Here is a 72,089-nt window from a genome sequence, read left to right as displayed (position 1 = left end):
TTTTGTGCTGGGGCTGGTGAACCGCACAAGGTAATCTGCTGGGCGGAGTTGGGGCAGAGCTGGGGGCAGGCATAAACAATGAGCCTGTTGGAAGGGGAGGCCTCCTGCAAAAGGGACAGACCAAACCGTTGTCAAATATAGCGTGCTTTGTTCCCATGAAAAACCAAAACTACATCGAGATTGACAGGGATAAATCGCGGCCATGAAAAAAACATTTAAATCGTGTGTTTTTTTAGTCAGTGGCAAAACAGAAGCAAAATCTACCGTGAAAAATGCCCCTCAGTATCTGGATGTAATATTGTAACATTGCCATGCTGCCTGAGCATCAAGTTAAAATGCAAGGGAAAATGAGACTGGCTGAAGGCAGAGGTATCTAGGAGGCAGGATACATGACACACCTGTTAATAAAAATTAGATCTATATAGGTCCCAGTTACTGCCCAACAGAAAAAGGGTTTTTTGAACTAGTTCTCAGTGTATACATTTGGCATGATTTCTGATGTCAAGTAAACAAACCTCAAAATATATACAAAAAATAAAATTAAAAATGCTTTAATTATCCATTAATTACTATAAAATAATAACCAGAAGATCATATATACCATAAAAATTATCTACTATACATAAATCATTTTACCAGTATGGCAGATACACTAAGGCAGGGAAAGGGAAGAGGGTATGGGGGTTGCCAGGAGTAGGAAAAGAAAAAATAGTCTGGGGAGAGGGATATGGGGGAAAGTGAGGTGCCACCCCAATGGATTGCCCACATGTCATTTACTATTTATTTTGCACATTCGTAATAAAAGATCCCCCTGCTCTACTACCCCAGTATATACAAGCCACCACTTTCAGAAAACAATATTGCAAGTATATTTTAATACGAATAATAATGGAAACATGGAGTTCCTCCATGTAAATATATCCTAATTCTAATGAATTGAGTCAATCTGGAAACATGGAGTTCCTCCATGTAAGTATATCCTAATTCTAATGAATTGAGTCAATCTGTGCACAAAGGGGTGTGTATGTGGACTTCTCTTTCATTGAAATAAATGGGAAAGTCTTAGGAGATAGAATGCTATGTAGGCTTACAGCGTATTCCTGAGCTTTTGGCATGGGGGAACGGCGGGGAGGAGACACCGCTGCCATGCTTCCTAATCTGTTTCCCCGGCACCGAAAACTTTTTAAAAGCCTTTTAAAAGCTTTTAAATTTTAAATGGGCCTTTTTGCCCCATAGAGAAAAGCGAGGCTGCGCCTGCTAAAAAGTAGGTGCAGCCTCACTCTTCTTGCTGCTGGCGTTCCCGGGGCGAATGGGGACAGAAGGCTGCCTAATGGCAGCTCCTCCCCCCGGGACACCCATGAAATGCCTCCCAGGATGCTGGAATGCCCCCCCGGAACGCCGGCGCAGTACTTTATGCCAGTGGGATGCTGGTGTAAGGCTCTGCTGGCGTTCTGGGATGCTGCTGCTACGGCAGTGCCCAGCCCCCAGGCCTCCACATCGGCACTGTGGCCACTAACGCTGGTGTAAGTAGCCCGGGCGCTGGCACGTGGGCCTAAATGCTGGCGCAGCACCTTTCTGGCCTCCAAAGGTCTTTTGCCCTCAAGGCTCAGGAATGTGCTGTTAAGCTGTCCGGTCAAAAACAAATCTTTGGATCAGGTCCAGTATAGCTACTTTGTAATATTAGTGATTCCTATATGAATTACATTCTTGCATTTGAGGTGTGGTATGTAGAGACCCTCATTTTCCCTTTGCAGCTCTTTGACTATGCATCTGTTCCTTACATTGACCAGCAGTTTTCTCCGAGTGGCCACAGTCCTCAGAGGCCTCATGGGATTATCAGCACCAGGGTGGGAAATTCCTGGAAGTTAGGGCAGGGTGAAATTTGGGGAGGGGTGGGAGTCAAGCAGAAATGCCTTGACTGAAATGGGGATATACTGTAGTTGTACCTTCTAGGATCTAGTTGCTGTTGCCATAAATGAGATCATAAGTTTCCATGTTACAGGTAGCTGGAGGAGGTCATGTTTGCTGTTCTTCCTCACTTCTCTGGGATATCTGAACTGGCTATAAGACAGGTAAGTGCAGAACTGACAGCTGGGTGTCATAAATCATTTCATTGCCAGTTTTTTTTCTTATGTAAAATTTATGTTCCTGTTCTTTTCAACTGAGTAACACAATGTCTTTCACAAGTTGTTCAAAGTCTTTTTTCACTCAGGCCAACTATGTACAAGAATTCAGCCAAGGAAACTTGGCTGCCAGTGAGATATGCAAATAAAAATATTAAGAGTGTCTGTCACTGTCGCAACCAGAAACTTGTGACAAACCGAAGTATAACTGATTGACATTTTATTACAGAATGTTTCATGTTACAAGTCAAAATAGCAAACGGCAATGCATATGTAACCAAGCAGAACCCTGCCTACAAAGATCCCTCTCCTAAACTACCTTTTCCTATTGGAGAGTTGGGGGGGGGGGAGTCAAATCAATAAATGACAGCAGCACCCTTGTAGCTTGGTAAACAAATGTGAAATTTCAGGAAAAAACATTTAAGATAACAAACATTTATCAGTAACAAAATAACTTTACAATTATAAGTAATACTAATTCGTAATGGCTATGAACATAGCAAAATTGAAGGAGACAGGATCTTCAGTGCCCTTCAGGAGAGGCACTCAGAACAATGGCAAATAGCAAACATTGCCCAGTAATACTAAGAAAAAAAGAGAGTCCAAAATGTTAACTTGAAGTGCAGGGCTGCTTCTTCCCCATGTGTTCTTCTGTGGCTCCTGCAGCAGCTGCAGATCTTTCTCTGAATTGGGCCTGCAAAGAAATTAGCAGTTCCCTCAGCCAAGCTCTGGGCCTTGCCTCTCCTGCTGCAGACCAGACTGGCTCTCAGGGGAAAGAGTTTTAATCCATATGTTTAATCATAACTCAACTAACAGCTTAACAAACTTTCCCATTATAACAGCCCCATAAAGGGGAAATTCTAGTGTGCAATTTCTCACATACCTGCAAAAAAAAAAAAGTAGTTCTCTCAGTTGCCAACCTCCTGGTACTAGTTGGAGATCTCCTGCCATTGCAACTGATCTCCAGCTGATAGAGATCAGTTCACCTGAAAAAAATGGCCACTTTGGCAATTGGACTCTATGGCATTGAAAAAAATGTCCCTCTTCTCCCCAAACCTCGCCCCCTCAGGCTCTGCCCTTAAAACCTTCTGCTGGTGTCGAAGAGGAACTTGGGAACCCTTATCAGTCATGCTCTGGACCTTCCTTCTCCTGATGCAGGCCAGACAGACTGAGGGGATTGAGGCTCTTGCAGTTGGTAATATGTGAACAACTTTACCAACTGCCCATGCTCAGTGACATTTTGCTCCTTAGGCCCTAAAGTCTAAACCTTTTAATAGAAATAAAATGTAAACATAAAAATGGCACAGGTTACACATACACAATTCCTGGAAATCATGAAGATCAACCAAATTATTTCATGGAATCTATCATCAAGATAGAACTGGTCAGTGGAATAATAGTTCATCAGGATCAGGAAATCCCTGACCTGGACAGCCCAGGCAAGACTGCTTGGAAGCTAAGCAGGGTCAACCCTGGCTAGTATTTGGACGGGAGACCTCCAAGGAGTATCAGGGTCATGATGCTCCTGGAGGGTGGCACTTGAAACTATCCATCACATATGTGGATGGTGAACAGCAGTGGGACTCCTGGTGGCTATGGTAGCAGCACTCTCAGTTGCCTGCACCAGCCAGTGCTGTTGGGGAAAGGATGTGCAGCTGGTGGAGGGCTTGCAAGTGGGACAAGGATGCACAGGTAGTTGCAGGGCATGTGGGGTGGGGGAATGGGAGACATCAAGGGAGCTTGGAGGTGAGCAGATAGAGGCCCATGGCACGGTCAACTAGGGCCCAGCAAAACATGGACCAGTCTTGACTTGTTCAAAAACCATTTTGTGTTCAAGTCATATCTGACTTATGGCAATCCCTGGTGGGGTTTGCAAGGCAAGAAATGTAGAGATTGCCATTGCCTGTCTCTGTGTCACAACCTTGGTATTCCTTGGAGGACTCCCATCCAAATACTTTCCAGGGTCAACCCTGCTTAGCTTCTGAGATCTGATGAAATCAGGCTAGAATGGGGCAGTGCAGCAGTAGAGGGGGTTCTAATACCACAGTTCTGTAAGGCAGTGTGTGTGAGAAGAGAAAGTCTGTTTTGAATTTGAAGCAGATAGATAGCCTTGAGACACAGTAAGAAAGGTGGACTATAAATAAAACATGTAATAAATAGGCTAGCAGCATCTTAGGTGACTGATCCATGCTTTTTCTGTAAGCTTCCCTTTCGCTTGCAAATGAGGAAGAGGGTACTCAGGTTCCTGCTCTTAGGCTGACACAGCAGAGATGACTGTGTTGAAAACAACATGCATTAATTAAAAAGAAGATGCAGGAATGAGGACTAGAGGTGTGCACAATTTTTTCTCTGGTATGTATTGAGTTAGAGTTGATCAAACCTGAAAATCTTCAAAAAATCCAAAAAACCCAGATTTTTTTAAACAATTTTGGATTAATAAACCCAAACCCACCCCGACAGCCTTCTCTGGGGTCCGGAAAAGGCCCGGGGGGCATATCTGAAAGCAATCCACGCTGTGCCTCTTCTCTGGTCTCCGAGCTTGAGCTCTGGTGCTAAAGGAGACCAAAGCAAATTGGAGGTAGGGCTGGCTGGAAGCTCCCAGCCAGCCTCACCTCTGGTCCTTTGATGTGACAGCAGAGCTCTACTGCCACACTGAAGCTAAGTGCAAGAAAGTAAGGGAGAGGAGAGGGGAGAGAAGCCAAAAATGGAGGAAGGGCCATAATGGCCCTGAATAATGCTGAATAAATTGCCCCTAATGAGGGCAACTGGTTTCAGGGTAAGGGAGCTCATGCAGTCTGCAATTCTAACTAAACCAACTAACACAAATATTAGAGGGAGGAAGCAGACAGTTCCACTGTAATGTATACAATAAATACACCCGTTTCTTTGGAATCTAATATAGGATCTAGTGTGTTATTGCCTACTGCAGGAGCCAGCTTGCTGTCTGTTCAGACGGTATATTTGTAAATAAAACAAATATTTCAAAGACACTATAATTCTACAGTGATCCTTTATTCAAATGAAACAAAAGCGTTGCTCTTAGACTTCCCATAATTCAAGGACAGGGGCTGCACTGAACAAAATACATTAGAAGAATGTGTATACTAGGGTTGCCAGGTCCCTCTTTGCCACCGGTGGGAGGTTTTTGGGGCGGAGCCTGAGGAGGGTGGGGTTTGGGGAGGGCAGGGATTTCAGTGCCATAGAGTCCAATTGCCAAAGCAGCCATTTTCTCCAGCTGAACTGATCTCTATTGGCTGGAGATCAGTTGCAATAGGGCAGGTATCACCAGCATGGTGCCCATGGGCACCATGGCACCTACTGGCACCTTTCCAGGTGCTCGCCCAATGTTTTTAAAAAGTGGGCAGGGCCAGGCTGGGCTTTTGCCCAGCAAGACTATAATTGGCTGTGCAGATTTTTTAAAAGTTGCTTTGGCATCAGCTGTCACCAGAGCACAAGGGTCTTCACTTTGCGAATGACAGTAAGCTGTAGCAGCCATTCTGTGGCTGGCTCTGCCTTCTGAATCATCCATTTTGTGGCAGCCATTTTCTGGCTGCGCACCCCATGCTGTGTGAGAATTCCAAATGTTCCCATAGGCGCAAAATGTTTGGAAAGCCTGATAACATTAGACAGTATTATCTATTCATAATTTGTAATTAAAATGCCTCAAGATTATTTACAAAGGATTTTTAATGTCTGAAAAACTGCATTCAGTCTAGTGCTGTTACAAAGTGGCTTGGTGGGGAGGAGTTAAAGAGGAAGGAGCAACGGACAGTTTTTGTAAGGGTTTATGGTTTTTTAAATACAGTACATGGTAAATTTTAGAACAGCCTGAAGTCCTGTTTCCTAAACGAGATGTTAAATGGATTGCCGTTCCTTCCTACTAGGTGCCTGGTTAATTTTATATCTTAATCACTAGAATAAATGAACATTAATGGGAAATTGATCTGGCTGGAATTGTGAAAACTGTATAAAGTAATTTGGAGTGGAAAGGAATCCTGTTTAATTATCCTGGAGGAGGGACCAATTGAAATTAATTATCTCTTGAGAATGTATGGGTACACACATAAATGTAAAATGAGATTTCCAGCTCTATAGGTTTAATACGTCAGACTTTAAAGTAATGGTGTAATTTGTTTTGTGGCAAGTTATTTGTAGATTTATCATCCCAAAACACTTTTCTATAACTAGGTTTCACTTAAAATCCACGTTTCATGTGCAAGATAAATGACAACATTCTGAACTCTATGATAACCCTGAAATAGTACCTCTGTATTAACTAAACTTTCACGTTTTATCTCATTCTGCTAGGCCCTCTGAAAGACTGCAGAATGAAAGACCTCTGGAAACAGTGGGAGAAAATCATGGTCACAGATTGTATAAAATCACAGCAGTCTATTATCCCACACATAAAACTAGATAGAGATTGACGGAAACTTCCTGACACCCAGTCTATGGAGAAAATTAAGATGCATCCAGAACTAATATTTATTCCTTCATCCTTCAAGGCCTACCTTTCTTTGGAAGAGGCGGGCATGCACCAAAGAAACACACATTCTCTATAAACAAACATCTTCACATTTCATACCCAGTATGTAAATCCTGCACACAGTGTAGAACAAGAATTGCATTGTTCAAAGCTTCACGGGGCAAGGAAACATCTTTTGTCGATGCTGAATATCACATGTGCTGTTCAGGACAGGCATGAGAGCATCTTCCTAATGTTTGAGATCTGACATTCTGAATAGGCTTTATTACATATAGCTACCTGACTTTTGCCCCTGCTGAGGTTTAAAGCAGCTGGTATGTGTGTGATTTTCAATCTGAAAATTCCCCAGCACCATGGTACAATCAATGTCAATTCCCACAGCTGTTTTAGGGGCCAAGTAATACCTCTGGAGTTCTTGTCATGATGTGGGGCTACTTGAATCTGGAAAATATCCTTGCCCTCTGACATGGAAATAAACCACATGTTGAGTATGTGAAGAGGACTATCCAATGGTGTTCCCTTGGTTGCTTCTTTGAAAATGTATATTCCGACATCTAAAAGTTTAAAGTTATTTGCAATCCATCAGTAATAATTTTTTTAAAATAGACAATAAAAACACATTTAAAACAGAACAAAGGCCCAGATTAAAAGCAGCAGTGAATTAATCACAACAGTTCAGAGAAAACATTACAAAAAAAGACTGTTTTCCAGTTCCTCCAAAACACTGGTATACATAGTAGATGTGGGAACAGCCAGCAGCACTTTTTAGCAAACTTAAATCGGTGCATGGGATTATATTGGAAGAGGTAGTCCTTCAGGTATATGGGTCGTGAATTCACAAATTGTAAAAAGCTTTAAGAGAGCCAGTGTGGTGTCGTGGTTAAGGTTCCCAGGCTCAAATCCCCATTCACGCCATGGAAGCAATGCTGGGTGACCTTGGGCCAGTCGCACACTCTCAGCCCCTGGCCCTGGCTGGTATTTGGAGACCTCCAAGGTATACCAGGTCATGATGTGGAGGCAGACAATAGTAAGCCACCTCCAAAGGTCTCGCCTTGAAAACCTATGGGGTTGCCATAAACCAGCTGTGATTTCATGGCAAAAAAAAACAGCATTGAAGATAAGACAGTACTTTAAATCGAGCCTGGAAGCAAATGGGAAATCAATAAAACAGTTTCAAGACAGGCTTGATATTCTTATGTCTCTAAACAACTGAGCAGCTGTATTTTGTACCAACTAAAGTTTCAAGAATAGCCATACATAATCTGTTATAGTAATCCAATGTGGAAATTACAGAAGCATGAAGCAGTGTAGTTATATCAGCTGCCTTTATAAAGGAGGACAATTTACAAAATAATGTAGATGGAAAAAGGGGTTCCTAGTACTAACTCCAATCTGACAGTATCACAAGGCTGGATCCAGAAGTATACCCCACATTTTACCCTGGGCAAGATAATATCAGCTAAATCTCTGGTTGCCAACAGCCTGGAGAAAAAAAAATCCTGTCCCTTTAACAGAGGCTCAGTGGGATATTTACCAGATGATACTTACCTCCATTCCATGAAAAGTGTCAACTGCTCATTTACATACATTAAGAATCTATTAAAAGAACAGAACATTGTTTTATCCAGATTGTTGGCAACCCTAACTAAATGCCATCAAACGCTTCCAACTCAGCCTTCCCCCACTAGCATTACCTCTGTATTGTCTGGATTCAGTTTCAGCTCCACTTGACCATGGCACCAAAACACAGATTCAAGACAGGATGCTTAGAGCAGGAAAACAGAATATGAGGAACTGGCATCTCAAGAATCTCTGATTTGTTAATCTGCTCATAATTTTCTTCCTTTGAATTTTGGACTGAATACTATTATAACAGCAAAATGGTATCCAAGAAATGGGGTTCAAAGAGAAGAAAAATGTGATCTGAATACCAAGTTGATTAAGATTTAAAATCTACATTTTTAAAGTGAATTTTGCAGGCATGTAATCATAGCATAACCACAGAAGACTGGCAATAATTTTTACAGAAAGTACACTGTTGTTCTTAGCATAGTGTTACTGAAAATCCAATTTCAAAACATACTAAATTAGAAAGTAAAATAAAATACCATAGTTGATTTAGATAAAACACAGTCTCCAAATGTCTAGAGTGTTAGTGCCAGGGCCTTAAATAAATTGTTCAGATAGAAAATGTGTGTTAAGAAAATAATATAGTATAGGGACTTTAAACATCCAATATTCACCACATTTTAAGTTAGAGCTGTATGCTTAAATCTTTTTTGTCGTTCTGCTGTTAAATTCTAATTTCAAATATTTTTGAATAGCTTATGGCCTGCAAACAAAAGAATGTTGCTTGTCTACATTTTTAGGAACGAGCCCAGATATTAGCTTTACTTTGGCAACCTGGTGGTTGGAAGGAACATGTTGCAAATGGGAATATCATGGGGATTTCCAACAGCCCAGTCAAGGCTGATCTCATCAGTGTTTAGAAGCTATGGTTGGCCACCATCAGCACTTGGATGGGAAACCACCAAGGAAGATTAGGGTTGCTGTGCAGAGGAAAGCAATAGCATTGGCAATCCACCTCAGCTCATCTTTTGCCTACAAAACTCCAATAGGTAGCACTTCATGGGGTTGCCCTGAGTTGGTTGTGACTTGATGGGCCACTTTACCTTTCAGCTGCCTGAACAGGCCAGCAGGGTTAGCTATGGTTAGTACTTGGATGGAAGACCCCCAAGGAAGACTGGGGTTGCCATGCAGAGGATGGCAATTGCAAACCACTTCTTCTCGTCTCTTGCCTGGAACGTTGCACGGATGTGGTCATCATGTGTCAGTTGTGACTCATTGGCACTTTTTTTAAACCTGAGAATTTATAACGTTTTGGCATAAAGTTTAGATAAAGTAGCTGAAGTAATAGCAAACTACAAGGAACATGATATTAATCTTCCAGCACACAAAGAGTTCTTTGCTTCATCTGATGGTTCTTCAGTGATCCCTCCTTCCTGCCCAATATTTTAGCTGTGTTTTTGTCTTTGTTATTAGCTCCCGTTTTAATTATTTGTTGTTTGTTTTGTTTTAATTATTTGTTGTTGTTTTAAAACCATATACTCTCCATTTCTACTAAGCAATGCATATTACTTGGAACAGATCTGTGAGGTGCCATATATTTATTGCTTTTTGGCACCAAGCTAAGACTTTTTTTTTCCTGCCCAGTGCTTTTTTTATATAGATTTGAGCTTCTGTTTTTACTGGAGTTTTGGTAGATTTTATCTGGTTTTATTTGTTGTTTCTATCTTTCTTGTTTTGCATTTATCAGTTTTAGTTTAATCTGGACTTTACTCTAAACCACTTTTAAAATAAAATAATAATAATTAATAGAGTTGTCCCTGTTGTAGTGTTATTTATCTAGTTTAAAAGGATGTACTGACATTTAAAGGATGAATATCTGAACATTTTTATGACTATAGAAGTGGAGCTTCCATTAAAATTAATAGAGAACCTGTGATTTTATTCTTTGTCCAATTTGCTGAAAATGAAATCTATTCTAATCAACAACATGGGAAGTTATCTATCAGTTTTTCTTATTTTCTTAATAAGATGTGCTTAGATTACAGGAGATGTAATGAAATATATCTGAGGATACAAAAGCAACTCCCCCCTGCATTTTCTGCTGCATTAAAAAGCAAATTAAGTTTTCCTTTTATTCTTTAGACAAGTTATTATTGGTGAAGATTACAATGAAAGGAACTTGTGAGAATTTTAAATGAAAGGATAGGTTCTAGAAAAATCCCATATAGTAGCTTTTATGTTTCTCTTGCAGTTATTAAGGCTTAGGACTTTAACAGACTTTTCATTTTAATTTTTTGTGTGTGGCTATACACAGTGACTCTGACAGTGGGGAAAACAGGGAGATGGCAATTGCTGAGATACTGTGATTCCAGGTTGTTTTGGATTTTAAAACTTTGAAGTGGGCCTGGAAATGTACTGATTACTACTGAAGATGAAACAAATTACAAATATTCTTTCAGTGGCAGCTTCCCCTTACAACCATCTGGCAGTAATACTCTGGACCAGCTGTAATTTCTGAGCATTTATTGAATGTCATTACAATAGTCTAATCTGATGCTAATGAGGCATGAGTAACCATGGTCAGGTGAATGGCTAATGGATCAAAGAAAGCCCTCTTTAATTTTAAATGTGCTTAGCAGATTTTCATTCTACTTACCATAAAATCTTTAATGGTAAATAATCAACTATAACGAGATATATCTGTTAGACAAAACACTAACAGTGCATTCCTGACATTTGAGGATGAAAGTCCTCAGGAGGCCAGGAAGGGGCTGCACTGGCATTGGGGGCCTCCATGCCAGCGTCTGGGCTACTTATGCCACTGTAAGTGGCCCCAACACCAGCGGGGAGGCCTGGACACTGTTCTCCCAGCACTGCCATGGCAGTGTCACCCTGGGATGCTGATGGGGCCTTCTTCCGGTGTGCCACTGGCGTAAAGGCCCACGCCGGCATTCCGAGGGGCATTTCAGCATCCCAGGGAGTGTTCCCAGGGTGTTCCGGGGGCGGGGCTGCCTGTAGGCAGCCTCCTGTCCCTTTTCACCCTGGATATGCCGGCAGGGAGAACAGCGAGGCTGCACCTGTTTTTTTTAGCAGGCACAGCCTTGCTATTCTCAATGGGGCTATTCTCAATGTGGCGAAAAGCTTTAAGCGGGCAGGGAACTGCTTAGAAGGCACCACAGCGGCACCTCCTCCCCGCTGTCCCTGCATGCTGAAAGCTCAGGAATGCACTGTAAGATTAGTTAATTTGAAATCATTACAAATAAGATTGATTTTTTGCAAATGTCCCAAGATATTCACATCAAATCTGACACATTCCATGTAATGGACACAAATGTGTATGCCCTTTTCTGGCATACTGTTTTATCGCTAAAATGTTTGTGACATTTTAGTAGCCTGTAAAAGCACAGGAAACTACCAGAAATGCCATCTATCCATTGTAGTGAACTGATTACAGAACACAAATTTATTATTAATTTCTCATCCACTAGCATGGAATTTTGCAGATTTCCAAAAATGTAGTAATAGCTCACTTGTATTGATTATAGATGCACTGTCAGACTGCAGGTTTGGTGTAACCGTGCAATGTTCACTACACTGCAGTGTCAGATGTTGTAGCAATATACTGGCAGCCCAAGCAGTTTATTGATTGGATGCAAGTGCAGGATCTTGCTTAGGACACCTGCATTGTGACTGTCTGGTATCTCAGTGTCACACACAGATTCTTGTAAACTACTGATTGGACAGAAGCAGGGTAAGACAATGTCTTCTTCCTCTATAACCATTCATGAAACATGGAACACCCTTCCTGGGGAGGTGGTAAGTGCTCCTTCCCTGGAGGTTTTTAAGCAGATGTTTTATAAATCATAGTATTATTGCTGCTGAACATTTCCATTAAAATGGTACCCACCCCTGAATATGACAATGATTTTCTCTAGGTGTAAACCAGGGGTGGGGAACCTTTTTTCTGCCAAGGGCCATTTGCATATTTATCACATCGTTCGGGGGCCATAGATCTCCTGGCGGGGGGTGGGGTGGGGTGGGAGGAGAGAGACTAGAGAGGTTTTTGGGGTGGAATAAATAAATAAATAAAGGCCATTTATGCATGGGAGGTTTTGCCTTGGATTTGCTGCTCTCTAGATGCACATTTTTCCCATTTGAATTCTCAAAACTCTGCATGGGGGCTTACTGTTGAGTTTTGAGAATTCAGATTGGGAAAATGTGCATCTAGTCTAGAGAGTGGCCAATCCAAGGCAAAACCTCCCATGCATAAATGGCCAAAGGAAGGAAGGAAGGGAGGGAGAAAGAAAGAGAAAGAGAAAGAGAAATGGGGGGGGGAGAAAGAAAAGGACAGAGAGAAAAAGAAAAGGACGCCACTCAACAGCTGACAGGCAGCGAGAGTGGGGGGGAGGAGAAGAAGAAGCTAGCCGCTCCCGGCAGCAGAGCATCTGCACAGGAGCCGGTTAGGCGACTCTGGGGGTGGGGTGGAGAGGCGGGAAGGTTGAAGCCCAGTTGCGCGGGGTTGCAAGCGCCGCCGCGGCGTGCAGGAATGCCACGGCACACTTAAAAAAAACCTCTTGCCGCTCAACAGCTGAGGCAGTGAGAAGGGTTTTTTAAGTGTGCTGGAGCGTTCCTGCACTCCGCTGCTGTAGGGGCAGCCTTGGGGGAAGCGTCTTTCTCCCTCCCCCCTTCCACTCGCTGATTAACATTTTCAGTGGCCCTCAGGAGCTCCAGGGCCCTCCCCGAAACTGTTCCTGAAGCCACCCTGCTGTGCCATGTTTCTATGGCAGGGCCCTGGAGCTCCTGAGGGCCACTGAAAATGTCCTCGCGGGCCGCTCCGGCCCTCAGGCCGGACGTTCCCCATCCCTGGTGTAAATGGTGCTTTCCTTACTTTAATAAATACTTTTTATACCTTCCATTGTAATTTTCAATAACCACTTATTGGAAATGTTATATGTCCAGTTCTTGGTGTATATATTTCCTGTTTCATATCTTGAAAGTTAAATGCTTGTGTAGATTAATCCACAATAATTCCCTTGTTCCTATCTAACTCTACAGTAAACCAATTGATTGAAATCAATGACATTTTGGGCATTTGGTTAATTGGTTTCTACATTACTCATTATCCTTATAGTTTTTCTGTTCTATCCTGTTCAAGTCACAGAAAGTGCCAGTATGAAAAAAAGAGATGCTTAGGAAATTGAATAAATCTATTCATTCTTACTTGTAATCAGTTTTTCCACCTGATGTTTGGAAAGGGCAGAGGGTAATGGCAATGGAGGGCTGAGTGGAAGTGGTAATGTTCTTGCTCGCCACTTCACACAGCTGCTCTCTTTCCTGTTAAAAATACTAAACAGGAAGGAACATACAAATACAACAGGTTCATAACGCACTGGGACCTACTGCAATATGAAATATGTAATTTTCAGAGGAAGAATTCAAGCAGTCATTTACCATTGAAAGAGCATTAATTCTAGAATTAATTACAGGTACCTAAACATCAATTACAATGTATTAAACAACAGAATAATTCAGATTAACAACTACAGTTCATATTTATAAAACATTCCCAGCGTTAGTACCGTTCCTAAGGGCTTTCGGACAAAAAACACCCACTTTTTGTGGCATGAAGTTATGCCAGGTATTTACCTGGTGCAGCCCATTGAGCCCCATGAAATCAGCCTCCCAAAGGAAATGCTCGCCTCAGTGTGGCCCCGCCCACTGTTCCCTGGAGGCTGTGGAATCCGACCAAATACTTGGCCGATGGACCTGGGCCGGAAATGGCTGTGCCCCGATGAAGATGGCCCCAGGCTTGACAGGTAATCTCTCATAAGCACCACTTCACTCAAGCACCACCTCTGACAGGTAAGGCTTGAGCGGCTTGAGATGCTGTTGGACATCTCCCTGAGGTGCGGACTTAGAGCTTTTCCTCCTCTCCACCCCCAGCGGGGCGTCCAGATAGAAGGCAACCCCTTGAGGGGAGGGGATCCATGGCCCACGCCTGAGCCCACCCATGGGACTTAGTGTGAGGGTGTGGGCATTCATACTGGTGGGTAGAGACTTGGCCATGCCCCCTCCCAACCTCTCTTCTCACTTTGAACTGATGCCCAGCCGGGAGAGTGAGGTTTACATGGCGTGTGGCCAAGCTCTCCCGACCAGATTCTCTTTCAGGTCCGGCAGAGGCACTTTCCTGGAATCTGGGGTCCCGGGGACAACACTGTGAGTAAGAAGATGGCCTCACCCAACTCTCTCTCAGCTGTCATGCCCTCCCTATCTGGCCCAGGACAGCGCCCTGTGGAAGCCGAAGTCGCCCCCAAGACGTGGACACCCTCCTTGCCAGCCGCTCATCCCTGCCATGATACCCAGTCCTTTGCATCTCTGGAGCTGGCCTGCAGAGCTTGTTGGGGAGACAATGGCAGCCCCGGGGTTGGTGGAGGTGTTTGAGCATGCCCCGTCTGAGGTGAGCCTGTGGGAGACCGTGAGTCTAGGTCCTCAACCCGAGCCAATGCTCTCATTGCAGGTCAATGGTCTCGCCTTGGAGGGCACTCAGGGCAACAATTTTTTGCTTGCCCTGCCAGGTGTGCAAGGACATATGCCACATCCCAGATGCAGCTGGAATAGGCCAGAGGCCAGAGAGTCTGGTGCCCATGCCGCCACTGGCATGGACATCAGTCCCAATGGTCCACCAGTGCACCACCACCCCATGTTGGAGACGATCTCATCCTTGACATGGCAAGGACCACAGTCTCCAGGGACCCACCACTATGGCCCTGTGCCCTGTAGGCTCCTGGAGAGGTGGGCTGCCAGCAAGGCTGTCGTGAGTCCAACACTGCCTCCCCGGCCATCAACCCAATGCCAGAACCACCCGCGTGATGTCTCAGCAGCAACCACTGTCAGCCAGGCCAATACAGATGCACGGTGCACCCTCCATGAATTCCCCACAACTGCCCCATTGATGACCCATTTGGCAGCCCCACCAAGCAGCCCTGTCAGCCACCATGGCCAGCCCCCCCCGTAATAAAGCTCACTTGCTGTGCTCCTTCTTTTTGTGTGTGTGTGTGTGGGGGGGGGGCTGGGAGCTTGGAAGCTAAGGAGGCATGGCCATGAAATATGGGGCTTACATAGAGCCTCGTGGAACCACCGGTGTGGGGCTGTGATGCGCCGGCTACGTGAGCCTCATCTGGCTACCTGACAGGATGTTGCCTAACAGTGGACTGTTGACGTTCCACACCAACCAGCAGGGTTAGTGGAAACCCCACCCCTGTCATCGTGACCGGCCTTGGCCTAGACCTAGCAACCCTTGTGGAAATTTGCATATTGGCCAGCCGCTCCGTTGGGCAGCCAATCGGCCCTGGAGGAGTGGATCGGGAGCTGCCCCCACTACCCCTGTCCAGCGAGCCCACCTCCCCAGGTTGGTTACTGCCACCCTAGTAAGTAAGTAAGTAAGTAAGAAATTTTATTGTATATAGCCACTGGCTATCACAATTTGCTAAAACAAATAAATAAAATACAAATACAATAGATTAGCAAGTAAAATATTAAATAGATAATGGGATATACTAAAACATTTCAATTTAAAAGAAAAGTAGCTGCTTATTCCATCATCAGCCAGGCCATCATGGCCACCCCAGCTGGCTGGGTGCTGTGCTGAGGATTCTCAAGGAGTCTGGCTGTCATCTGAGCTTGGACGTCCCGTGCTGTTGCAGATGGGATCCCTAGGGTCTGCATGGGCAGAAGAACAGTCATCTGATCAGATGAGTCATTCCCATCTCCTGCCCTGGTGGCGGGATACTTTTAGTCAAACGCCAGTCACCAGGATCCGTTGGCCCCTCTCACATTGAGCTAGGCCGCACTTGCGACAGCATGTCCAAGCATGTCGAAGCTCGGAGGACCCTGGACCCCACTTTAGGTAGCCTAATGGCACTACCACCCACCCCACCCTAATCGTGCCATAGCCCCCTTGCGTCACAGTCCAGCTCCTGCCCCTGCATGGCCATGGGAACGCCCATCTGATCAGGACAACTATGCCTGTGGCCATGGCCATGGGACCCCTCACTCCTCGTCTCCACACTCTGTTGCCTGTCCCTACCCCCTACCCTTTCCATCTGAGCTTGATCCCAATGGCTTCCAGATCACACTCATTGACACCAAGCTTTGGCACTCCCCCACAGCCCTGAAGTGCCCCAGGGTGCTAGTTTGCAAGTGCAGGTGTATAATCAAATATCTTCCAATTAGAGGGAAGCACAATGCACACAGGGCTGCAGAACCTGAATATTTGCTGTCGACATGAGCAACACAGCCGAGCTCTAACACCTCCCCAACGCTTGAGGAGGGGAATCCCTCTCATTAAAAAATAGTGCCATCCAGAGGGAGTCTGGAGAAGCTGGCTCAGCATGCCGGCTGACCTGCCACAGGTGTCCAGCATCCCCGTGGCCATTGCCTCCTGATGGGGTCACCTGTCCCACGCAATGCAGATCACCTCTGCTAGGCAGCAGGGCCTCCTTGGCCTGGAATGTGCTGACAGGTGGATTGCCAAAGGGGGAAGGGGAGCTGGGCTGGGGAGGGGGGCCACGCCGCTACTGTCTTGTCAGTGGTCTCTCACATGACTGCTCTTGGCAGCCATGGCCATCGGGTGTTGTCTCCATGTCAGAGAAAAGCCTTTTAAAATAGTATTTTCTTGAACATTGGGATTTTGGGAATTGTCGTATAGTAGGGTTGTGCATATCGATAAACCTGAACCAAAAATAAACGTGAAATTAGCCGTTTTGGCAATATTCGGGTTTTGGTTTTACTGAACGTCAAAATCTGGGGATCTCTCCAAATCCAAATATGTGATTTCTGAAAAAGCCAAATAAATATTCAGCTTTTTGGGATTTGGGTATTCACCTTTGCTCAGATGCATGGCTCTGTGCTTTCTCCCATTTTTCTATCTTTGACTGGTTTTGTTAGGGCCCCATAGTTGGGGCCTTTTGAGGTCGGGGTCGTGTAATCAGAGCCTACTTGGTCTGACCAACCATTCAGTGGGTTGATATGGATCAAGCATAAGGGTTTTTTAAAAGACGGGGCTCACCAAGTCCCATCCGGAGAGATATACCCTTCAACTGAAAAGAAACGGCTTCAAAAGCTGATCACACCACCTGGCTTCCGAAGGAGACTCCCTCACCCATGCAGATGAGCAATCTTCTTCAGACAGCCCCTGTGGTTGAGACTTCAGCTGGCTCCGATATCCCCCCCCCCGAAAACCTACTCTGAAACTGAAGGTCGCCCCGATTAGAGTCTTCGTTTCCCCACTCCGTGACCATCTCTTGAAATCAGATTTTTGATGACTAAAATCAAGGACTGGTCACAGGATGTCATTTGCCACCATAAGAAATGTTTTCTGTGCCTTATTTTTCTTGCATTTAAGCTGTGTTCCTCACCAGAAAATGAAAACCACCTCATCAACATCACAAAGGGTCTCTGGGGTGACTCAGTTATCTGATGTGGGAGAGCCTGGTGATTCTACCATGCCTTGAGCCAAGAAGAAAACCAGAGTATATATTTTTTCATAAAATAGTTTTGTATGCTGCTTCCAGGTGAGCCTGCAATTGAGAAATGTGATGGTCCCAGCATCTTGGGTCATGCTGGTCCTTGAGACTTTGACAGGTACTAAATAATGCCTATTCCTGATGCAATGTAAGACCTGTATTAGGGGGAGATGTCATGGGTGAAATATTATCAATCCACCTAGTCATGAAGGGCAATTAGGACCCAGCAGATCAGCACAGCTTATGAACTTCTGTGACTCTGTATTTGTTCAGTGTGTGTCAGTGAATGAACTGCCAGGGAGCAAACTAAATGTTTGTGCTTCCTTTTCCAGGCACAAGAAGCTGCAGTTTCTATAATGTTTGAAGCAAATGCTTGTATTGGTGTAGAAAAATGATTTTACGGTATCAGGATGGAAGTGTTCTGGCTACTCTTACCCCACTGTTCAGTATGGGGTATATTATATTTCTTATCCTGACAACAAAAGCACAGCTGAGTATAAATTCTGTGAGAGCATTTGATAATCCCAGCCACTGCTTGAAATGCTGAATAAATGAAGCAAGAAAACTTATTAGAAAATTAGAACCTGGGTAAAGTATAACAGAAGACAGTACAAAGTGCTAGCTAATATCTTTAACATACCATTAATTAAGACTGACAGTGTGTATACATGGATGGGTACAGTATATAATGATAACTCAAAAAGTGTTCAAAGAAGAAGAATCCATCGGGGTGCCTCTAATTACAGGCAATTAGAAGCATTAGATATTAGGGAGAACAGCAAACAAGTTAGACAATAAATGACTCTGCTTCTGATTTATTAAGGATGTGTGTTCTTTAAATGAAGTCGGAAGCTCATTTCTATTATGTATAATTTATTATACAGTACCTCAGCTAATGGCCTAATCCTCCATTTCAGTGTACTGCTCAGAGAATATATAGCATTTGATCTCAGCGCTTATTTAGCCATCAATGCTACTGGCTATCAATGCTACTGGCTATTCTATAGTCCTTGGTTGTTTCTAAAGTAAATCAATTAATTTGGAAGCAAGAATGTATATAAATTAAACTGTCCAATAGCTGGAACTGCAAGAGAAGCTTTTTTTGAAAAAAAAATCCAAATGATTTAGGACTTACAATATGAACAGGATGAGTAACCTGTATCTGTGAGATCACCAAGACCCGAGACAACCACAGAGATGAATACAAAGTATTAGATATGTAGATAACATAATAGTACAAAAATGCAAGTAAAATTCAGTTGCAGACCAGTCATTTCACTATCTACCACCAGCTTCACCAACTACGTTGAACTTCTATGTTGAATCCAAACAGAATGTAACAGTTGCATAATTGGGTCTCATCTCACACCAAGTTCCTGTAAAGCATATTCTGATACCAGAATTAACACCTGACTGGAGAAAAATGGCTAGTGAGGTTTGGGAGAGAAAGGCACCACCAGAGGGAAGGTAGAATTGTCTCTTCCTCCCGCTATACTGTATTAATTCAGAATCACAAGAATCTAAATTGGCCCTGCTGTCATCATGTCTAGCTGTGACTTTAGAATCCAATAACATAAGGCTATCCTAGACTTGATATTCATGTACATCTTTAATGTTTATCCTTCTGTAGAGGGAAAATGTGGGAGAGGAGAGAGAACGTTTTGTCCAATTCATTCTACTTCCAACCCCAAAACTGTATGGCCTCACCAGTAATGGTGAACAAAATTCAGTGCATCTCAACAGGAGATGGGAACGATGTGAGGAAGGACAAGAGGAAGCAATGTGACTTGACCTGCTCTATAGTTTCTCTTTTTCTCCTCACACATATGATTCAGGTCTCTTCTGGAAAGATAATGGAAAATTCCCCTTTACAATTTTTTGAAAAGTGGTTGGGGGATATGGGAAGAAAGAAGAAAACCTGGGGGCTTCAGGGTGTGGAAGGAAATGAAAAGTGTGCTCTGCAAGATTTGTATAAGGTAGGGAAGAAGTGGGACCCCTGCCACTGTTTGTCAGCTATTGCAAGCACAAAGGGAACTCAATGCCTTAAAATCTGAACTAAAAGTTAAAGCAGCCATAGATCCAACCTGTGGCCACCAATGCCATTTTAAAGAAGAATTTGGCCATTTAAAGATGCCATGAGGACTCCATCTTGATTGGGCCAGTGGTGCAGCGGGACTAGGAGATCTCATTCTCCTCACATGCCTTTTCAAGTGCCAAACTGCCCCCCATGGCTGTTTTGGTACTTGAAAAGGTGCCTGTATATGTATGTGTTGGGAGGGGGGAGAGAACAAGATCACCTGGTCCTGCTGTGCTGCAGACCCGATCAGAATTGTGTCCTTGTAGCAGCTTTAAATGGCCAAATTATTTTTTAAAATGGCATTGGTGACCACAGGTCTAACCATAACTAGACCATAACATCTAGTTTGGCCCTTTGTGTGATGCCATTATGTGATGCACTACCCCTAAAAACTGTTTGTGGGCACATTTTCCTCTGTCTTTAAACATGTTTTGTCTGACATTCAAATGATGAAGTTGGTAGGAATCTAACATCAAAATGATTTTAAGGAATACACCGAGTTAAAAAAATGATACCTAATTTACTCATAAACATGTAGGTGGCTGAGAGCAGATAAGCTGGCAATTAGAAAGTAGCCCCCTTTCTTATAAGAAAGTAAAAATGTGTGTATGAGAGAGAGTTCTGGTGACTAGCAACCTGGGATGAGCTCTCCAAGGTGAGCAGATAAGGCAGCTTTGGCATGCCAATGCCAGGTGTAGATTACTCCCTTTCCATCCCCAAAAGTGCCATTGCTAGGGGAGAAGATAGAATACTTCAGCCCCATTAACCCCTTCCTGCCCAGTGCTGTCATAGGATGATCTATGGCATAGTGGAGAAGCATGTGGTTCACCAATATCTCCTCGTAATACAATGGTCTTCTGTGATTTCCCACTACAATGGTTTCTATTGACCAAAAAGGTACACAAACCACGCAATCTTAAGGGGGGGGGGGTGTCAACTGATCCTTATGCCAGCATATCTCCAAAATATACCAGCATAAGGGACTGTTATGCCGGTGCAGGACCCCTGTGCCTTTGTGCCACTGTCAGATGTTGGTGCAGCTCCACTGCAGCTGCACACCAGCACAACTCAGGCAGATTGTGAGGCTTGACTGGAGTTGGTCCACTCCCTAAGCCCTTTCAGCCTGGGAATGTCCCTGACAGAGGCACAAATTTGTGCCAACAAAAAACTTGGCATAGCCCTTAGGTGCCTATTGAGCTGAAAAAAACACAAGTGCCCCCTGCACTGCAGCAGCCACGCCCATGAGGCCCCCAAGCAGCTCAGGATGCCGCTGACTAAAGGTGCAACCTTCTCCCCTGCTGAGACCAAGCCCCCTACCTAGCATGCAATCATGTCCCCAGCCCTATGGCAGACCAATGGGGGTCGCAGGAGCCACGGACCCCTGCCCTCATGAACTGTCATGCACAAGGGGGATTGGTGCATGGGGTCTTGGCAGGGACACCTGCTGGGTGAGGTGGGCCAAGCTATTGCCTCTGCAGTGGGCTGATAACTCATTCATTTGCTGGGCTCCCCCTTGAACAGGCTGTTTTGTTGGGGGGTGGGACAGAGCTCCACCATGCTGAGTGGAGTGAGTAACCACACAGTTCTTGAACTCATTCCCTTGCAGGAGCACAGCCCCATGGAGCAGCAGCTGAGGTAGACCCAGCATTTGCTGTTGCTCTGGAAATGTACATTGCATACGTGAGGGTCTGTTGCATAGAGCCAGCTGAGGGTGGGCAGTTGTGCCAGAGTACTGCCCAATGGGCCCTGGAGTGGACTCCCAGGTGACCCCTGAAAGACATATCAGCACCCAACCAGGGAAGCTGGCCTCTTGTTGTAGCTGCACTTCTATCTTGTCATTCTGCAGGTGAAAACTCCACAGGGCAAGCACAGGCTAAGACCACTGTCTCCCTGGCCCTACTGTGTCCTGCCCACAGGCCTTTGGATGTTGACAATTGTCTGCAGCCTGCTGTCCCTTGTTGTCCTTCGCCCCATTCAGATGCTACTCCAGGAGAGGAACACCCATTTCTCTGAGATTACACAAAGATAGCCTCTCATTCCCTGAGCCCCTTTCCCCAGGACCCTTCCAATACAGTGTCTTCTGTTGCCACAACTGTGTCTTTGTGTGTGTGCATGCGTGTGTGCCATTTGAGGGTGGGTGGCGTGGATGCACACCTTAATGTGGTGAGGGGGTTTGTGTGTGTGTCAGCGAAGCTGGGAGCAATACCGTATGGGGTCTAGACTCTGACAAGAGACTAGACTCCCAGCAGAGTCACTCAAGGCGGAATGATCACAGCTGAGACACCAGACGAAGATGCGTCCACCCACTTCTGGAATCAATGGCCATATCAGCAGAAGAGAACAGGTAGTTCCAATGGTGATGAGGGCAGAGGAATCCTTGAAGGCTAGCTGTTGAGCATTAGGTAGCGAGCTTTGTTTCATTTCAGACAGGTAAGGGTTAATATTGATGTTAACCAGTTCAAAGGTATGATGTAACCTGCAATATGTTAATTTAGCATTTGGTCAGTGAGAGCATCCGTTGCGCACATGCAGCTTGTCACATACACAAGCAATTTGCATTTTATTGTGCTTTCTCTATATCATTTTTTAAAGAAGAGAAAGCAGTGTTCCAGTTAACTTTTGACCATCAACCTGGAAGGATAGAGGGGCGATTCTTATACCTAGAAATGCCTAGTGTTTAAGCTTAGTGCCTGCCAGAAGCATCTGGCAGTATAGGTAACTGTAGAGATGTAGAAAGAATTTATTTGTTTTACCTCCCGTGAACCTTTCCCCTGATTTAGTGAGTAAAGATTGTTTGACTAAGATAAAAGGACTTCGTCTATTTTTGTGCGTGTGTGACTTACTCTATTTTCATTAGGCCATAACCAAATGATCCAATCCCTCTGAATCGGTAGCAGATACTAAGAAGTAAGGCTCAATTCTAACACTGGGCAGGAGTAATAGTGGAAGGTGACATTGGCGGAGGATCTTTTGTAGACAACGGCATTGCCACTACAGCTAACCCTGGTTAGTACTGCACAGAAAAAGGCACTGGTAAACAACTTCTGACCAACCTTTACCTTGAAAACCCTATGCTGAGACAATCCAAAATGAAAAAAAAGATGAGACCCCCAGGTCAGAAGGCACTCAATCAGCTACTGGGGCAGAGTGGAGGACAAGTATGAGTAGAGCTGTTCTTAATGATGCGACTGGACTAAAGCTGAAAGGACGTTCAGTGGTTGACGTGAATGAATGCAAAAGGAAAGTCCAAAGCTATTCGTTGCATATAATAGGAACATGGAGGGGAGGTTGATTTCAAACAAAGATGCTTCAGACTGCCTGTGCAATGGATGTTGCTTATTTATTTTTTTTAGATTTCTACCCCACACCTTTCCCAGCCAAAGTAACCAACACACATCAGCTTGCTCAGACTAAGAGGTCCTATGCTGTCACCCCCTGAACAGTGAGTCCCTAGCTGATAACAAACTCCACACAGGGAGGGCTTACAGGGTGCAGGGGGAACTAATCAGACAATCAGAAGGGTTTCCAGGGGTGGGGCTGCATTGGAGGTCAGATCAGGATCAGGTCATGCCAATGATAAACATTTATTGGATGGAAATTTGGAAAGGGCACAAAGGGTCAGTGGGACATATTTCAACCCTGTCTGCCTTGGAGCATTTGTGTGTGTGGTACAGGTGGCGTGGTCCACAAGAGATGCCTTGCTGCCAGTATTAACAATGGATGACTGTGTTCAGAGGTGGAAAGCAATTCTAATCAATTTTTTTTGGGGGGGGGGGTCTGGTCCTATGGAGGCCAGAAAGGGCCAAATGGTTTCCAGCAGCCTCTGCCCCATTTCAGTATGCTAATGAAAGGAAAGAGCGAGAGAAAGCCTTGGAGTTTGGGCTTCATAGGGGGCCATTTGCAAAAAGGAATAGTGCCCTAGCCATTGTGCAAGCCAGGTTTCCAGCTGACTACCATAACAAAAAATGCAGTTACTGTGGGTGGTAGGTGAATCCAGCCACCTCCTTCTCATCCTGGGGCCTAGTGCCCTCAGAGCTAGGAGCACCCACCCTTCATGAGGTGGATGCCCAGGACTGCACCATGGAGGGAATAGCCATCTGTATGGATGAGCCTAAGTGGCTAGACACTGAGAAATAATTCTGCTTTTGCAGATGTCCTTTGCCAGCAGAAATGAACCCAAAAACTGATGAAGCAGGCCATGTGGGAATTCCACCTCTGAAGACACTGGCCATTTATGCATGGGTACTTTGCCTTACATTCTCTACCAGACTGCTTCCTGGCTTCATTGGAATTATGCAGGATTTTCCTGACCTTCAGAAGTAACTTCGCTCCTGCCTCACATGTTCACTGGAGTTTCGGGATGCTGTTTTGCCATGAATTTAAAGTCTGCTGCAAGCCCAAATTGCTGCAAATCGATGCAATTTCTGTGCATAGCCTTAACTTTGGGTTTCTCCCCCCACATGGCCATTCTTGCTTGTCCCTCCTCATCCGACCCCTCCCCTAGAAGCCATTTTGGTGGTTTCAGCAGCAAGTGTTTTAAGATCTCAGAGAATGGAGCCAGCTGCCCCCCCCCCCCGCCTCATACACATTCTCTCTGGTCAGTTTCTGCAGTGAAAGTTCTTTTTTAATTTGCCAGTGCAAGACACCTGTTTGGAAACAAATTGGTGGTTGTGGGGGTTCTTCTCTGCTTTGGCTGTAAAATGGCCACTCGGTCCAAATCAAATGAAAGAATCCTTCTGCAGGGCTGGCAGGGGCTGGTAACCCAGGGCTCCCTGCCACCCCGTTTTTTGTTTTCTAGTGCATTTTAGTGGGGGGGAAAATCCTAAAATGGTAAATATAAATGAAGAGCAGCTGAGGGAACAACCTCGTGCAATTTACCGGAGTTGCCCAAATTGGGGGGGGGGGCCACACACACACAGGGTCTTTCCCTTGGCAGCTCTAGTTTATAGTAACCATTTTAGCATTTTTTAGCTAAAATTTCACTAGGAAACAAAAAAAGAGGCTGACCAGGACAAGATTTCCTGCAGTTCCCTCATAAGCACCCTCTTGGTCAATTTCATAGCGATTGCTTCCAGAAATCATGGAGCAAACAGATCTGGGCTGATTCCCCCTCCTCTTGGTCAATTTCACAGCCACAGTGAGTGCTTACAGACATGGTGGAGCTGGGCTGGTTCCCCACCCCTCCTTGGTCAGTTTCACAGCAGGAGGTTTCTTATGATCCCTGCAATGAGGTAAGCCAGAAACAAATTGGTTGGGGGTGTGTGTGTGTCTGTCTGGAGCCTTCTCTGTGGGCTGTAAAATGGCCACTAAATTCAGTTAAAATGAAATAATCCCGCTGTGGGGCTGGCAGGAGCTGGCAACTTATTAAAAAAATACACTACAGCCAACGACAAAACATCATTTTCAAGGGGAGAGACTCGGATGCTCCACATTTCTGCTGGGCTGCATAATTGACCATGAGGTACTCCTGGAATTTCTTCGTTTCGAGAAGAATAGAGTTTTGAGAATTTGGATCAGAAAACAGCATTTGCAGAGCGGCAAACCCTATGCATGCTTTCCATACATAAATAGTCACTGTCACTCCATCTCTTTTTCAGGGAACAGAACAAAAGTAAAAGGCAGAACACAAAACTCTGGAGGAAGCCTTGGGAGGCTCCTCTGTCAGCCTCTAGGGTTGCACTGCCAACCGGCCATTCCCTGTGTTCTTGTGTGTTGCCTGGCTGAGGGGGACATATGCTTGCACAGCTGCATACAGCTGGAGGGGTCAGTGACACAAGTCGAGGCTCCCCCCCCCCCTCGGTCAGGCGCCTGTAGTCAGGCTGTGCGGGTGCCAAGCTGAGTATTCATTAATGGTGAGGAAGCCCATAAAACAGTCCTCCCTGCATCTGGGGGCTATGACCATTCAACTTGGGTGCTGCACGGGGCTGGGCATGCTAATAGGCAATGTGAATTGTCCTGTGGGTTGATGGGGTTTCCCAAGGAGCAGTGTAAGCACAAGGAGGCACTGCTGATTCCATGCCTTTTGCCCCGATTGGTTCTGCCTGCCCTGTCAGTCACAGCCCCACCTCCTCACCACAACACTTGTAGGGGGACACTATGGCACAGTTTCTAGGGACTCTGATGTGGTTGTGGGCACTGAAACCCAGGTGCTGACTCTTTTTCCTGCATGCTTCTGCGTAACCAAACCCTTTAGGGAGTTGGGTAGTTGTGCCACTGTTATGCTGCAACTGGCTGCTGTGGCGCAGGTGCCCTACGGGATTGCTCTGAAAATGTCTTTGGGTCGGTATCGGATTAAGATCCGGACTTTGCTCTGTTCTTGTTGATAACAATCCTTGCATGCTGCAGATATATAATGAAGAGTTCTAAGACAGATGCAAGAAGCCTTTGGGCAAGATCTTGAGAACTGCTACTTCTAGACATCATCACACAAGGTCTGTAAATGTCAAGAGTAAACCTCAATGGGTAATTGTGTTAGTCTGTCTGTAGCAGTAGAAAAGAGCAAGAGTCCAGCAGCACCTTTAAAAGGTAAAGGTAAAGGTCCCCTGTGCAAGCACCGGGTCATTCCTGACCCATGGGGTGATATCACATCCCAACGTTTCCTAGACACACTTTGTTTACAGGGTGGTTTGCCAGTGCCTTCCCCAGTCATCTTCCCTTTATCCCCAGCAAGACTAACACAATTTCTGGCAGGGTATGAGCTTTTGCGAGTCACAGTTCACCTGAAGTGAACTTTGACTCATGAAAGCTCATACCCTACAACAGTAAACCTTTTTATCTACTGCATGTAGAGACTAGGGGCAGAAACCACTGGATTCACCATGGGTACCATGCAGCTTTTATTCCAAGTCAGTGGTCTTAATCACTGAAACAAACTGAGTCTACTCAGAAGTTGTGCTTGATGATTTGCAAACAACAAAACCAATAATTCCTACCTACTACTTATTTATTTATATCCCGTTTCCCTCTCTAATGGGGGACCCAAAGCAGCCTACCACATCATTCTCCTTTCCTCCATTTTATCCTCACAATAACAACCCTTTGCAGTAGATTAGTTGAGAGTGACTAGCCCAAGGTCATCCAGCAAGTTTCCATGGCAGAGTAGGAATCTGAATCGGGGTCTCCCAGATCCTAATCTGACACTCTAACCACTACACCATGCTGTCTCTTCTAAATAATATATGGTGATTGCCAAACTCTTAGTACACTGTTAAAGAAGACGTATATTATAAGGACCCAATCCAGCCAAAAGCACTTTTATTTCAGTATGGTGACTTAAACATATGTTAATTATTCCTTTGAAGTGAAAGGGACAGTACAGTCCTAACCAGAATTACACTCTTCTAAGTCCACTGATTTAGGACTTTGCTTAGAATGGCACCTGTTATGCTTAACTATGACTGGCTTTGTATTTTTAGTCAGACTAAGAAATGCACTGTCATATTTATGAGAATTAATTTACTTTGTGAAATTGATAACATTTTGGCCCTAATTCTTCGCCCTTTTGGATGGTTAATGGATTTGTTGAATCCAGGCCTAAATACATAAATCAAATTATGAATGTTATAATTTATGGGCACCAAAATAGTCCTGCAAAGTGTTCTCCAACTTAAATTTCCCTTTTATGTGATCCGCCTGTTAGTTTTTCATAGAGCAGTAGTATCTGGTCCCCAGGTGCTGCAACATCAGTCCAAATCAGTCTGGGAAATATGATCTCCAACATACCATGGAATTTCTACCCTGTATCTTAGTTCTACAAAGAGATGATTTTGCCATTTCAGAATGTTTTCAGACTTGTGGGTCAGACTGGAAACATAATGTAGATCAACATATCATCTTCTGTATATTATGGGGATTCATGGGATTTAACCTAGGGACTTGCAAATCCAATAACCACCCACAGTTACTGAGATTTTGAAAACAATAAGTTAACTGTAGGGTAGGGGTGTGCAAAAAAGGAACACACACACAAATCAGGGTATGTTTTTTTATTAGGGTACATTGGACCCCAAAAATATAGGTATTCCTGAATTCTATTCAGATTCGAGATTGTTTTTCTTCTTCCAGGAATACCAATATTTTTGTGTCCATTATTTCCTATGGGAAAATTTTTCAGGTGGCTTTGGGGGGGGGGGGGGGTTGAAGGTACAAGCATCAAAATTGCAGCAGAGCTGCTGGTGCCTCTTTAAACTACTCTTAAATTTCAGTTAGATTGGACCAAGGGGTCCGATTGTATGGGCCCCTGAACAGCCTTCCTCCATTATTTCCTATGGAGGGAAAAAAAGAAAAGCAAACCTCCAAGCTATTTCCAGGCAAAACCCATGACTGCAAGCAGCAATCACTGGTCAAACCATGCCTCCCATGGAAGAACCAATACAAAAAGGCCAACAGAACCATTGCAGAACTCAGTAATCCCAGTGCCAAGCCAAACAGAACCAAAATAAAACCAGAGAATATCTGCAGTGAAAACTGAAGGGGGGCACTTTTGCAAGCCCAGAAGGAGGTATGGAAATGTACAGAATACCCAGCAGACCCTGTGCCACTGTTGCATTGCAAGATCAACAAGACTAATGTCGAACCAGCCCTTGGACTGGAAACAGGGCATGGCCCCACCTCCAGGGAAACTGGACAGCTAGATGCAATATGGGAAAAGGATACAGCTGGGTGAGAGGGACGGGGGCTGGGATGGAACCAGAGGGTCAAGATCAAGGTGGGGATAAAAGGCAGGGAGACGGGGCAGCTGGGGAGGAGGGTGGACTGAAGCCTGATGCAGAGAGAGAGAGAGAGAGAGAGAGAAAGAAAGAAAGAAAGAAAGAAAGAAAGAAAGAAAGAAAGAAAGAAAGAAAGAAAGAAAGAAAGAAAGAAAGAAAGAAAGAAAGAAAGAAAGAGATAGGCAGACGTCCAGGGCAGAAGGAGGTAAAAGAAGCGCGTCTCCAGTGTCTCTGCCCATTCTAAGTTTGGCCCAGGTGGGAAACAGCTGGGAAGTCAGGATGGAGGCAATGGGTAGTAACCATGTGGGCGACGCCCAAACGCAATGCTGTGGTGGCAGTTGCCACCAAAGCAATATTTTAAAAAATGTACAGCCAATCAAAACTCCAATGGCCAATAAGAAGCTCTGCTGGGCAAAAGCCCCTCCTGGCCCCTCCCACTTTCTAAAAACACTTGGTGGATGTCAGGAAACATGTTGGTAGGGGCCATGTTGGGCACCAACATGGACACAATGTTGGGGACCCCTGTATTAGGGTATGGGGGAAATGCAGATAAATTGATTGCATATTGTAAGTCTATAGAAAAGTGCCTGAAGCTTGGACTAGTTCAGTTGTTCCTGAAAAGACATCTGTCTAGTAAAAGGTCTCTATCTGTGCAGAAATCAAGGATGTATTTGATTATAATATAGTGTAATTTCATTATCATACAATATGTATATTTTCTAGAAGTTCAATTGTGGTACAGCAAAAACAAATACTTCTATAGTGTTTAATTAATACTGTATTTGATAATCTTAAAAAATATAAATTAAAAATGGTTGCACTTGCCCTCAGTCATTGGTGACAGGATGGGTTACCAATCTAAATAACTGTAGTCCAGGTGACAATTTATGAGATTTCTCCATCTGACCTAAGCAGGTCTCTCTGACCTAACTAGGCCACTATGGCAATGAAATGAGAGTTCAAATTGATTAAGAATAGATAAAGGTTTTGGGATTATGTAGTAACATATCTCAAAGGAAGATGTGGGATGTGTTGTGTAAGGACTTCGGGTATGTATAAGTTGTTTGAGGCAGATAAATATATCTTATGAGATAGTTTGGTCCAATGATGTGCACAAAAGTGGTATCCATCTCATATCATTGACATACTAGGTCGGACATTCCCAACTTGCCAAAAAAGGTGGATGATCCTTACAAGGCAAATCAACAAAATTAGTTTTACAACCCCAATTTCTTCTCAAATAACAGAGCTTGTAAATTAGTCTCTTCACAATTGTTCTCTGGCTTATAATGCATACAGTGTTCAAAGGGTCATAAATAATCTAGTTCCACTGAATTAAATGCTAATGGCAATTTACTATGTGAACTAAGAACCAGAGCCCAAAGACTTTTAAAAGCCATGCAGCAGTTCTCTCTGCATTCAATGGCAGGTCTTTCTCCCCTAGAAAATTAACCACAATTTTCTTCTCTCTTTATAGAAGCAATCTGGGTTCATAGTTGCACTCTCTTGTACTGGTCTGATATTCCTTTGTTCTGTGGCTGCTTTCATTGTTTCTTTGTGTACTTTTAACAGATTTCTAAAGGGTGCTGTTAAAAACTATTGACTGACATTGTCCTCATCATTATGGCGGCTGTATGGCTTATTCAGTGGCTGAAAAATTCACTGATCTGTATTTGTTAACATTTCTGTCATATTCACATATAAAGCAAAGGTGTATGTGTATTTTTTACAGGACAAGGAAAATGCAGCCATGTAAACCTCTTCCCTTCTCTCTGCCTTTCCTTGCTGCTTTCCACTGCTGGATAGAATATGTGCTTGAAGCAACTGAGTCCAGCAAGATATAGTGGAGTAGAGGGAAAGGAAGGTTTTGTTCTCTTTGCCAGTGCACTCCTTTTTGTGTAGCAAAACAGGCTATCCCACACACCATTTATACTTGAATGAACTTGGTATGTGAACATGCAGTTGCCTTATTCTCTGGTGATATGGGTAGGGCAGCTCAGCTTCCTCTGGTCACAGGCTTTGGTGACTCCAGAGGGAAGGGCTTCTCTTAATAATCCCCATTCTGGCCCTATCTGGCTAACAGCAAATCAAAAGCTTTTGTTTATGCTAGGGTGAAACGACTTGAAGGTTTAAAAAATGTTTCACAGGCAAAGGCCTCACAGACAGGAGCTCCCCTCCCTGTCTCAGCTGTGAGTGTTGAGCAACAAAATGTTCAGAGCTTGCTGAAGTACACTTCCCTCCACACTGGTTAGGATGATGTAGTGACAAAGTGATCACAGATGAAAGCCTCATAGATGTGTGTGCCCCTCCCAGCTCCAGATGGCAGGGTGTAGCGACAGAGCACTAATATATGAAGGTCTTGTGGTGATGTACGCTACCCTCTGCTCTCGCCAGGAGGTTATAGCAACAAAGTACTGATGGATGAAGCCCTCAGGGCAGAGCACTTCCCTCCCTGCGTGGCTCAGACGTTTAAGCTTTGCTTACAAACTAAGCAGTGCCACAGACCACAGCCTTGCAAAGGTAAATCCCCCTCCCTTTTGGGGCCAGGTGGGTTGTGCGAATAAGCATTGCGGGGAATGGCTTTACAGAGACACATAGGAGCATATTGAGAGGCCAAATTGGCCCAAGAAAGGGCCCCTCCCCTGCCATATATCCCAATGTGCCAACCTAGTCTGGGTGTACACTGACCTAGATGGCCCAGGCTAACAAGATCTCATTAGATCTTGGAAGCTAATCAGGGTCTGTCCTGGTTAGTACTTGGATGGGAGACCACCAAAGAAGTCCAGGGTTGCTATGCAGAGGCAGGCAAAGACAAATTACATCTGTTCGTCTCTTGCCTTGAAAACCCTACAAGGTCAGCATAAGTCAGCTGTGACTTGACAGCACTTTCTACCACCAGTCTGGGTGTAGACACTAGAGCAGAGACTTCCTCCATGGTGTCAGGATGCTGTTGCTTATCCTCATCTTCTCTCTACCAAGAAGGATAAAAGGGAGGATAACCTGTTCCCACACTTTCACGTCAGGAATTGTGGGTCCCATAATTCTCTCCTAGATAATGACTTAGTAGTGTCTGTTTGCTTAGAGTGCTTCCCTTGATCAGAGGAAGATGGATGTTCAGAAGCATAATACTTAGAGGATTTTAGTTCAAACAGATCAGAAAGGGGAGAAGGGCTAGATACTATACAACCCATAGACTCATGTAGAGTTTTTTCCCTTGAAAATTTAACACTTTGCCTCTCCTTGCCTTCTCTGCACTATGGTGGTGTTTCCCATCTGTTTGGTTAGGTTGAGTGAAATGACTCCCCAGAGATTCAGAGCAGAGTCAACTGCTTTGAGCTAGTATACTCTCCTCTTTAAAGCCTTGATTCTTTATGAACTTGCGGCTTAAATATTGGTAGATGGTTCTAGCTTCACAATGCTTTGTGAGGGTAATCCATGGGCCTTTTTTATAGTAATAAATTAGTCTTGACTAGATAATTTTACAAAACGAAAGGCTCGCCTCTTAAACAGAGTTGCACTTACCAGTAACTTCTGTTTGTTGAGTTGTCTTCTGTGCAGGCACACATTGGGACTGCGCATGCGCAGGCCAGCCACCGGAAAGATTTCTTATAGCTTCTATATGGTAGATAGGGAGCGCCATCTCCTTCACGCATGCCCCAGCTTTCCCACCCAAGCGGAGCGACGTTGGAGGGCGACGCCCCCTGTCCCTCAGTTCTTTAGTCTGCCAGCCGCTAAAAACTTCTGAAAACACAAACACAATAAAGAGCTCATAGCGGGGCAGGAGGGAGGGATGTGTGCCTGCACAGAAGACAACTCGACGAACAGAAGTTACTGGTAAGTGCAACTCTGTTTTCGTCTTCGGTCTTCTGTGCAGTTCCACATTGGGAGATTAAGTAGCTACTCACCATGGTGGTGGGTATAGAGCGCTTAGTCAAACAACGAATGTAAGACAGCTCTTCCAACTTCTGTGTCCTGTCTAGATGCAGCATCCACCGCATAATGATGTATGAAGGTATCTGGAGAGGACCAAGTCGCCGCTCTGCAGATGTCCACCAGCGGATCTCCATGACGCATCACAGCAGATGTGGAATGAGCTCTTGTAGAATGAGCTCGCAAAGACTCCAGGCATCGCACACCAGCTTGTTTATAACAAAACCTGATGGTCTGAACAATCCATCTAGAAATAGACTGAGAGGACAGCGCTAGACCCAGCCTAGGTCCAGCGAAGCAAACAAACAGAGAAGTACATTTCCTAATATTAGCAGTCCTTTGCAAATAATAAAGTAATGCCCTCTTCAAGTCTAGTGAGTAAAGTGATTTCTCCGCTTCAGATTGGGGATTGGGAAAGAAAACAGGTAGTGAAACCGACTGAGTTAAATGAAATTTGGACACAATTTTAGGCAAAAACTTAAGACTAGGCTTCAGCACCACTTTATTGGGAAAAAATTGCAAAAATGGGGGCACAGAGCACAATGCAGCCAACTCACCCACCCGTCTGGCTGATGTTACAGCTACCAGAAAACATACCTTGTAGGACAGGTGAGCTATGGAGGCTTTATGTAAGGGCTCAAAAGGTGGTAACATTAACTGGGATAAGACCAGCGATAAAGACCATTGTGAAATGGGTTTATAGACCGTGGGATATAACCTAGCCAAACCTTTCATGAACATTTTAGAGGTGCGGTGGGAAAAAAACAGAAACTCCATCCACCCAAACATGGAATGCCGACAACGCGGCCAAATGCATTTTGATAGAGGACACACTAAGACCCTCTTCATGCAGTGATAAAAAGTATTCCAGCAAACTAGGTAAAGGGCAATATTGAGGTATGAAACCCCTGTGTAACGACCATCTAGAAAAACGATCCCATTTAGATGAATAAGATGCCCTGGTTGATTGCTTTCTACTATTAAGCATAACTGTTAGGATCTTATCAGAAAAACCTACCCTGGAGGGTTCAACAGCCAGGCCGCTAGCCGCAACTTGCGTGGTTCCTGATGGAACACATTGCCCACCCTCAATAGATCCGGGGCCACAGGAAATCGAATAATCCTGTTGCCTGCCATTCTCAGAAGGAGGGAAAACCACACTTGTCTTGGCCAAAAGGGGGCAATCAAAATACAGTGAGTCCGAGACAGGAGGATCTTGTCAAGGACCTGTGTCATTAACGGAAGTAGCGGGAAGGCATAGTGGCGGCCCTCGCCCCAAGGGATTAGGAACGCATCCCCTACAGAGTCGGGATCGTGACCTGCCCTGGAGCAAAAGGAGGGGGCCTTGGCATTGGTTGACGTAGTGAACAAGTCCATCACAGGAAATCCCCAAGCCCGAAATACCAGAAGGAGATACTCCCATTTGATTGACCATTTGTGTCTTGGTAGAAACACCCTGCTCAACGAGTCGGCTAGAGTGTTCTTCACCCCGGATATGTGAATGGCATGCAGAGACACCTTGTTGCAGATCGCCCATTTCCAAATCCTGGTCGATTCCCGGCAGAGAGAAACCGAAACGGTCCCTCCCTGCTTGTTTAAGTAGTGCATCGCAGTTGTATTGTCTGTTTGTATCAGAATGCTCTTGCTGCGTAGCACATCTGTAAATGAAATGAGAGCATAATAAATTGCTCGTAGCTGCAACAAATTAATGTGAAACGAACATTCAGACAAAGACCACAGACCCTGCGTAGAACAACCTTCACAATGTGTTCCCCAACCCATATTGGAGGCATCTGTAGTCACCACTACAGAGTGGGAAAACATGCCAAAAGGTACCCCCAGAGACAGGTTAGAGTCAGATCTCCACCAAGAAAGCGACCTTAAGACCGATCTAGGTAAGGATAACTTTCTAGAGTGGTGTTCCGTTATTGGATTGTATGCTCTAACAAACCAATTTTGTAAAGGTCTCAAATTGAGTCTAGCAAAAGGGACCACCGCTGTAGTGGAGGACATCTGACCCAACAGGACCTGAATGAATCTAGCTGACCGGAAACACATAGCTTGAGCTGCAGCTGTTAGTAGCTTAATGTGAGACAGGCGGTCAGCAGGTAAAAAGGCTTTACCTAGAGTGGCATTTAATAACATCCCAACGAATTGAACTGAAGGTGAGGGGGTTAACACTGATTTTTGAAAATTAATCAAAAAACCCAACTTCTGCAGTAATGCCAGGGTGAGGTCTCTATGCCTCAACAATTCCTCTGGGGAGGGAGCTGTTAACAACCAGTCATCAAGATATGGGAACACAGTGCACCCTTGAGTCCGTAGATAAGATGCTACTACAGCTAAACACTTAGTAAAGACTCTAGGGGCTGTAGCTAGCCCAAAAGGGAGAACCCGGTACTGATAAAGGATGCCCCTCGCTTCAAAGCAAAGGAATCTCCGATACTCCTGGGAAATAGATAGATGAAAATAAGCATCCTTGAGATCAATCACCACTTACCACCAACCAGGCTTTAATAAATTCAACACATTCTGCAATGTAACCATTTGGAACTTTTGAACATACAGAAACTTGTTCAATTGGCGGAGATCCAAAATGGGTCTAAGACCTCCATCTTTCTTAGGAATAGCAAATAACCTCGAATAAAAACCAGGGACCGGTGAACTTGGAGAAAGCCTCTCCACTGCACTTTTAGCAACTAGCTCAGATAAGGAACATGTCAAACTGGGTATCAGAGGGGAAAAACTGAACGGAGGAGGACCAGTAGGAAGGGCATGTAGGAACTCTAACCGATAACCATACTGGATAATTGAAAGAACCCATGTATCAGTAGTGATCTCTTGCCAAGCCTGTAAAAAAGGAACTAAGCGATCACCAAATATAACATTCCCCCCCAGGCCAACATCCCTGTCAGAAGGCTGGTTTAGCACCCTGTTTCTGAGGAGATTGAGAGCGATGTTGTGTGGACCGGTTTTTATAGGGCCTCCGCCTATTGGAGGATTGAAAGGCTTGATAGGGGCGTTGCTGTTGCTGCTGTTGCCCATAAGATGCAGTGGGGCCTTGCTTCTGGAATCGGGGTTGCTGGTATCGATCTTTGTAAGGAAAACGATTCCTATAGTAAGGTACTGAAGGGGGGGCCCTGACGCCCATGTACCTTGCTGTTTACTTTTGTTTTCTCAGGAGCTCCAGCGTCTCATCAGTGGAGGCAGCAAAAAGCATCTGTCCATCAAACGGTAAGTCCTCAATTTTTTGTTTGGTATCTAGTGCCAGATTTGTCGATCTTAGCCAAGAAAAACGACGTAAGGAAATAGCAGCAGCCATTCCCCTGGCCGAACAGTCAGCACCATGGCGACCAGCGTTCATCTGATGCTTAGCAAGCGACTTTTCTTCTTCAGGCAATAACTCCATAAAGTCAGCCATCTTCTTCCATAAGAAAAGCTGATATGCAGCCATAACAGCTTGATCGTTTGCAATGCGAAAACCTAAGGCATCCGTAGAGAAAGCCTTCCTACTAAGAGAATCAATTTTACGACTACCTTTGTCCATAGGTGCAGAATGACCACCCTGCCGTTGTTTGGATTGGACTTCAGAAGCAATCAGTGATGATGGAGCGGGGTGTGAGAAAAGAAATTCACAATTGGTAGGTTGAACCCTATACAGATTCTCCACTTTCCTCGCAGTACAGGGGATAGAGGAAGGCTTTTCCCACAGCTTCTTTGCCATATCCATAAAGTCAGGTAGGACGGGGAAGGCAATAGCCGATGGTGAATCGGAATACAGAGCCGATAATATTTTTTCTTTAGGTTTTGGATTGGTTGGTTGGATAGAAATGTCCAAAGACTTAGCCATTCTTGACATCTGTTCTGCAAATGATCTGTAATCATCAGAAGGGGAAGAAGAGGCAGAAGTACCCACCGCATCATCTGGGGAAAGGTCTGAAACAGCCTCTGATCCCAGTTCAGAATAGTATGTCTGTGAGCCATGTTCAGACTCAGTGTCCGTCTCATGAGTGGAAAATTGGGGTTCTTTAAGAGATCGAGAAGGAGGCTGGTTAACAGGCTGAGGAGGCAGGGTTGGCCATGTAGGTGGTTGCTGTGGAGGAGGGTACCAAGGGTAGCCCGGGTAAGTAGGCCATTGCATCTGTGGAGGTTGAGGTGGCCAATGTGGTCCCCACCACTGCTGTGGTGCTAGGTATTGTTGCACCGGAACCGAAGGACCAGGCATCACTGGATTTAACTGCGTCGGAACCGAGGTCTCCGGGGCAGTGGATGGCTCGATGTAATCGCTCAGCGAAAGATCTGGGAGATCTAGCTCCGATTCCGATTCGAAACCAATGATCAGAGATGGAGTGCGTGGAGGAGGTGGGGTACACAACCTCTCACTCACCATCGGATCCAATCCCTTCGGATCCGAGGGCTTCGGAACCGAGTGTTTAGCTTTCGTTTTCTTGTCACTATGAACCTCGAGGTGCTTCATTTTCGCTTTCACCTTCTTATGCACCGGTTCCGAGGTAGCCCTCTTCTCCTTAACTCCCGGTGATGCAGGGCGCTTCCTCTTTGAATCCGATGATGGTTCCGGCCGCCCAGAACCGACCGGCTCAGAACGGAGGGCATGTTCCCGCGTGACCAATTTTGATGAGGTCGGCAAATCGGAACAAGATAAGGCTTTCTGATAAAGCGCTGACTGGAGATGCGCAGCCCTGTTCGAGCGGACAGTAGGAGTAAATTGTAAGCAGATTTTACAGGAGCCAACCTTGTGGGCCTCACCCAAGCAGATCACGCAGAGGGTATGATCATCAGTCTTGGATATTTTGCTCCCGCATTGTGTGCACTTTTTGAAAAGTGCTGTGCGAACGATTTGTGCCATAACCGCTGCCGCGGTTGAAGCAATAATTAATTTTCTTTCTTTTTTAAAGACTCACGGAGAGTGAAGCTGAGAAGAACCTTTTCCGAAGGCGGCAGAAAAAGAACTGAGGGACAGGGGGCGTCGCCCTCTAACGTCACGCCGCTTGGGCGGGAAAGCTGGCGCATGCGTGGAGGAGACGGCACCCCCTATCGAACATATAGAAGCTATGAGAAATCTTTCTGGTGGCTGGCCTGCGCATGCGCAGTCCCAATGGGGGACTGCACAGAAGACCGAAGACGAACATAAAGTTAAGGAGAGCTGGAGTCAGATGTATCACCTACTCCCACTCCTACTATTTCAGCAACTGCTAGGAACTGTTACAAAGGTCCTGGAGGACACCTTCTTTGTTGGTCCAGGTAAACTGAACTCCAGGATGTGGGGTACCTTTTGTATTACTCACAGAGATGGCAGAGTTCCTATTTCTCAGTTAGCAGATTCCTCTTCCTGGGATTTTCACCAACACCTGCTCAGGGCATTCCTAGTTCCAGTGGGACAGCCAGAGTTCAGTGAGGTTCTACAGGCAGTACTCTGTTGGCTTCTGGAAGAAAGTATGTGTTTGGCCAAACTGCCAGGAATCATGGATTCTACACTAAACTTGTACAGAAGATGAGTCTCTGAACTGCACCATCTCTCTTATAGGCAGCATGTCAGGAAGACACAAATAATTCACGATCATATTTGTGCAGCAGTGGTGTTTATACCAGCACAATGATCTACTGGAGTGTTCCTGTACTAGACTGTGTGGATCTTGGGGTCCTTAGACTGATCTTTACCTTATCAGTAGTAGTCACTACCATTGTTTTGACATCACTAGATATTCCAACAGATGACAGGTCTTCATTCTAGGAACATATGCTTATAGACACGAGAATGTCATTCATGCTAGCAGCCTTGAAAGCTTTATGTTCACACTTACATACAATTCATTCCTAGGGCGATGGATATGAGAGAAATAGTGTTTCTTGTTGCACTTCGGTGACCTTCTTTACTGTTCCAGGACAGTTCTTGGCTCCCTTTGTTTTCTGCCCAAGGTTTTCTTGTGCAAGGGCTAATGCTTTGTCATCATTCAGAACAGTTGTTTAAGCAGGGCCAATTGCTAGAACTGGGTTTTCTCGAGGTCATTAAGACCACAGCCTTTAGGATGTGTCTTCCAATGGAGGTTACGCTACAAAGGAACAAGTGTGCATGTCCTTACACGTTGTTAGATTCATGGATGCACATAGGCTATCACTGGAGGAGTTTCATCAATCTTCCAGGCTGACTGTTACAAAGACCTGGGTGCCAGGTGGCAGTAGATTTGAAGGCTATGTTTATAAATTTACTACGTACCAGTTATAGTGCATGCATGCAGTAAAGCTTTCACAAAGAACTGTTTAACAGGAGGAAAAAAAATATTTGGAAAGTATGGGGAAAATAACAGTCTATAAGTGACTCTTCAGGCCTGCACCACTGACTCAAGGGACAGTGCTGGACTAGATAAATGGTGGATTTTTTTTTGTAGTCCAAGAGATGAAGTAAATCTTTTAACATTATCAGCTTCTGGGGGGAAAGAGAACGCAGGTTTTCACTAAGAGACATCAGCCTCCTCGCCTTTGTAAAGGGCTGCTTTTATCAGCCACGTCCTTTGGAAAAGAGGCTTTCGGAGGAGTTCAGTTTGCAGTCTCCAGCCTTTTTTTGTCTCCCTTCCTGGAACCACCGCGAAGGTAAAAACGAGCCTTTAACGAGAGATACCCAGGACTTTCTTCTCAGCGACTTTGACGGAGGCGGCCTGGCCTTGTTTGCGCAGTATTTCGAAGTTGCCAGGATAGGCTGAGTATTTTTATGTGGGCTCCTCAGGGCAACCGCCAGACCAAAAGAACCACTGGGGTTTAGAGCTGAAGGCTGTTCTAAAAGGAGCACGTCGACGCTACCCAGCTCTGAAAGAGCGGGAGGTCGGGGGATAGATATATATTCACTTCAGCCAGTACAAGAGTTATCTCCCCCCCCTCCCCTCAGGTGTCTCTTCTGGCCGCTGGCTGAGCCTGAGGGCGGATGGCTGACTGGAAAAAGGCGCGTTAAAAGCATTCTTTCCTCACCGGAGGAGTTATGGGGGGAGGGGGGCTTCGCAAAGGCGGCGAGGGGGAGACGTTGGAGGCAGACAACAAGCGCGTGACGCTCGCTCGCGCCCGTCGAAAGGGGGCGGGGACGCGGGGCGAGCCTCGGGGGGGGGGTCGGAGCGGGAGAAACGGCGAGTCCCGCCCGCTGTCCCCCCCCCCCGGCTGAGTGGGATGGGCGGGAGCAACGTGCCCCGGCCCGGCGGGTCAGCCTGCCTGCCTGCCTGCCTGCCAGCACTGCGGAGCCGGCGGCCGCGATGGACGGAGCGCGGGGCAGAGGAGCGCCCGCGGCCTGGGCTGGAGCCAGTGAGGTAAACCGCCTTTTTCCCGCGCTTTGCGGCCGAGCAAAACCCGTGTGGAGAACAAGAAGCCGCTCCTCGGCGGCGGCGGCTGAGCTGCCCGGCCGGGCTGTGGGCGCCTGGCTTTGCTACTTTTCTCCATACGTCTTGTGAGAGCGCCTGAGGGGTGCAGAGACTGGGGTGGGAGGGCGGCGGAAGCAGACGATCTCCCGTTCCCCTCGCCCGCCGACCCTTTCCTTCACTGGCCGCTTATGCAGGGGAGGCTTCGCCTTGGATTCGCCGCTCTCCAGATGCACATTCCCCCCCCCCAATCCAAAGTCTCAAAACTCTGCCTGGGGGCTGATTGTGGAGTTTTGAGACTTTGGATGGGGGGGGGGGAAGTCCGCATCTGGAGAGCGGCGAATCCAAGGCGAAGCCTCCCCTGCATAAACGGCCACTGATTGCCTCCTGGTCCTCGTTCACTTCGCGCCTTTCTTCGCCCTTTCGATCCTCCTCCTCCTCCTCCTCCTCCTCCTCCTCCTCCTCCCTCCTCTGCTAGCCTGCCGCTCGCTCCTCTTTCTCCCGCGGAAACCAGCGGGCTCCATCGCTTCGTTTTCTTCAGCCCTTCGCTCGTCACTTCCCCGTTATCTCGTTCTTCAGCCAACTTCCCGATCGATCGCCGGCGGATCTCTAATGCCATTTATGCACGGGGTTTTTTGCCTTGGATTTGCTGCTCTTTTGATGCACTTTCCCCCCATCCCAATTCTCACAACTCAGCAATAAGCCCCCATGCAGAGTTTTGAGAATTCAGATGGGGAAAATGTGCATCTAGAGAGTGGCAAATCCAAGGCAAAACCTTCCATGAATAAATGGCCTAAGTCGTCCCTCTCTTCCCTTGTATGCATCCAAATCTTCCTCCTGCTTCTCGTGTCACAGCAGCTGATTCGGACTTCCCCAATCCTGCCTTCTAATCAACCCAACCAAAACATCGCCCTTCATTCCTTCAAATTGCCAGCACAACCCACCGCTATATTCCCTGTGTCCTCCTTTCCTTCCTGCCCATTGTCCCATCAGTACCTTATCTGCTCTCTTACCTGCTTTTGCTTACCACCTTCTTCTCTATATGCACCTGCTGTTCCCTTTCTGCCTCCAGCCACACATCTAGTTTCTGCTGTACGCTGAAGTACAACGAACAGAAATTGTACTGGAGCTTGCCACCAAGCAGCATGAGATTCCCTGCTTTAGTTCCTGATCTCTCAGCTTTTGTCAAATATTGGAACGTATCTCCTAAGCAGTCTACTCGGATGGTGAAAATACCAGCTTTGGTACTGGGTCTAACTACGTTGCTAGCCTGTACTGTTCTAAAAAATTCAGTGACGCCATCGCTTTCTGAAAATGTCCTCACAGTGGAGCCTTTTAAAACAACGGATGCCAGTGCCGTCAAGTCGCAGCCGACTTATGGCAACCCCTTTTTGGGGTTTTCATGGCAAGAGACTAACAGAGGTGGTTTGCCAGTGCCTTCCTCTGCACAGCAACCCTGGTATTCCTTGGTGGTCTCCCATCGAAATATTAACCAGGGCTGACCCTGCTTAGCTTCTGAGATCTGACGAGATCAGGCTAGCCTGGGCCATCCAGGTCAGGGCCTATTGAAGTTTGGGCACCTGTAAATCAAATGAAAAATGTCTGTTGAGCACAATTTTCTATTTGATTTAAAAAATGCCTCCATGTAGCATTCATAATTTTGAAAGTTGACGTTCCAGGCAACCAAATTGAACCATGCTTTTTATATTTCTTTGACATTGCTTTTTTCAGTGGAAGTCTTTAATCTCTTAAGTATGCTCTTGGAGCTAATTAAACAAACATTTAGTAATGAGTTTCTTTTGAAGTCAATGACTTTAAACTGACTTTAAAGCACAGTTTAAGAGACTTGTGAATTACAACCATTCTTTCTCAAAAGTCTAATTTGCTTCTGTGCTCCTCAAATAACCAATAGTTGCCATGTTGGCTACTACTAGAACTTTACAAAGATATAATCTTAAGCAATACTAGCTTAAAGTTCAGAAAGTTGGAAAATATTTTGCAAGAGATGAGGGGGAAAGCTTCAAGTATGTGGGCTGAGGAACAAGGAAGGGATAAATGTACATACAGTCAGCCAACAGTACTCCCTAGAGCTTTCTGGATCATTGATTCTCATTTGGGACAATTAGTAGCAATGCTGCAGATTCACGGTTTCTTTTACTAAAGACAAAATGCACTGTATATTAAAAAATAAAAATATTACAGCTAATAATATTACAGCTACTGTAAGGTTTAACATTTTTTCTATTATGAATGTTACAGCCAGATGGCCTTTAGTGCTCTGGGACAGAAAGTGTATAAATACGTTTTATAAATAAATAATATGAACTTTGCAGGTTTCTCTTTGATGCTAAAAAGGCCAAGTATAATCGTTCATGTATGTACCCTGAAAAAGAGTATGTTTTGAAGCACCTGCTTAGATTCCTGAAGCAGTTAAAACAGTGTAATCCTATGCAGAGTTACTCCAGCCTAAACTCATTAATTCCAATGATCTTGGATGGGAGTATTTCTGTTTGGGATTGCGTTCAGTTTGATATATGGTCCCTACTACCACTGTATTTCCCTAAAGTGTTCTTGAAAGGTAAGGAGTGGGGGATCATAGACATGTTGTGCTGGATGGTTGTGGTTTCCTTCTGCTGCTGGAGTCTCCTAATCACCTACCTTTCCCATGTCACAGCATAGCAAAGGCACATAGCACTCTGATCTGTGTGAATACTCTTGTAACATTTTGATTTCAGATAACTACAAATGAAGGCTGTTTGATTAACAGACCTGTTAATGTATCTCCTGTGTATGATTCGTGGCTTTTTCTCATGGAAAAGCTTTGTAACAAATTTCAAGGAATTTGAACAATGTGAATAATTTAGGTTTAGCAAAATGTTTGTGTCAAAAATGTATGAAACCTTTACTTTTATTTACTTGGCATTTAAAACAATTAATGTAAAAATAAATATAGAAATTCACTTCTATCTATTTTGGCAACCCCGAAAGCTTGGTGCCCTACAAAATCACCTAGTTCATGCCATTGTCTGGAGAGGCTCCAGACCATCAAGGCCCATAAGCCTTTTGATATACTTTTATTCAAGCTTATTAGGCAAGAGCATAATAAGCCTGTTCATTCTAATTGAAACAGCCAAACTCATAACAATATCGAAGACTTTTACTTTTTACTCCTCCACATGGTCCTAGTGTTATCTTTCTTACCCGACTGCTTATGCTAATAGTGTCGTGAGCATTTCTGACTTGTTTAGGGGTAATATTTTAAGTTATAGAAAAGACTTAAAGTAAGTAATCAAATTCCATTAGGAAAATGCAAATATTCTGGAGGAGTGAGATATATACTGAGCAGAATATATCAAAGACAGAATGGGGGAGACAGAAACCAGGCAATTCAAAGGCATGCAGATATCACTGCAGAAGAATGGTGGATAATAGATTTACGATGTTGGTTTAGATTATTTAGCTGAAAGATGACAGCTATTTCAAATATATCAGAATATTATTTCTGGAAATGAAATAACCGTTTATGGTGCTGAAACAATTCTGTTATTATATATGTATTTCTTAGGTTTGGTTTAAGCATTTCAAGTTTTGACATGTGTTTAGTGTTAGCAGATACATTACGAAATGGAATTAAAAAGGTAAAGGTCCCCTGTGCAAGCACCGGGTCATTCCTGACCCATGGGGTGACGTCACATCCCAACGTTTGCTAGGCAGACTTTGTTTATGGGGAGGTTTGACAGTGCCGTCAATGGAAATACATGATGAAAAAGTTTGATAAATGTGTAGGATTGCAGTATTAACTTTTTCTGTTATACAGAGTTGCTTGCTGCTGTAAAATATTGTGCTCAATTGTGCTCTAAAATAGCTGTGCAGATTGGATGTCATAAAAACTTCGGTGTTTCAGTTATATGTGAAAGATGAGATGAGCAAAACAAAATGCTATTTCTTGTGTTTTAAACAACCTTTTAAAAATGTATTACAGATGCCTGATGATTGCCTGACTACTGAAGTATTTTGACTGCTGAATTTACCTTTCTGACAATGAACAGTTCAAAATCACCAGTGTTGGCTGGAAATGGTATATTTTCCAACGCAACCTGTCGCACCGAAAAGAAGATCTCTGTGATTTTTTCTATAATTTTTATGACAGTGGGAATTTTATCCAACACTCTTGCAATAGCAATTCTTATGAAGGCTTATCAGAGGTTTAGACAGAAATCAAAAGCCTCTTTTTTGCTTTTTGCAAGTGGCCTGGTTATCACAGACTTGCTGGGTCATCTAATCACTGGAACCATTGCAGTATTTGTATATATATCTGACAAAGACTGGATCCGATTTAATCAGTCAAATGTTCTCTGTAGCATTTTTGGCATCTGTATGGTATTCTTCGGACTATGTCCCCTTTTTCTGGGCAGTGTGATGGCCGTTGAACGTTGCATAGGAGTCACAAAGCCAATATTTCATTCAACAAAAATGACTTCTAAACATGTAAAAATTATCTTGACTATGGTATGCCTTTTTGCTATTTTCATAGCTTTGCTGCCTATATTTAGGTTGAGAGCCTATCAAATTCAGGCATCAAGGACCTGGTGTTTCTATAAAACAGAACATGTTGAAGACTGGGAAGACAGATTTTACCTCCTACTTTTTTCATGCTTAGGTTTACTGGCCCTTGGTATTTCATTCTTGTGCAATGCTGTGACAGGAATTACACTTTTGAGGGTCAAATTTAAGAGTCAACATAGACAAGGCAGATCTCATCATTTTGAGATGATCATACAGCTGTTGGCTATAATGTGTGTCTCTTGCATTTGCTGGAGTCCATTCCTGGTAAGACTTTAATATCTTTGTCAATTTTAATGTATGCCTTTGTATGAGATTTTATTAAAATTTGAAAAAGGCATAATAGGCATGTCTTGATGCTTCCTACTTGAGAACTCACTTCATTGTTTCAAGAGTACATTCTTCAAATGTACATAAGGCTATGAGTCTGTTTTCACTATAGACCTGATCCAGCGAAAGGTGAACACAGTTAGTTCCATTGAGTTCAATGGGAGAGAATGAATCAGATGTAAAAATGCTTAATGTTGGCTGTATTATGCTACTTGTGTATAATCTTAAAACATGGTATGGTGTGACATCTTAAATTCTTGGACTGAATCTCTCAGTGATAGGATTATTAAGACCTAAACATTTATTTATTTACATTATTTATAGTCAGCCTTTCTCACAGGGACTCAAGGCAGATTGCACACAATGAGTCAGTATAATCAGCAAAATGGGACATTCAATAAACAATGCTTTAGGATTGTAGAACCAAAAAAACCCCTGAAGCATAGCCAAGTATTAACATGATACATTAAGCAGTGCAAACATTACGTAATAGGATTCTACTTACACTAAGCAGTATAGACCATGGTCCCTAATCATTTATCCAAGTACGTTTGTGAGCCATTTTGTACAGTGCAAGCCTGTTACCTGTGCAGAAAGGTCCTATTGAATAATTCAGTTTTGCATAGTTTGCAGAAAGCCAGGAGCGTGGGAGCCTTCCTGACCTCCTTGAGCAAGTAATTCCATAAGGTGGGAGTCACAACGGAGAAAGCAGATGTATGGGCAGTTGTTGATTGTTACCATTTGCAGGTTGGCACTTACATAAGGCCCTACACAGTGATGCTGTCATGGTGGGGCATAGGGGGAGAAGAGGTGGTCCCACAGATAAGAGGGACCAAAGTCATGAAGGCCTTTTATGTGATAGCCAATGCCTTAAACTGAGTCCGTTTACAAATGGGCACCCAATGGGGTGTCTGCAGAATGGGAGTAATATGCATGGTCCAAGCTGCAGCATTCTGCACTGGTTGGAGTTTCTGAGATGATTTTGAGGGGAAACCAATGTACAGTGCATTAGACTAGTCTAATCTTGATGCTACTGTGGTGTGGGTCCAGGTGGCCAGATCAGCTGTGTCAAGGTAAGGGGCTATCTTACAGGTTAGGCTGAGTTAGAAGAAAGCCTTTTTTTTTTTTTGCAGCTGCCTTAACTTGCTTTTCCAGTAGTAACGTTGGATCCAGTATAACCCCAAGGCTTTTAACATAGTCAGCATGGATCAGCTACACTCTATCAAAAGGGGGGGCACAATGTACTTCAAGACCTTCACCTTACCAACCAGCATGATCTCTGTCTTTTCAAGGTTTAGACTTTATTTGTTCAATTTGAGCCAGTTAACCAGAACAGCCAGGCAACTATTTAGGACATCTGCTGCATCATGGGGAGATTTGGATAAAGATATATAGAGCTGGGTATCATCAGCACATTGATGACAGCCAACCCCAAAACTGTGAATAATTTGACATAACAGGTTTATGTAGAGATTGAAAAGCATGGGGGATAGAGTTGGGCCCTGTGGAACCCCACAAGACAGGTCCCACACTGGTGACAACTGGTTTCCAGTAGCAACCCTTTGAGCCTGATCCATGAGGAATGGTTTCAAGGCACATCCCCTGATAGCTACTTCTGTCTCCACGTGTCTCAGCCAGATCAAAGGCTGTAGATAAATCCAATAAGATCAATAGAGAGATATAGCCTTTGACTACACTCAGACAGAGGTCATCAGCTAAAGCTAGCAGTACTGTCTCTGTCCCATAGCCTGGCCTGAAGCCAGACTGAAAAGGGTTCAGAGCAGATGAGTTATCCAAGAAGACTTGAAGTTGGCTTGCCACTGTTCTCTCAGTCACTTTGCCCAGAAAGGGTAGTTTAGAGACCAGACAATAATTGGCCACAACATTTTTCTGTAGGGATGTTTTTTTTAAGTAGCAGGCAGATTACTATCTCTTTAAACGGCTGAAGGAAGGTGCCCTGAGTTAGGGACTGATTTATCATAGATGCCAAAGGTTTGTTGATGTGGCCCTTATATTTCAGCAGGCAGGACGGGCAAGAGTCCAGAGTACAAGTAGTGGCTGTCACAGATCCCAGGTAGGGTATGAGCTTTCGTGAGCCACAGCCACAGATCTTCTTAACATCTATCATGGAAACAGGATTAAAATGATCTATAAATAAGCCAGGAAGTGTAGTAAGCCTTTCTTCTGGTGTACCTATGATACAGCTGACAAACAGATCAGTGAGTATTTTTGATAGTTTATCAGCAAAAAACTTGACAAAAGAATCATAGCTAATTGACTGTGCCTGGGACAGTAAAGGCTCAGATTTAAGCATCAGCAGATGCTGAGCTGTCTTGAACAATTGGGATGGATGTGAACTAGCTGACACTATAATAGTAGAGAAGTAACTTTTCTTTGCCACCATCACAGCTACTTCATAGGTCATATAATGAGCTCTATAGCATGATCTGTCAGATTCAGTATGACTCTCCACCAGCGTCATTATAGACGTCTCCCAACCCTTTTCAGATCATCCAGCTCTGTGGTAAACCAGAGGGCTGGATTTTGTCCTGAAGGTGGGAGAGGTTGATGAGGGGCAATCTCTTCAATAGCTTCAAGGAGCTTCATGTTCCCCACTTCCACTGCAGCCTCACTAGAACACGTTTGGGATACTAAAATCCCCAAGAGCGTTCTGGAATCTAGTAGGATTCATGAATTTCCATTGGTGGACCATTTTAACCAGGCCCTCTCCCATGTGGGGTATTGGATCTACATTCACCTTGGCTTTAAGTAGGTAGTGGTCAGACCATGGTTCAGGGCAAATCTCCAGCTGAAACCAAACCTTCCCTCAAAGGCTCAGTGCAAAAAATAAAGTCTAGGGTATGACCTCTTTCATGTGTTGGGCTAGTCATGATTTGGGGGAGACTCAAGACAGACAAGTATCTAAAGTCCTGAGCTGGGCCCAACAAGGTGTCCTCATCATGAATGTTGAAGTTCCCCAGAATGATCAGTCTAGGAGTCTCCAGCGTCACATCTGGCAACTCCTCTGCCAACTCATGGGGGGTGCCCACTGGAGAACTAGGTGGTGGGTAGACAAGAAAAATGCTTAATCTACCTTTAGACCCTAAAATAGATACTAATGTAGAAACAGAGCTCCTTAATTGTGAACCAAGAGTACATTTTCAGCTAAAGTTGTAGACAATCAGCTTGTGTGTGGTTTTTTTTTTTTACTGTGCTGAATGCATGCAGGTTGCTAAGACTTTTCTGATGGCTTGGAAAACCATAGCAGCATGAGTAAACTTACATGGTGTCTGTATACATATGTGTGTGTATGTGTGTATTTACAGTTCTGTACTCATGGTTACACATTCAAATCAGATTTGAAATCCATGGAATACAGAGTTAATCTTTATCACATTAGAATATGGTTTAAAGAATTATTTAAAAAGATCTAAAGTAATAATCAGTGCACTCTTAAGAATACATTCCTGGGAGTAAGCACCACTGAATAGACTTGAGTAGGATGCAGAGCAGATCTGCTTAGGATTGGACTCTAAATCTGTTAATTGAGTAGTATTTAAATTGAGTATCTGGTGTCAGGGATCTGGTGTAGTCAGCTTTAACTCTAAAAGTACGGTTAAAGAGTTACAAAGAGAGAGGTTCCTATTTTGCTTATTAATTATAGTTCAAAGCAGAAACTATTGACCACAGTGTAGTGCACTAAAATTGAACAAGGATTGAATAAGTTTGGGGTAAAAACAATTTTGATTGAATTGTCTACATTTATTTTTGAATACTGCAGTTTGAATTAATTGGACTCACTGAGAATCCTCTCTGTCTTTTTCATGCCATGTGAAAACTGTTATTAGAAGGCTCTATTTATTTCCCCCTGAGTAGGAAAAATGGCATGGGGGGAACAGGGGTTACAGACCCTTCCTTGCCCCAATAGCCCCAACCCAAAAGGTTCATTCATTTAATAAGTAATCCTGTCAGGAGATGGTGGAGATTGTCTTGCTTAACAGCAGCTGCTTCAGATCAGCAGTGGCCTCTGGGATTCCCTTGGGGTAGGGTTGCCAGGTCTCTCTTCGTCATCAGCGGGAGGTTTTTTGGGGCAGAGCCTGAGGAGGGCGGGGCTTGGGGAGGGACTTCAATGCCATAGAGTCCAATTGCCAAAGCAGTCATTTTCTCCAGGTGAACTGATCTCTGTTGGCTGGAGATCAGTTGTTATAGCAGGAGATCTCCAGCTAGTACCTGGAGGTTGGCAACCCTTCCTTGGGGCCAGATTGGAGAGCAATTCCAGCCCCACCTGAAGCAGAGCCGAGAGGGGAGGATTGGGGGCCAATCACCACCAGACAGGCAATCAGACAAGCCTGAAATATTATTTGAGGCCACAATAAGGATTGTGGGTCCTTTAGCGCCCAACCTGTTGTACAGCTGGCGGGCAAATTGGAAACTGATGCAGCAGCAGGTCCAGCAGGCAGACTAGGGGAAGACCTTTATAAGAGGGAGGAATCAGGACTATGAGAATATGCCAGGCCTTCACTCCTGACCCAGGAAAGAGGAAGGCTGAAGAGTAGGAGGAAGATCAGAGTGTTGAATGAAACCCCCTCTTCTCTCACTTCTCTGGCCATAGGAGCTTCATGGAGCTGGACAAGAAGATGCCAGGAGCATGGGGCATTGACTTCACCTTTTGAAAAATCAATTGAAACTAGAATTGTGTCTAATTTGATTTTAAGTATTTCTGGAAAATGACGGTAGATGTTTTAACTTGGAAATGATTTAAAGCCAATGGATTCAATTCAAATCACTGCTCACTTACAGGTTTTGAGCAAGTCCTCCCCTCCCGCCCTGTGTCTGTCTGTCTGTCTTGCCTGTAAAATGGGTATAATATTGACCTCCCCAAAAGATTGTGAAGGATAAAGAAATAAGATTCTGGAACAATAAAAAATTAAGTAAATTATTAGAAGGGTTGGTTTTTATACCCCCTTTTCTCTACCTTAAAGAGTCTCAAGGGGGCTTAAAATTGGCATCCTTCCCTTCCCCACAACAAACATGTTGTGAGGTAGATGGGGCTGAGAGAGTTCTGAGAAAACTGTGACAAGCCCAAGGTTTCTTGAGGAGTGGGGAATCACACCTGGTTCTTGAGGAGGCTTCTTGAGGAGGAGTGGGGAATCAAACCTGGTTCTCTAGATTAGAGTCCGCTGCTCTTAACCACTATACCATGCTGGCTCTTTCAGAATTATTACAAAAGTTATGAAAGAAAAGGTATGTCTGCAGAAATTTAGCAGTATTAGACAGGGACCGTTTGTTATTGAAGTATAAGCAAGGTGTATGTATGCTGCAGATAAATTCAAGAAATCTGGTGTTTCTTTCAACTCAGTCATTTTAAAAAATATGACAATCTGGGAATAAAAACATTTACTGCAGAGCTAATTTTTCCCTTTCTTCCAAGCTCCCATGACCCACAGGTCTTGAGCAGTTAGTGGGGAGTTTTTTATTTTTTCTATTTAAGGAAAATATGGTGGAGAGATACTTGGCCACAGCTGATGTTATACTTGGATCATAGAACTAATTTGAATGCCGTTAGTAAATTTAACCTAACCTTTCTTTTATACAGTAGTTTGAAGAATCAGGCAACTTTGCAACCATGTTGCTTGTTGCACTTTTACTTTATTTGTTATAATAGCCTTTGCCTGCCAACACCTTTCTTGGCACCCGCCAAGTGTTTTTAGAAAGTGGGCAGGGCCAGATGGGGCTTTTGCTCAGTCGTGCTTTGATTGGCCATTAGAGAGCTGACTGTGCAGATTTTTTTTTTAATGTTGCTTTGGGAGCAGCTGCCACCACAGCACAAGGATCTTCGCTGAGTGGCTGAAGGTAAGCTGTATGTATGCAAGAAAATACGGTATGTTAAAACAGTATGTTCATTTTTAAAAGCGTCCTGTAAAACAGTGTTTCTGCCTGAAATGTTAAAGACTTATTGGTAGAGTTATGTATGACCTCACTCCATGTCATTTTGTGACTGGTTTTTCCTCCATTTTGTGGTTACACCCACCACCCTGTGTCAGAATTTCAATGATGCCTGCAGGTTGGAGAGCCCTGTTTGCATTAGAAACAAAAGGCATACATTATTGCTGTGCTTCTAGGACTATGGATTTGTTTCAGTATGACCTTTTAACTCCTTTCCTTCTAACAGTCTTCTAATACATGCATTCTGATTTCATAAACAGAGCCCCTTTTCTGCCCTTGAGGATTAGGTGTGAATGAGGGGAGTGTAGCGTAGAACTAAGCCTTAGGCACCTTTCTTGATTATTTTGTCATGAAAGAGGACAGTGGATCAAATGAATATTATATAATAAATGACTTTGAAGAACTGGCTTGCTAAAACCTTCAATAAATTATGTAAACCTGGCCATAGTTTGATTGTTAACAATACTAGACAAGCAAGGAAGATTGGGACTGTGTAGTTCATTTCTTGATGCGGATAGAATTGCTAATCTACTTTTGGTCTTTCAGTGTATCTTTTGATCTTTCGGTGTAAAGCAACTAGTTTCTCTGTGGGCCCAACACAAGCTGGATCATTAACAGTGTATACCCAGCAGTGGTTTCAGAGCCTACAGTTTGCTTAGGATGTATGTTGCAGTGATGTTTTCAATACCTTCTCTTTAACCACAGGGTGCTAGAAAATCACTATGATTTTCAAATGAAAGCTGAGGTGCCAACAACTACAAACAGATGTCTTCTGGCTAAGGGAAAAATGTCTTGTGGACCACTTGTGGTCTCCCTGCCTCAAATCTTACATCCGTGTTTTAAACAAAGCAGAAATGAATTTACAGTGTATCATTTACCACCTGGCATCTGTAAGTGTTCCTATTTAAACATATAAAATATGTTATTATTTTCATTATGATTAAAATACTATATTCATATACACTTCGTTAGTTTGACAGTGGGATAATTGGAGGAGAGATTATTTCTTAATATGCATGTGTGTAGCATTTAAGAATATTAGGCTGTAGGTTCAGTATTCATTTGAGGCTACAGTCATAGACTAATTTGGATGCAAGTTCTCTCAATGCGTGGGACTTTCATCCAGGTAAATCTATTTCAGATTGAGACATAAGGACTGATTCATAATACATTTTCTAAATATGGCTTCATGAAATTTGTGACCCTATGCCTTGATACTATATAATTTCAATGTAAAATGTTTTATTCTTATCAATTGTTTATGAACTTCAGTTTCCATATTTGCCAGTGAACATCCTTGTCATTATCTGTATATCTCTTTTAATTGATTACTGTATAGTCATACCCAGTCTGCATGTTAGACCAGCCACATAGAAAAAATATAAAACAACTTCCCTTTAATGGCTGCTGCACCTTGATATCACCTAGATTACAAAAATAACATCATTAATAAATTTTGCGGTTGGTCTTCATAGGGATTATAGAGACTTTCCACAGAACAGTGAAATCTGTGTAGCGAACTGTTCCATACATTATGTACCCAGTAAGAAGTGGCTGCCAGCAGGAAGAAAATTGCTTGAGATTCTGATGGGTTTTGAGTTGAGAATTTTGAGTTGAGGATTTTATCTTTCCTGAAGTAAAAGTGATTGGAATCACCATATATGGCAACTAGCCAAGTATCCTGTCACCCTCTGTTTATGTAGTCACTGAACAATGAAGATGCCAAATGGTATTAAGGCTGGATTTTTTGGGCACCAAGTCACAGCTGACTTATGGAGACCCCGTAGGGTTTTCAATGTAAGAGACATTCAGAGGTGGTTTGCCATTGCCTAATTCCACATCATGCCCGTGGTATTCCTTGGAGGTCTCCCATCCAAATACTAGCCAGGGTCGAGGCAACCAGCAAGATTCCATGGCAGACTGGGGATTCAAACCTGGGTTTCCCAGATCTTAATCCAACACCTTAACTACTATACCACATTAGCTTTATTTATTTATTTTATCCCACTTTTCAGCCAAATATTAGCTCTGAAACAGCTCTCAAGAATCAGAAGATGTGCAGTAAAAATATATCTCAGAGAAGGGATTATCATTTGGCTGCTGCTTATGCTTCATATGATTGTCTGGTTGATGACAGCTGAAATCTAAAAGGGTAGACCTTTGTTGGAGTTTGGTTCAGGAATGGTGATAAAATTAAGAACCAACGAGTGAACAAAGTTTCTGTAATACAGAAAAAGCTTTGTTATCTGGTACTCAGGTTGCTGGTTAATCAGATGTGCCAGGTACACAAGTTTATTGCTCTGCCCCCCCTCCCAATATCCAGAGGAATCCAGAGCAACCAAACCCTGCCCAAATGGGAATTCCATGGGAAAGTCTCCTCAAAGAGGCAGGAATGGGGTATACATGCCCCTGAAGGGACAGGAGTAGGATGTCTGAGGGGGAGGAGCTTGTCCTCTTGGGCTTGCCTGAATTGAGTGCTATAATCATGTGCTAAATAACAAAGCTTTTGCTATATAATTCATTTACTAAGAAGGCATTCTTAGTTTATCCTGTGTATGTGTTTGTATAATTTTAATTTTAGTACAGTATATAATTTATTAGTTAAAAATAATCCATACAATAATCCCATCATTTTTGCAATCACACCATTTTTTTCTCCGGACGCACTGGTCTTTTACTTGTCTGCTTATTAAAGCATTCTTATTTCTCTGTCTTCCCCCCCCCTGCCCCCCCCACTAGTTATTTTGCAAGCAACATCTCCATTTGATAGAAAGATCAGAGACCTTTTGAATGAATAATATGTTAGTGGGTTTTAAAAAAAATTAATCTAGTTGGTTTTGTGCAAGGCATTCCCATCACAGAATTAAGAAAAAGAGAAATGTTCTACGATCCCAAAACCTTGAAGATTTTTTTTTACTTTTTATGAATCTTGAGTAGGAAAATTGCCTCTCTCATTGCCACCTTTTGTTAGTTTGAAGATCTCTTTTGCACTGGCAGATTTTTTTTAGTCTGGATTATAAAGAGAAAGTGGCAGAATAATGGAGTAAGAAAAAGAATGCATTTGAGGAAAGATGTTATTATGAAATGACTTTTTTTAAAGGAAAAACATTAATTTGACATTGAAGAAGCAAAAAAAAGTAATTACAATTCTCACTTTTTCTACTATATGAATCAAATCCATATTCCTTACAAGAACCTAATTATGTGTTACACAAAGAAAGGAAACAAAGATTTTTTTGAAGAAGACGAGAGGAGATATTGGAGGGCCAGTACACTGTAGGATCTGACACTTGTTATTTTGAGAGATCACTGACACCTATGTATCCTTATTTGTTCACACACTGTTGCTTCCTAATTTCATGGAAAGGAAAATTGGAAGGAAGAACAAAATGACAAATCATACCATTTCAACATTATAATGTTGGAGAGGTTATAAAATATATTGTCATAATAGAAAATTCCTTTATAGTTCTTGCTAATGTTTAAATTAATATTATTTTTAGAACATTGTTATGTTTTCTGAATGGTCTAAGCTTGTGAATAGCTACTCATCTAGTTGTCTATGGTAACTAACAGTTGCCTTCAGGTCGGTCTCTCTCTCTCTCTCTCTCTCTCTCTTTTACAAGTACAAAATAAGCATTTCAAATTATTGGAAATGTTATGTGAAATATTTAACTTTGGCTAGGTTGTGACCTTTATTTTATAGAAGAAGACTGGCATTCCAAGTCAGTGTTTTCTGGTAATGTCATCCATTTCCAATGTCCTGCCATCCATCCCCAAGCAAAGTACAAGAATTACAATGCAATCCAAAATAGAGTTACATCCTTCTAAGGAAAGGGTATAATGTTGCTTAGGACTGCACTGTTAATAAACTTTTTCAGTTGATAGTTTAGTATCATTTAGTATCATCCATTCACTCAATCAGCTCATTCTGTAGTATTGCATACATGTGTCCTTTTCATTTTAATGAAACAAACATCTGCAGTGAGGAGGGGGAAATGGGCAAAACTGTCACAGATTTTTCACATGCACATGTTGTACATATGTTTTTCAAAGATTTGTACAACAGGTGAGTGTGGGATTTCTGTTCCTTTATTTTTCTGGCTGCTGAATCCAATGCCATTCTTGAGAGTCTCTCAGCTTTCAGGAATGACAGAGGGTGTACAGAGAACTGTATTAGGGAGGGGGCGTTGGCAAATGCTTCATTTGTGAAGTTGCTCCATTTGTGGTTCTGTAAAATCCAATGCAATGAATGTTTTTCCTAAACCAGTTTCCTTTTTAATATGTTTCCTACTTTATCTTTACATGCTTCCATAAAAGAAGAAACCACGCTTAAAGGCAGTCTTCCCAAATCCCTCCACTCATCCACATTTTATTTCCACCGGATCTTATACTGTAATAGTCAAATGTGGCCTAATCTGTGGATACTTAAATCTGCGGATTGTGGCCACATTGGCATAAACCAGATAGTTCAGCAAACTTGGGAGACCTCCCCCTGGCTTTACAGAAAAATCTGCAATAATTAAAATATGACATGGGGGGGGGGTTAATTCCTCCTAAAACCAAAAGCATTGTTGGCGCATGTGCAGACAACACACCTACCTCTTTCATCAATAGTGGGTGGTGGTATCTGGGAGCTGCAGTGGGACCAGCATCTTCACCAATGGTTGTGAGGTGGCCAGAAACTGTGACAGGGCTGACATGTCACAGATGGTGGGGTGTGACTGGGAGCTGCAGCGAGCCTGGCAGCATCACTGATGGTGAAGGGGGGAGGAAGCCACAGTGGGCCTGGCAGCAGCAAAGGGGTGGGAAGAAAGCTAAGAGGGGAAGAGAGCCCCCCATAATGGGTCCCTAATTGTTCTTTCTTCATTCTTAAAAAGACTTGTTAATTACTTTCATTCTGTAAGAATTGCCTCTAAACAGGCTGGCAGAAAAGCTTTTGTAAATTAGAAGAGATTTTGTTTCTTTTTATCTTTCAGGTTGTCAGTTTGCCATGGATAGTAATTCAGGTGTGTGTCAGTTTGCCATGGATAGTAATTTAGGTGTGTGTAAGCAGCTAACTAGTAACTAGTAACTGACTGGTTGTCTTAACAGATAAATAAAAAGGGTTAAATACAGAGTACGGCATTACACAAATCACACTTCACAGCTATAGGAGGGTAGCATTAACAATTTATTTAGAAATTCCAGTTGAATAGCAAATGTTTAAAAACAAGGCAGAGGGGAAGGAAGTTCCAGTGAATCATCAGTTGTAGAATGAAAGAAAATGGACTGCCTATTCCTGAGCCTTCGATGGCCAGGGACAGCATGACTGCGACGCTGCTGCAGCACCTCCAAAGCCATTCCCCTGCGGCTGAAAGGCTTTAAAAAGCCTTTTAAAGGTTTTTTTTTCTTTTTGAAAATGGAGCATTTTGCCCCATTGAAAACAGCAAGGCTGTGCCAGCAAAAAGCTGGCGCAGCAATGCTATTCTTTTAGTCGGCGTACCCAGGGCAAAAGGGGATAGGAAGCTGTCTCCCAGCAGCTTTGCCCCCCAGCACGCCCTGGGAACGCCCCTTGGGATGCTGGTGCAGGGCTTTGCAGTGGGGGCGCTGGCCCAGGGGGCACGAATGGTGGTGCAGCCTCTTCCTGGCCTCCTAAGGACTTTCGTCCTTTCAAGTCAGGAATGGGCTGTAAAACACATTTAAATGATAACAGATTTTTCCATCTTTCCTCACGATGAAATATTTTCATAGTTCAGTAGTTCAAGATTTATGGTCAGATTAATTTACTTTTTAGCAATTAAAATTGAATCAATTTATGTTCTCCAACTGGGTACTATAATACTGATTCACTGGCCCACTGGTTTATTTATTGTACATCTCCTTTCAATTAACAGTGTATTCCTGTTCTGAGTTCCTCCAGTCTAAGACCTTTGATTTCTGTGGGCTTAGATTCAGGTAACTGTTTAGGGTTGCACTGAAAGTATCACTCTTTGGTGAAAATTCAATTAGGATAAAACTGGAGAAATTTCTACTTCTAATAGTTTTATTCAGGGTTAGTATAATCCATCTATCATATTTTTTAAAATCAGACTTTCTATTAATAAAATGCTGTCTTTAAAACTCCACCTGCTGGCCATAAATTGTTTCATAGTTTCTGTACTGGTGTAGGCTACTGTTGAATCTTATGAAGTTTTACAGTTACACTCGCTAAATGTCTTCTCACACACATTCATGTACACATTTATTTACATAATGGCTGCCAACATGAAGTTTACAGCCAAGAGCTGAGCCTTCTACATTACCTGCCCCCCCAAGCAATTTATTCTGCAGATAGCTGAATGAAGTGAGTCATTCATAGATTTCTTTGATTATAATTTTCTTTATAATTTGATACAGTATAACTGAAGTACTAACAGCACATTCCTGAGCCTCCAAGTCGAAAGCTCTTAGGAGGCAGGGAAGGCGCTGCATCGGCGTTAGTGGCCCCAGTGCCGGCGTGGTAGCCCGGATGCTGGTCACTGGGTGCTGCTGTGGCAGCACTACCCCGGAACGTGGCGGGGCCTTCTACTGGCGTCCCACCAGCGTAAAGGCCCGCGCCGGCATTCCGGGGGGCATCCCGGCAGGCACTCCTGGGGCGTTCCGGGAGGAGGAGCTGACTGTAGGCAGCTTCCTCTTCCCTTTCATCCTGGGTAGGCCGGCGGGGAGAAGAGTGAGGCTGCACCAGCTTTTTTGCTGGCGCAACCTCACTCTTCTCTATGGGGCAAAAAGCCCCGTTTAAAATTTTAAAAGCCTTTTAAAGGCTTTTTAAATATTTTTGGCAGCTGGGAAACCATTGTGGAGGTGGTGCGGTGGCGCCTCCTCCACGCAATCCCTGGCCACCACAGGCTCAGGAATACACTGTTAATTTCTAGCTTCATGTGAAATGCTAAATGATCTGTCTAAAGTATGACATTGTACATTGCTATTTTGCAAAGAATAAGGATAACATATGTGTATTCATCTGGTTGTTTTGGATAATTTTTCACATACAAAAAATACTATAGGCCTGTGTCTGTCTCATCACCCCGCCCCCCGCCCCATGTTAGTAGCTGCTAGGACATTAAGTTGGTGTAAGGTTTGTGTGCCTACTATATCCACATCTACTCATTGTATTCCTAGCACTGCAAATTACTTAGGATCTGGATGTTGAGTAACACATCATCATGGAGAGGAAAAATTAATTGGAGATATGGAGAACACAAATAAACCTCCCAAATCTTAGAGTACTATGGTGTGCTTGCAAGTACAGCAAATGAAACAAAGAAGTCTTTACCTTCTGGCGGAAGATGGTAGCAAGAGCAGACAGATGAGTCTCCCTGTGGAATGAGTTCCAGAGCTTTGGTGCCACAATTGCAAGTCCATCTTCTGGGTTGCCACTTGTCTAATATCAGAAAGTGGAGGCCCCCGAAGGAGGGCCTCGGAAGATGACTGTAGTGGTCGAGTAGGTTCATAAGGGAGTAGGTGGTCCTTCAAGTATGTTGGTCCCAAAGCATATAAGGCTTTAAAGGTCAACTCCACCACCTTGAGCCAGCATGGTGTAGTGGTTAAGACCAGTGGATTCTAATCTGGAGAACCAGGTTTGATTCCCCACTCTTACACATGAAGCCTTCTGGGTAACCTTGGGCTAGTCACAGTTCTCTGAACTCTCTCAACCCCACCAACCTCACAAGGTGTCTGTTGTGAGAGAAAGGGAAGGTGATTATAAGGCAGTTTAAGACTCCGTAAAGGTTGAGAAAATTGGGGTATAAAAACCAACTCTTCTTGAATTGTGCCTGGGAACACGAGTGGGAGCCAGTGTAGTTGGGCCAAGACTGGAGTGATATGATCCCTATGACCCATTCTAGTCAGCATCCTGAATACAAGATTCTACACCAATTGAAGTTTCTGGACACTTCTCAAGGATAGCTCCACATAGAGTGCATTGCAGTGGTCTAACTTAGATGTAACCAGGGCACATACCACAGTGGTCACATCTTTTCTGCTCAGGAAAGGCTACAGCGGGCTAACCAGTAAACCCTCATCTGGATTGGCAAGAATATTCAGACTAAATAGTTCAGCAACCTCAGCATGATCAGCAAGATGACATTTATCACTGGTTCATCATAAGACCATAAGCCATAGCTCTATAGTCTCCGTGGAGATTCCAGTGAATGAAAAAAATGCACCATGTATTTGTTGCTCTGTCCTTTTCTCCCATCAAGGACCCTTGTGATGGCTCACATAAAAACCGTACAACATTCTAAAATATCCTTAGTGCATAAAACATCAAACAAACCATAAAACAAACTTAGCAATGAAAATAAACAGCACCAGAAATATCCAGCCATCTCACCAACCCAATTATGCCTCCTTGTACACAGCAGTTAGAAACCTATGCCCATGTCTTGGGCCATCTCCTCCCATTACCCTTGCTACTAGTAATGAGAACAGGAAAGTATTTAAGCACCTTGCCTAGGATCCTGCCCTTACATGTTTTACCTTTATATTCTGAGTTGGGAGTATGGTAGGACATTTTTCAGTTCATTCTGTAGCATTGTGTAGCTCAAGTACCAATGAAATGTGGACAAGGATTGACTTTATAAAACAGCCACTATTCCACTCCTTCATTGTCTTGTAAATCAAGCAAGCAAGTAAACAAACAACTCCCCATATTATATTATTTAGCTATCAGGACTCTGCACTTTTCCCATTATATGTGGGCATAACTTCTTCACCTTCAGTATAACTTCTTCTTGAGATCAGCAAAATATCCTGTCTATTGTAGTTTTAAAATAAGTAATGAAATCTATTGTGGTTAGAAACAAGAACGGTTTACTCTGAATGCAGAAAAATAGTAGACATGGAAGCAGCTATGTCTTCGTTACATGATTCCTTAGAAAGGCTGCCCTCCAACAGAATAAAATAGAAAAAGAAATCAAATAAAACATGTAATTACAGACTGCTTCTGCGGCAACAATAACTTACATCTTCCTTTTACATATTATGACACTTTTATTGCAATCCAATAGGTATGCTGCTGCCAGCAGTTTTGTGACAATCAGTTTTAAGGAACTATAAAATTGTAGATAAAAAAATGGGCATGGTGTTGTTGCTTTTAAAAAAACGTATAGGTAAAACAGCACAGTATTACATCTTCTGGAAATAATGCTCCGGCTGAAGGTTTCAGGTTCATACACAGTACAATCATGCTAATGAATAAGTAATGTCTATGTCAGAGAAGTCTAGAAAAGCAGAATATTTGGACAATGTTTGCAATTAAAGCATCTGCAGTAAAAAATGTTCCCATGGATTTTAGAGAAGGTGTTCAGACCAGTCTCTACTTCCCTTTATGTCAGGATTGTTTTCCTCATTTTCAAAGGTGTGTTTGTGTCGAGGGGATGTTATTCCCAGAAATTTTAAGATATTGGATGTGGGGAAGGTTGGGGGAGAGGGACAGGCAGGAACAGTGTTGCGCAATGACATGGCATAATTTCTAGCTAAAAACTGAAGTGATGTCATCACAGTGCTCTAGGAATCCCCCCCCCCCAAACACTACAGTTTTTACTATAGTCAATTCAAGGCCCAGCCTTTTAGCTGTTGCTGCTGGTTTTGGGGTTGCCTACTGTAGCTTGGAAAACTCCTGGAGATTTGGGGGCAGAACCTCCAGACAGCAGAATTTGTGGAGGAGAGCAAGCTCAGTGTGGATGTGATGACATATATTCCACCTTACAAAGCTGCCATTTCCTTCAGGGGAACTGATCTCTAGTCTGGAAGACAGTTATAATTCTGGGAGAATTCCAGGCCCCAGCTGGAGCCTGGCAACCCTAGCTGCTGGCCAGACTGATTCAAAGGATGAAAAGCTGTGCACTCTTTTAAACAAAATCCTAACTCCAAGTCAACCAACAACTGGAAAATCTCTTTTAGAATACTGCTAAAAGAAAAAAAATGTAATTCCTTCAGGCCCACCACATACCTGCAAAGAAATAAGCAGTTACTTCAAATCAAGCTCCTGGCCTTCTTTCTTCTGTTGATGGCTAACCTGACTGAAAAGTGTGTTCTTGAAGTTTCTTTATTAATTGGGTACCAACCTGTGGGGGGGGGGAGATCATTTGGTATGGGCCCCCTTCCCCGTTGCTACACAACTGGCTGGTGGAGGAAAAATGAGAAGGGGGAAATAGTGCCCCTGAGTTGCAATGTTTCTTCTGGTGTGAACTCAAAGTGATTTCAATGTGTCAGGATGATGCTCTAGCGTTTCCTTGACTCTCTATAGTACCAATAGAGTTTTGGATGCCTGCCAGAGTATTGCTCTAGCGTGTCGACGTCACTTCTGGCTCCTACCAGAAGTGACATTGTGATGTCAGGGATGCCAGACATGGTAGGTCCTTACCTCATTTTTCATTGTTTGCCATGCCCATGCAGAAAACCTTAGTGCACCGTGATTCAACCCATTTCTCCAACTTCAAACCTTTCTTCTTTTTTTAGACATAAAACTATATCTAAAAGAGACATAGATTAATGTATGCCTTCTATGTTGTCTGAATTTTGCAGATAGTTTTTTGGTTGAAAATATGAATGCCACATTGTTGTGCTATTCCCACAACACAATGTTTTGGGATATGAAGATGACCTGGACTTCAAAAAGGCACCTCCGGCACCTTACTGAGGCCAGACTCTGCTTTTTCTGTATGCTTAAAAGGAAAGGGTTTATTTTCCTGCTACTGTATCTGTGTCTAAAATTGATAATTACAAGTAAAAATCTGATATGAATCAGCCAGCATCTTGGGGTTCTTATGCTTTTCCATTCTTTCAGATATTTGCTGAATTGGCTACATTGCTAAAAGCACATTTAGCCCAATGCAACCTATATTAGCTTTTAAAAGCTTTGTTTTGTTTTTAAGTGAGATCAAACAAGCTAGTACACATATTTCAGATTGTAGTTTCATTGTTTTGCTGACTGCTGTGAATCTTCATCAACAGTCATGAAAGTTGAATAATTTATATATCTGCTTAAAAAGTGGTGGGCATAGTAAATTCAGTGAAAGGTCCTTTAATGGCTTGACATACTATTTTCTTTTATGTTGGATGCTATGATTGATGCTGCTGATTTGAGTCAGTTTATAACTCAGTCATTGAGTACTATAGTTAAAATAATCTCATAGATTTTATTATCAATAGCATAATACACGAAACTGTACAGTTAGTGCTCAGGATAATTGTATAGTTAATACTCAGGATAAGTCTCATGTTTGAATGTTTTTGGGAACAAACAAGTTTGTGAGTGTCTGCTTCTCCGAAACTGCCCTTGACTAACAGATTATCTGTTTGGTCCCCTTTTGATGCATGGTACCCAGTATTTCTAAACTTAATTCTTCTCACTTGCTGTGGAGTCTGAACAGAGTTAACCTTCTAAATCCACTGAGGTTAATGGCCTTAGAAGGGTATAACTTTGTTTAGGATTGCACTTTTACTTACTTACTTTCTCACTGAAACTAGCATGTGATATTTATGTCTGCAATTGACATACTGTTGAAACTATTGGAACCTGCCATGTAAATGTCCAATATGAGTGTGTGCAACACTTTATTGCTTATACTCACTAATGAATAATGCAGAAATAATTCTGGTAAGGAATGATTTCATACTGTTGGGAATCAGTGTTCGTAGTGTGCAAACTGTTTACACAGAAAGACTGGGAAAGCTTGCATACAAGTTAATTCAGGTATTTCCAGAATAATTAGGAGCTTTCAGAGATACACCCAGGACTTTCAACAAGAATCTCGCAGTAGCACCCATTTTTATGAAGGCTTGAAGACCCTTTGCACTGATCCCAAAGATTGTTGGAGAACTAGATTGCATTAGTACTCAGGTCATCTCTGAGCTACTTGTGCTAACAGGCTGGCCCATGCTTATATTTCCTGTCCTGAAATGTCAGTGTTTGCAGCTGTGGCAATTACAAGTGCACAATTAATAAGACATTTTTTTAAATCCAGAATTTTCTAATTGTTTATGGAAACATTGCTACCAGGAATCTCAGGGACTGTTCCATACTTTGATGATGTAAAGTACAATCCTGAGAGGAATGCCTGTGCCAGTTTTTGGCGGCAACGCGGCTGTGCTGCCTCCAAAGGAGGTTTTGGCCCCGCCAAAACCTCCTCGCGGCTGGAAAAACTCCATGCACCAATCAAGAGCTTGCCCTGGTTGGGAGGGTAGACGGTATCCTCCCCACCTTCCCCCAATGTCAGGAAGCAGAATTGGAGGATAGTGGCTCCAGCTCTGTTGGGGAATCTCCCATTGGCTTTTCCACATTCCCTGAAGCTATAGGGCAGGCAGAGGAAGCTTGCTAACTACAGAAGCCTGGGGACAAATGGGGAGGAGCCTTGGAGGATTGCCCATTAGGGAGCTGGTGGTGACTGACACATAAGGAGGCAGCAAGTGAGGAAAGGCTGGGTGAGCCAGGCTTGGGCCTCATGGGGACCAGCAGCTGGGGAGGGTAATGGAGGACAGCTTCAGAAGGGTGCCCAGCAGGGACAGACTCTGGTGGTGAGAACCTGGAGGTAGGCTGGGGGAAACATGACAGCAGTAAAGAAAGGATATAGGGATAGGCCGAGGGCAGGCCAAAGATGACCCCATGTTCTTGTAAAGGTCATCCCTTTATAATCTCTGAGAGACCTCTCTATTAGGTGGTTGCTCAGGTGTCTGAGAAGGAAGCTAGGCAGCCACACCCTGGTAGCTGGAGGAGTAGCCAAACATAAGGGAGAGAGGACATAGGTTGGGCTAAAACCTCCTACTCACATTTCTGAGGCTTCTATGAGGTGTCCTGCCAAAACGGGAGAAACTGAAGGGAATGCATGCCCAGACGCTGACCCCCAGGAGGAAGAATCTGACACTGTTTTACACTATGAAGACTGTATGCAGCACACCCAGTTACCATGCAGATGAAACCATGAGTTGTAAATTATGTGTGGTAGCCGTGTGTGTGTGTGAAGTGCCTTCAACTCACAGCTGACTTATGGCGACCCCTTTTGGGGTTTTCATGGCAAGAGACTAACAGAGGTGGTTTGCCAGTGCCTTCCTCTGCACAGCAACCCTGGTATTCCTTGGTGGTCCCCCATCCAAATACTAAACAGGGCTGACCCTGCTTAGCTTCTGAGATCTGACGAGATCAGGCTAGCCTGGGCCATCCAGGTCATAGATGGACAAAAGCACAGAAAAAGTTGTAAGAGTGCAGTACTTGACAAATTCACCACCATAATCATCCTAAACCAGCTGTATTAGGTTGGGAAATGTCCCAGAGATTCTTGTCATGCATCTACATTTACTTTGCTGGACCTTTTCAGAACTTTTTAATGCTTGTGGACTCATATGCAAAATGATTCCAGGCCTGAGCATCAGTTGCAGCCATAACTGTCAGTTATCTGCATTTCATGCAATCCTAGACACTATTGTTTCAAACAATGTCAGTAGATTCACCTCTAAAATTCCCTAATTTGAGGTTCTGTTAGCATTGTACCTTGTAGATACTACAGGCCAATGGGCAAGCTCAGTGAATTGGTGTGGTAAACTACCCAGCAACGAACTGCCTGGCAGGATGTCTCCTTGCCCCCAGAGGGCACTACAATCAGACAGACCACAAAATGTGGATTGAAGAATATTGTTACACAAGACTGGCCCCAACACTGGCAAAATTACTGTTTGCTTAACATGTTATTCCTGGAGGCCATCATAGCTGAAATTTGTCATGTTCTTTGTTGGTCAAGCACAAGATGGTAACTTTGCAGACTGGTCTACTCTTACCCTGTTTCATTAGTAGGTCTCTAAATATTCTGTAGTTTCAGTTGTCATGGATACACATGTTATGAGGTCTTTAGGATGATGTATTTCTAAGAGAGCAACTCTAAACAGGTCTCCTCAAAACCCTATTCAGGTTTATTTAATGGAGCTTACTCCAAATAAATTTTCTTAGGAGTGCACTGTTAATCCCATATCAAGGGTAATTTTCAAATAACTGTTTCAGTATATTGTCGAAGGCTTTCACGGTCAGAATTCATTGGTACTTGTAGGTTATCCGGGCTGTGTAACCGTAGTCTTGGTATTTTCTTTCCTGTTTCAGTGAAACTGAAACTGTTTCAGTGTTTAAGATTGTGATGTTGTATTTGATCCATAATAGAACATGTTTCATTTTTCTAGGTGACCATGGCCAGTATTGGAATAAATGAAAATCATTCCCGGGAATCCTGTGAAACAATACTTTTTGCTCTCCGAATGGCAACATGGAATCAAATTTTAGATCCGTGGGTATATATTCTTCTAAGAAAAGCTGTTCTTAAAAAACTCTTCAAGATCGCTAGGAGATGTTGTGGTGTGCACCTCATTAACTTACATATGTGGGAACTCAGCTCCATTAAAAATTCTTTAAAAATTGCAGCAATTTCTGATTCACCAGTTACTTCCAAGCAAATGAATCAGCAGCCACTCAGTTCAGCAGGGCAATAAAATGTATTACAGAGAATTTAAAATAAGGGTAATGATGATGAAGCACCTCAATATTTGATAGGGTGTGAATGAGCTAGTATTTTCTGGTTTTTCTAAACAAGAATTTGGCTTCTTTTCTCGATGTTTACCAGTCTGGAGTTGTTATTACAAGGTAGTCACCTTCCAAATTTACTTTTTAAGGAGATGGTTTATGTAATCCTGTCTTTCACAATGTAGTGCCAAAACCCAGGACTATATAACAGAATGGAAAAGCTTCTATCAAAAATTACTGTACACAAGACAATTAAAATCTTTGCTAAAATCAAAACATTAAAAATATAGGATCATATTAACAGCTCCTGAAACCCTTTTGAAAATAATAGCGTTAGGTTTTTAAAAAGAATGCAGACACAAACCAACTAAGATAAGAATTTAGAAGTCCCATTTACTTCAGCGGAAGTGATTTAAGAAGTGTTTATTTCTCACAGTGAAATAAATGATGCTTAACTTTGACTAATTCAGGCTCATAGTGCACTTATTCAGAAAATATATTTTGAGGTAGGTATTCTGTTGTGAAAAGGAAGAGAAGGTTACTACATATTTAAAGGGTAGCAAGAAAATCTGTTTAGCTAGTAAAATATAAGGCAAATGTAGCACCCAAGCCTGTCAAGTGTGAGTAGCAAAAGTTACAAAGTTTAAGTCTTAGCTATAAATACGAGAATCCATGATTATATGTCTTAACATCTTTAGTTTTAGTTCAGATAAGGCACAGGAGGATGGAGTAGTTTGAATTATGCCAGTGATTCTTGGCTTAGTATTTAACACTTCTTGCAGTTTCTTGGATAGAAATGCCCTCTCCCCCCCTGACTATTTGCTTCAATAGGCAATAAAGATACCTATATTTCTTTCTAATAAGGCCAATAATTGTTTTTTGGGGAAGGGGTTAATTCTCCTGCCCAAGTTCCATGCCCCTCTGTTCAAATCACATACTCTGCCCACACCAGAGTTATTTTAAATTAATGTCATCAGGAAATCTGATTATTTCTCGCTTGCCTTGTGTCTATTTGAGTCCTTAATATCTAGCAGAAAGGGCTCAGAACCTTGTAAATTAGATTTAATATTATTTTTATTTATATGTGCTGAAAAAAAGAATGAGGAAAAAACCCTTTAAGAGTCAGTCAACTCTCAACACAATTTATTGTGACAGAAATTATGCTGCACTGAATTAATTGCTGTTCATTCATTGGCTGTTCCAGTACCATAATTTGTTCATTATAGTGACATGAATATAAAATTATGTGTTAATTATTGTGAAACTTTAGAAGTGCAGCAAATTCCTGTCTATGTATCATGTAAACATTTCTACTTATTGTGAAGTATCATATGCCAAATGTTAGCGCAAATTCATTGTTAATTTGTTTTGTGGTTGTGGGGCCTCATCTTTTTATCATAAACATGAAAAACAAAATATCCATGGGTTTTATTCATCTAAGAATCAAGCATGTAGCAATCATTTTAAAAGACAAGAAATTGTTATTATATTCAGGTGAGAATTTCAAAACCATTGGTTCAGTCTTTTAGAGCGAAATCCTAACTGTGTGTGTGTGGGGGGGGGGGGGTTGCTTACCCCGGGTCCAGGGACAGTGCAGTCATGCCTCCTCCTGAGCGGCTTGCTGCCAAGTGCAGCAAGCCGAAAATGCCTCTTGCAAGAAACCCCCATGGAACTCTCCATAGAGTTCCACAGAGTTCTGTAGAGTTCCCTTTTGCAGGTGTAACTCGGTGGCAGCAAAAAGAGGCATTCCCAGGTTGAAAGAGCTTTGGGAGCTGACTAATGTCAGCTCCAACCCAGGTAACGCCCCCTTTGATGCCGGCATGAGCCTCTGCGATGGGAAAATGCTGCTGGCGAGGCTGCGCCTGCCTCCTAAGGCTTGCACTGCCACATGGCACCCTAAAGCCATCATAAGTACCCCAGTGCTGGCGTTGGTGCCATTTTAGCTTGTGCAAGTGGCACTAATGCTGGCGCTGGTGTCACAGCAGCTCCCAACCCCCTTGTCCCCCCTGTTAGGATTGGTCTGTCCGTCTCTAACTCAAGAATTTGCGTGAAATAGAAAATTCAGCTTCATAGTGATGTTTGACATCCCAATTTAAACACATGGTGGTATGATCAAACTGAATTTGAAGTACCTATTGACTCTCCTCTATTTCAGTAAGGTGAAGAAACAGAAACTGAATTGGTTGAAGAGGGACTGTTTCTATTATCTAAGCCGAAGCTTCTTAAACTGTGGTTCATGACTCCGTATGGAGTCGTGTAACTGAATGTGAAGGGTTGCAAAAAAAAAATCAAAAATTTAAAATAAATTTCTTTATGATTTATTATCAGTAAATGTTTGATTTGTATACCAATTTTATATACCTATATACCCGGGGTTGTGTAAAAATTTATCGGGCGAAAAGGGGTCGCGAGTGGAAAAAGTTTAAGAAGCCCTGATCTAAGCCATGGAACTCAACAGAGCAGAGCGATGAAAGCTTCTAATAAGAATGTACTAATACATCACCTTAATGTGATCTGTAGCCTTAAATGCTGGGGAGCAGGTACCATATTTTTAGGTACCACACCTGTGTAGTTCTGAGTTCATATTGCCAATCCCATAGCATTTCTAGTAGCTCAGGCATCCAAGTGCCTAAGATTTTTCCTGCCTTGTATGTTTATTTAGCTTTTTTTTTTTTTTTTAGTAAAAAGCTTGGTGATGTTAAGCAGAGTGTTAATTTGTTTACAAGGAAACTCATAAAAGTAGAAAATATGAGTGTACTTGCACAAGTCACAAACCTGACCTTGAATTGATTTATTTTTTGACAAGTGAAATCAGTCTGTAAAATGCTACCATGTCTTTTGCTGTTACTATTACTATTAAACCTATCCTTTTTTCCATACCAGCAATGTTCTGTGTATGTACAGAACACAAAAGCAATATCATCCAAAAGGTTTATAATCTATGTTATATTAATAAGATAGGAACAGGGCTTGATAAAAGATTAGAACAGATAACGCCTGCACAATATGATTCCACACAGAGGTTTTTCTTGGTTCAGCAACGCTAGTTCTGCTCCTTTTTTGTTTTCACATTATGTCATCCTCCATTCCTGTTAAAACCTCCACTTTTTTAAATCTGAAAAAAGATGCTTCCCAGCATTGTGTTGTTGGGATGAGCTCTTTTATGTGTCCAGAAGGGAAGGTACGCCTTTTCTCTGACTGAAAGAATTACTTTCTTTCACAAAAAAAAATCACAAAATCACGCAAGGTTGGAAGAGACCACAAGGGCCATCCAGTCCAACCCCCTGCCATGCAGGATCCCACAATCAAAGCTCTCCCGACAGATGGCCACCCAACCTCTGCTTAAAGACTTCCAAAGATGGGGACTCCACCCCCACCCGAGGCAGGGCATTCCACCGTTGAACTGCCCTCACTGTCAGAAAGTTCTTCCTAATGTTTAGGTGGAATGGCTTTTCTATTAGTTTAAATCCATTACTCCATGTCCTAGTCTCTGAAGCAACAGAGAACAAGCTAGTTCCCTCATTAACATAGCATCCCTTCAAATATTTAAACATGGCTATCATGTCACCCCTTAACCTTCTCTTCTCCAGACTAAACAAACCCAACTCCTTAAGTCTCTCCTCATAGGGCATAGATTCCAGACCTTTGACCATTCTGGTCGCTCTCCTCTGGACACGCTCCAACTTGTCAACATCCTTCTTAAATTGTGGAACCCAAAACTGTGGGCTTTTCTACATGGGTCATTTCTGGCCCCATACTGCTTTGGGTTATCCCTTGATTTCTGCATGCATATTGGTGCCATTAGTTTTCACTTCAGGTGTTTGTTGTGCTTTTTTTTTTTTTTTTTAGGTGGGAGGTATTCACTGTTCTTTCCCCCCCTGGTTCTTTTGAAACCACTTTTACCCTGATCTTTTTCTGGAAGCTGATTTTGAGTCAGGCTTTTCCTCGTGTGTAATGTTTCACTTGGTTTTCTTTGTTCTACCCACTTCCACCCACCTCCAGTCTAATTTTGAATGATTGGACTGTCATCATTATCAGATTACTCCCTCTCCTCCCTCCACCCTGAAGATGAGTGGTTTCAGGGGTTTTTTAAGGCCCTAAAACATCGCTATATTGATACAGTGTTGTACTGATAATTTAAGTATAAATATCTCTGCAAGGGAAGAGGATCGAGACTTACTTTTAAAAAAAATGAAGTTGGGAATTCAGAGAACCTGCTTAAACTATCAGTACAACACTACATCTATATAGCAATATTTTAAGGCCATTTAAAAATAAGGCAGTTCCTGTGATACCACTGATGACAACACCAATGTTGACAGCACCCTCCCCTGAAAATCCTCATTATTGAAGACATGTGCAGAAGAAAATAAACTAACTCCACAACTGTGAAAAGTAAGAACTACATCCAAACTAATTCCTACGGTTGTGGATCGACTGCAAAGAAAATCAGAAATCAAGTGTGTGGAAAAGGTCTGTGTTTTCACAGTGAACTGCCCTTGCTGAAACCAACGAAATTGAGATTTGGCAATACAACTTGCAGCTGTTTTTCATTTCTGTCCAGATTAGTATTTTAAAAGTTCCTGAAGTACTCTCTTCCCTCTTCCCACAAGCAGTTGTTGGCCAATTATTCTTTTCAGTGTAGATCTCCATGGATGGACATCCAGTACCTTTCAGTAATATACATTACCAAAGGTTTCGGGTATTGCTCATTAAAACAACACATGTTTTGTTTTAAAAGGTGTAGTATTGTGTTATTCTTCATTAGTGCATGCACGCACACTTTTTTTAAAAAGTCAGGCTGCTTCCATAACAGTTGGGATGAGGGAGCAATGAAATCTGCATCCAGTGTGAAGAGGAAACAATAAATAACAAACTGGATTATCCTAAATCATATGGAATCTCTATTAGAAGTGCAAATTGAACAACAATCACAGTGGCAACATGACCACCACAGGGTGGGGCGGGGAATTTTTTAAGTTGAATCAGCCCATATCCAGTGTAGTCCAACAGCTATCTGTTATGGCATAACAGATATTTTCCTCCTTTCGCAGTCCTAGTCATGCAGCAGTGAATGTAGGTTCAGCTCCTGGTGGGCCATTTTATATATAGCTGGTCAGCTGTGTTTGTGTTGGTAGGACAGAGTTTGTGTAGGTCAACAAAGATAAATTTACATATAAGGGAAAGCAGGTTAAAGCAATTTAGCCTCCAGTAACAGTTTTCCATAAATAAACTGGGGCAGCAGGGGGAGAGAACTTGACCAACTTGCTATCAAGCTATTTACCATCATATGTTATTATACTGAATTCATTTCATGAATCTGACCCTGCAAAGTGCCAGAGAGAGCTCTCCTTACCAAATGAATTCTATCACTCTGTGCAGCACCACTGAGATGACTTGGCAAGTCAGCGCTAAAATCGTTTTCTTTATGGTACAAAACAGAATGTCAGTGTATCTAATGTTCTTCATTAAAAAAAAATTCTGGTTGACAAGTTTGCTTCAGAGGCTGCAGTCTGATGTTCAGCCTTACAGTTGTGGATATGCTTGATTATTGAAAAAAGCATGTGATTTTTTCATTTGGTCATTTGAATAAATATTGGTGTGTATATTTTTCATTCTGGCTGCATTGTTAACGAATTATGTATATTTGTTTTGTATCCATCAATGTATTGATACGGATTGAATGTAAGATGCAGTGCCTCATTAAACTTATTACAATGTGTCTCCAGAGTAATGACATTTTTAGAAAGGCAAGGGGGAACTTTAAATCCTGAGAAATGGTTGCTATGCTATGAAAGGCACAAAGATGTCATACATATATTAAAACAAATTTGGAACCATGCAGTTTAAGGTTTGCTCTTTGCTTGCTTTATGCCTGCAAATAACGCTATTTAAAGACTGTTCCTTTTGAAGCTGTGGAAAACACCTAAAGAGCGATGGTGCTCGAGGCGATTTGCTATTTTGCCCTCGCACTTCTGCCTGTTCTGACGTCTCTGAGACGTCTCTGAAACGTTAGCCTTCTGAGCGCACCTCCAATGAAACAGCGTTCCCAAGAGATAAGGGGGCGTGGAGGAGCACCACCTAATCGTGACGTCGCTTGGGTTCCCCTCCACCCCCCCTCTCGTCATGTCAGTGCGCCTGCGCGGTATCGTCAGTGCATCTGGACGATAGGGCAATGGGCTCACATTCCCCCCTACGGCAGGGAAACCCTAATCACAACCAATGCAGACATCCCCCCCAAATAAATAAACCCAAATGAGCCGTTCCTTGCACAGAGCTGATCACAGAGCTGCCGTCTTTGCGGGCGTTGGTGCAACAATGTTGCATTTTATCGCTGGGACGAGTGGGAGAAAGATAAAAAACAGGCAGGGAGAAACTTTGTGCCGGCACTGGAGAGCCCTGATTTTTGTGTATGTGTGTGTGTGCGTGCGCGTGTGAGGGCGGGCGCTCTCTCTATTCCTCAGTCTCTCCCTTCCTCTTCGTGCTGCTTCCCCCTCCCCCCTCTGCCGCTCACAGCAATTTTCTACTTTCCCAGCTCTCGCCCTCCTCTGCACAAGCACTTATGGGGGGGGGGATTTAGTATTGGTGGATGCAAACGGGAGGGGAGGGGGAAGGTGGTGGGAGGAGAAAGGCTTTTCATTGTTGCGAAAAAAGGGAGGAGAACAGAATAGTGTTTGTAATTGCACGCACCCCTTGGCTTGCCGTTTTTGAAACGACATAAGGAAATACATCGTGGTATAGGTGTTTTCGGAAAAAAACAGATGTCTGGTGCTTCCAAAGCATTTCCAAGCTGAAACGGGAGGTCTGTGGTTCTTGGGGGAAAGAATGTAACGTTATTAAAGGGTTTGTGAGACATTTCCCAGACTGGGTGCGATAAGCCTCTCTGTTTACTTGTTACAGAACTCAGTTCTGCATGTTCCTGATTCAACTGTCCCCCCCCCCTTTAAGTGA

The 72,089-nt window shown here is 43.3% G+C and overlaps 1 protein-coding gene across 1 annotated transcript; it reads left to right on the top strand.

Annotated features, from left to right (window-relative positions):
* The first annotated feature begins 43,761 nt into the window (after positions 1-43,761).
* PTGFR (prostaglandin F receptor) lies at positions 43,762-65,168 on the top strand. The gene is made up of 2 exons (XM_056845156.1): positions 43,762-44,605; positions 64,802-65,168. The coding sequence occupies exons 1-2, from the start codon at positions 43,817-43,819 to the stop codon at positions 65,105-65,107; spliced, it is 1,095 nt and encodes a 364-aa protein (XP_056701134.1). The 5' UTR covers positions 43,762-43,816; the 3' UTR covers positions 65,108-65,168.
* Positions 65,169-72,089: the final 6,921 nt, after the last annotated feature.

The sequence above is a fragment of the Euleptes europaea genome, chromosome 2 (assembly GCF_029931775.1).
Source record: "Euleptes europaea isolate rEulEur1 chromosome 2, rEulEur1.hap1, whole genome shotgun sequence".
In the NCBI taxonomy this organism is placed as follows: domain Eukaryota; kingdom Metazoa; phylum Chordata; class Lepidosauria; order Squamata; family Sphaerodactylidae; genus Euleptes; species Euleptes europaea.
This window is presented reverse-complemented; position numbering and strand designations above follow the sequence as displayed.

Coding starts and splice junctions, on each gene's coding strand:
- PTGFR (XM_056845156.1), top strand. CDS start 43,817: ATGAACAGTTCAAAATCACCAGTGTTGGCTGGAAATGGTATATTTTCC. Junction 44,606..64,801: donor TTTGCTGGAGTCCATTCCTG/GTAAGACTTTAA, acceptor TCATTTTTCTAG/GTGACCATGGCCAGTATTGG.